The sequence below is a fragment of the Phyllostomus discolor genome, chromosome 4 (assembly GCF_004126475.2).
Source record: "Phyllostomus discolor isolate MPI-MPIP mPhyDis1 chromosome 4, mPhyDis1.pri.v3, whole genome shotgun sequence".
Lineage (NCBI taxonomy): Eukaryota > Metazoa > Chordata > Mammalia > Chiroptera > Phyllostomidae > Phyllostomus > Phyllostomus discolor.
In genome coordinates, this window is record NC_040906.2 from 209,686,944 (window position 1) to 209,754,174 (window position 67,231).

At 64.1% G+C, this 67,231-nt stretch overlaps 2 protein-coding genes across 2 annotated transcripts; one reads left to right on the top strand and one right to left on the bottom strand.

Moving 5' to 3' along the window:
• Window positions 1–3,362: 3,362 nt before the first annotated feature.
• DLL1 (delta like canonical Notch ligand 1) lies at window positions 3,363–11,448 on the bottom strand. Its single transcript, XM_036024998.1, has 11 exons — window positions 10,472–11,448; window positions 10,066–10,362; window positions 9,443–9,503; window positions 8,976–9,233; window positions 7,161–7,221; window positions 6,570–6,700; window positions 6,290–6,459; window positions 5,965–6,181; window positions 4,276–5,077; window positions 3,863–3,977; window positions 3,363–3,767 (listed from the first exon to the last, which is right to left on the bottom strand). The coding sequence occupies exons 1-11, from the start codon at window positions 10,523–10,525 to the stop codon at window positions 3,762–3,764; spliced, it is 2,172 nt and encodes a 723-aa protein (XP_035880891.1). The 5' UTR covers window positions 10,526–11,448; the 3' UTR covers window positions 3,363–3,761.
• Window positions 11,449–23,299: 11,851 nt separating this feature from the next.
• Window positions 23,300–58,811, top strand: FAM120B (family with sequence similarity 120B). The gene is made up of 11 exons (XM_028504010.2): window positions 23,300–23,946; window positions 30,680–31,788; window positions 36,198–36,378; window positions 41,383–41,484; window positions 41,947–42,119; window positions 44,898–44,990; window positions 48,205–48,411; window positions 49,052–49,160; window positions 50,917–51,009; window positions 52,706–52,757; window positions 58,056–58,811. The coding sequence occupies exons 2-11, from the start codon at window positions 30,700–30,702 to the stop codon at window positions 58,066–58,068; spliced, it is 2,112 nt and encodes a 703-aa protein (XP_028359811.1). The 5' UTR covers window positions 23,300–23,946; window positions 30,680–30,699; the 3' UTR covers window positions 58,069–58,811.
• The last annotated feature ends 8,420 nt before the right edge of the window (window positions 58,812–67,231 follow it).

Here is a 67,231-nt window from a genome sequence, read left to right on the forward strand (position 1 = left end):
CCCGGCTCCTCACGTCCACCGCACGCGGGTCTCCGCCTTGACCTTCCGCAGACACTCGGCTGCTCTGTGGGAAGCCGTCCAGGCTCCGTGCAGCTTTCCCAGAGAACTCACAGGCCGAGGAAACCCTGCCCGTTGTCTGTCTGCGGGACGCCCAGAAGCCCCACGCTCCCCGAGCGCTCTGCACGGCCGCCATGCGCTCGCAGGAGCCAGGACGGGTCGGCGCGGCTCTGCGCTCGGAGACACCACGTGCGGCTCTCGCCTCGGTCCAGACGCCGCGTGAACACCAGCCGAGACCTCTCAGGGCCAGCGCCCTTGCTCACTTTCACACACTCCTGTGTGCGTGTGTGTGTGTGTGTGTGCGCGTGTGCTCGCACGCTCCTGGGCGTTGAGACGCTCCCCAGCTCGGGCACAAAGCTGGGGCCGGGTGCAGCGAGGACAAAAGCTGGCTGGCTCCGCCTTCCGGACGGCTGCCGTCTCCGGGGGGACACAGGCTAATCCGGCCACGAGGCCATCGGCACGCAGGGCAGGAACCCCGGTCCGGAGGCCCCGCCGGGGCTCCCCTGACAGCCGCATTTCTGAGGAGCTCGCAGATGACGGAGCATCCAGCAGATGGGAAGTCACGTGGAAGTCTCCGAGTCGGGAGGGGGACCACGTGCCAGCGGCCGTGTGGCTGCAGCTGGTGGCTGAGGGACAGCGGGAGCCGAGAGACGGTCAGGAGCCAGATCACGCAGAAGCCCGACAGACCGAGCCAAGCACTTTGAACTTCACGCTAAAGGTGCCCAGAAGCTGCCAGCTGATCGGATCGGGGGTGGCTCCCTCGGGCTTGTGCTCCGGAAGGCCTTGGTGGCAGTGCAGACAATAGGACCCTCAAGACGCTGCTGCTGAGAGACCGCTGTGACCCTCCTCCGAGGGGCTCGGCACAGCCCGCGGTCACCGGCCAGGTGCCTGGCCAGCGCCGGCAGAACCTGGACCCGAACCACTCTGCTCCCCAGACCACTGGACTTGCTGGGTTTGGTCTCCCCAGATTTCTGATCTGAGTCTGCTCGCTCGAGGACGGAAACCACCCCCAGATCGCTGCTTTTAGACACCTGTCTGTCTGTCTGTGCGTCTGTCCGGGGTGTGATTCTCTCAACGCTTCTGCCGGTGGCCGGCGTCACACGCACATCACAGGGGAGGGAGGGAGACGGCTCTCACTCCGCGGTGCCCGGAGCTCCCGTTCCGCCAGCCGTCGGCAGCGGCCCCCCGGCCACCGACCCCCATCGCGGGGGTCCCCCAGACCTGGTGTGGCTTCAGAGACACTGTCTAACGCTAAGGCGTCTCTTTTCTGAAACTGGACAGTCACAGCCTCTCACGTCTGAGAACTCTGCATACTTCCACACCACGGGAGCTTCCGCCGGCGCTTACATTCCTCCACTGACTCGGAGAAACGTCTCCGCCTGGGCCCCGCCGCCGCGTCTCCGCCGACCGACACGCCCCCTGCCCTCCCTTGCCCTCGCCCAGGTCCCGGGATTCGGCTGAAGGGTCCCCGTGACGTCCTGACGCGTCCGTTGTGCCCCGTGTGTCTGTGAGCTAGGAACTAGATCGACACATCTGGTCAGAGTCAAGTTCAGTTTCCTTTGCCGGAAGGGACTGGGCCGGCAGCTCGGGCGCGGGGATTCCCAGCCATGGGCGTGGGTCCTGCTCTGCCCGAGCAGGTCACTGGCTTGCCCGGGGAAGACAGACGTTCTTCCCTGGTCCTCAGGAGCCGTGGGAGGAGGAAGTGGGGGTTACCCGTCAGAACTTCGAGGTTCCTTCCCTCTCACGGCATGGACTGCACAAGAACGCCTGCATCCTCCGTGACCTCGAACCATCTAATGTGTGACCCGAGTCCGTCACCTTGGACGGGGAAGGACGCCACTCACCACGGCTCCGGGGTGACGGGTGTGAACGGGCACGAGCCCACCCGCCCCTGTGCCCCATCCCTGGGCCTGAGAGACATGCGGCGACTGTTGCTCTGCAGCACCCTGGGGTGTGCCGTCGCACCGCGTCGGTGGGGGCGGCGGGCCAGCGGTGGAGGGGGCTCGGGAGCCCTGCCGCTGCCCTCTTCCTTCCCGCGGCTGCTTCGCTGCGCCGGAGGCCTGGCCTCAGGAGCTTGTTCCAAGTCACCGCCGGGGTGGCCGAGGGGTCAGGGCAGGCGGCCTGTGTTGCAGGCACAGAAGCTCCAGCAGGCATTGGCCTCGCAGCCTGATGGGACGTGGGGTTGCTGGTGTCCGTCCGTCTCCGTCACTCACACACGTGAGAGTGGGCGAGCGCCCCAGGTAACACACACGCACCCTGCCTCTCCTCCCCAGGGAGACTCCAGAGTCGCTGCTGTGCGGTCGGGACCCAGTGCCACAACCTCCGGCAGGCGTGCCCCTCCCGCCCGGGGAGGAGCCTGTCCTGGGGGGGCCGACGCCCACACCAGGGTGCGGTCTGCCAGGCAGTAAGCAGCCTGGGGTCCGGAGCCACGCCGCCCCGGCTGGATGTTGCCTCTGCCACTCACAGACCCAGAGCCCCCACCTCCCCTCTCCAAGCCCGTTTCCTGCGCCGTGGCGTGGGAGGGACACGCTCCCGGCCCCAGCAGGACGAACGGGAGGGCCACGGGGGGGCGGCCCCCACGGGCCTGGCGTGTGGGCAGCTGTCGGGGCAGCAGGGGCGCCACTTCTGATCTGGCCAGACACACACACGCAGGGCAGTCAGGGCATCGGTGCTGCCCTGCGGGGGGGAGGTCTCCGCTGAGGCGACAGGAAAGCCACTGTGGACACTCCCTCCACGGGGGGCTTCTCCAAGCCGGCCCTGGAAACGAGGCAGGCTCGGCGGTGGGGGGGTGGGGGGGGAGCACGTGAGACTGAGCTGCCCTGCTGTGCCCGGGGGCCGCTTCGGGAGCCGTCCGAGAGGGGCCCTGGGAGGCTGCCCGACCGGCACGATGACCAGCAAGGCTGCTGCTGAGCAACCCGGTGAAACCAGGCAGAGACGCAGGCGGGCGGGAGGAAGTCGGGGGCTGCGTCCTGTCTGCCCTGGGGGGGCCCTCCCCCAGTGCCGGCGCTCAGGAGCAAGGCAGCACACCTCCGGCTGTCATTCATAGTATTTATTTTGGAAAAATATTTTAAAAAGGAATTTCTTCATTAACAAAACAGTAAAAAACTCAAATAACATTTGCACAATATTCCATAAATACATTTATATACAAAAAATATAGTCACATAGACCCGAAGTGCCTTTGTACATATTTACCAAACATTTAAATTATAAAAAATGAACATCGCAAAATACTCAAGCTTTACAGATATCATGAAAAATATTTTTACACGTCCGAAAAATAACACACATCTTTTTCCACCTAGAAAAAAACGCATTTCAGTATCAAAAAGGACGATGAAGGCAGTGTCTGTGATTCCAACTCAAGAAAGACTGGCTCATAAGAATCCGAAGCGCGCGCCTCGGGCGGTGCGCGCGCCTCGTGCCGTGACTCCGCCCACCCCCTTAAATATAAATCTTTAGAAGCAACTGTCCATAGTGCAATGTCGGCGCCGCAGAGAGGCGGAGCGCGGTGGGCGTCCCGGGACGGCCCGGGCCGCAGCCCGCCCGCGGCGCCGCCGGCTGGCCTCCGGGACCCGCGCCCGGCGGCCAGCCGGCCCTGGAGGTCTCTCCTCCCCTCGCAGCAGCAGCATCCGTCGGGGCGCAGGTCCTTGGAATTCTGTTCGGTCTAGGAGGGACGGGGACTTCGCCCGGCCCCCGCGCTGTCACACCTGCAGGGGCCGACGGGACAGAGCGGGGAGTTAGCTGGACAACCAGGCCGTGGCCGGCGAGCCCCGCCCACGGGGCCGCGCCCGGGCCCGCCCACCTCGGTGGCGATGACGCACTCGTCCTTCTCCGATATGACGTACACCGACTGGTACTTCGTGTCCTTGGAGGCGGAGTACGCCGAGTCCCGCCGCTTCCGCTCAGAAGAGTCTCCCCTGAGAGGTGGCGGAGGCAGAACCACAGTGAGAACACGTGCAAACGTCCCAGAGAAGGGCCAGGGCTCGGAGAGCACAGTCCTGCCCCCGCCGGCCCGGCCCGGCCCCCAGCACTCCCTGAGCCCCGGGTGCCCTCCCCAGCTGGCCCTCCTGCCCAGCCCAGCCCCCAGCACCCCGAGCCCCAGGGTGCCCTCCCCAGCTGGCCCTCCTGCCCGGCCCAGCCCCCAGCACCCCTGAACCCTGGGGTGCCCTCCCCAGCTGCCTCCCCTCGGGCTCCCTCCTGGCCCACAGCACGCACCCCCTGAGCGTCGGGGCGCCCTTGTCCCCTGCAGAGCCCGGCGGCTGGCACTTGGTGTCCCGCTGGCCGTGGGGGTCCCTGGCGGCAGCGTCATCGCCCTGCAGCTCCTGCACCAGGTTCGCGTCCACGCCGGGGTAGCGGGCCTTGAGGCCGTTCTGGCCGTTCTTGCCGGCCCCGCGGTCCCCGTGGAAGTCCACCTTCTTGTTGGTGTTCTTGATCTGCGTGGCCCCGATGACGCTGACGGAGACGTCCTTCTCGCGCTGGCAGTTGGCCAGGTTGTTCATGGTCTCCGTCTCCCCGCGGCAGGGGTCGGCGGGGGGCCGGCCCTTCTGCAGCCTCAGCCGCACGCAGACCACCCCCGCGGCGCAGCCCAGCAGCAGCACGAGGACCAGGACCACGCCCGCGCAGACAGCCGCCCAGGGGAAGGGCCCGGGCTGGCCCTCCACGTGCTTCTCGGAGAAGTTCAGCAGCGGCACGCGGGGCGGCTCGGGCAGCAGGAACTGGCAGTTGGGGCCCCCGTAGCCCCGGGCGCACTCGCACAGGTAGCGGCGGGCCCGCTCGTGGCAGGTGGCCCCGTTGTGGCAGGGCGCGTGCTCGCACCTGCTGACCGGGGCGCTGCAGTTCCTGCCCGTGTACCCGGGGGGGCAGGTGCAGGAGAAGGCGCCCACGCCGTCCCGGCAGGTGCCCCCGTGGGCGCACGGGGAGGAGGCGCAGTCGTCCACGTTGTCCTCGCAGCGCCGCCCCGAGAAGCCGGCCCGGCAGCGGCACAGGTAGGCGTCGCCCAGGTCCACACACTGCGCACCTGGAACGCGGGACGGCGGCCGTCACTCTCCACCCCGCGGACGTCCCGAGGCGCTTGCTGCGTGCCCGCCGCCGCGCTGCCCACGGGAGAGACACGGACGGCCCAGGCAGCCCGCGGCCGGGGGACACCCCTGCCCTCCACCGCCTCCCGCACACGCGGGGCGCCGGCCTGGGTCCCCAAGCCGCTGCGTCCCCTGAGCAGCTACACCTCCCGGGGCCGGTGCACAGCACCCGGCCGCCACGCCGCGGCCTCACAGCCCCCCGCGGAGGGGCCCAGGGGCCCAGTCCAGAGAGCCCGAGAGAAGGGCAGGGTGAGGCAGAGAAAGAAGGGGCCTGTGCTTGCGCAGCCGCCGCCTCGCTACAGACGAGGCGGCAGGCCCCCGGGGGCTTCGGGGACTGCCACGCCCTCTGCTCTGCACGGACAGTGAGGCTGCAACGACCCTCCTCCAGGGGAAGCTGCCCTTGATCTCCCTGTCTACTGCTGCAGCTCCAGAAGCTTCCAGAAGACCCCGCCTGTCCGGGGCCCCACGGTGGGTGCTCCCTGTGAGTTCGGTCAGGGCGTCCTCTCCACACGTCCGCACAGACACGCAGACGGCTCTCAGGCTGGACGGCGGCCGGAGCACCACCGCCGGGCCCTGGTGGGCTGTGAGACCCGGAGCGAACTGCAGCCCCTCCGCCACTGGCTGTCCCCGTAAACCTGAGCCACATGCGCGGCCTGCCCTCCTGCTCCCTGGACGTTCCCAGGCTCGAGGACAAAACCCCCACAAAGCGCCCCTGTGTCCAGGATAAAGGGCCCACAGACTCCAGGCAGCCGGCAGAGCCCCAGACCCGGGCCGAGACCACACGCGAGCTCCTGACGCGGCGCGTCCCCCGCGGGGCCGCCCTCACCGTTGGAGCAAGGCGAGGAGCTGCAGGCGTCCACCTTCTTCTCGCAGTTGAAGCCGGAGAAGCCCGCGGGGCAGCGGCAGCTGTAGCCCCCCTCGGGGCTGTCGGAGCACCGGCCCCCGTTGAAGCAGGGGCCGTCCGCACAGGCCATGGCGCTCAGCTCGCACGCCCTGCCGTAGAAGCCGGGCGGGCAGGTGCAGGAGTAGCTGTTCTCCAGGTCCTGCGTGGTGGGGAGGGTGAGAAGGCGTCCGGGGGGCTCCGGGAGACCCACGGGCCCCGCGTGCAGCCGGGGCCCACGCGGCCGGGGGCCCGCCGCGCCCGCACTCACCGTGCAGCTGCCCCCGTTCCGGCAGGGGCTGGCGCCACACTCGTCCACCTCCGCCTCGCAGGTGGCCCCCGTGTACCCCGGCCGACAAGAGCAGGTGTAGCTCCCCTGGCCCGTGTTGGTGCAGGTGGCCCCGTTCTTGCAGGGCCGATGGTGGGTGCAGTAGTTGAGGTCTGGGGGAGGAGGGCGCAGGGAGAGGAGAGCGGGGGAGCCCCGGGTCAGGCTGGGGAAGCCCGCACCTCCCGGAGGGAAGCCGGCTTCCTGCAGGGGGCGGGAGGCTTACCCTGGTTGCAGAACAGGCCCCCCCAGCCTTCCTGACAGGTGCACTGCCAGGGCTGCTGGCAGGTGCCGTGGAGACAGCCTGGGTACCGAATGCACTGGTCACAGTACCGACCCTGCCAGCCCACTCTGCACCTGGGGGAGCGAGCAAAGGGTCAGGGGTCGCTGACATTCCTGGGGGACGGCACGGCACCTCCCACCCACTGAGCACCGTCTCTCCGCAGGCAGCACCGACACCTGCTCTCACACAGGCAGGACAGTCGTCTCCTCGGGGCCCCGGGGGCCGGACCCCTGGGGGCTGCACCCCTGGGGGCTGCCAGGCAGCAGCCCTCGAGGCTCCCCCGGTGACCCGGCTGCACCCCAAGTCCGAGAGCCACAGAGCTGAACCCTGTCACGTGCAAACTGCTGGCTGCCGGTGCCCACCACCCGTGAGCTGCGGTGGCCGACGGCCCACGACCTGGCACACGTCCACGCACCACTCAGTGGGAACGCCCAGGACCAGCCCCCGCGGGCGCGTGGTCACCCACAGGTGCTCCGCACACCCACTCGCCGCACAGGGACCGCGAGAGCGGGAGGACGGCTTCCGCAGACTTACTTGCACTCCCCGGGCTTCTCACAGTGCCCGTGCTGCTCGTCGCATCCGGGCAAGCAGATTGCTGCAGCGAAGAGAGAGAGCGCGGGGTCAGGCCCGGGGCCTCCCGCAGCCGCCGGCGCCCTCCGAGCCCGGCGGAGCTCATCCCCGCCCTGCCTGGCGACTGTGGACTTTCGGCAGTCAGGGTGAGCATTCTTCTTAACACAGCCGCTCCGGGACAAAAGACCGCGGAAGCCCCCACCCCCACCCATCCCCTTTTCTTCTGAGCGAGGGTCAGAAGTCCTTCCCCCTCCTCCTCCCCCACTTCCCAATTCTATGCACAAGCTCCACCTCTTAATACCCAGAAAGTGTGTGTGCAGATAAGGGTGGACAGCTGGTCTGCACAGCACCAGGGCAAGACAGCTGCTCTATTGTCTGCTCTCTCCCAGCAGCTGCCCCGCGCAACAATACGGGCCCCTCACCCCGGCCCCCACCCCGCACACACCCCGGCGTGCACACACCACACACACACGTGCACGCGCGGCCTCTCCGCCAATGGGCACGGGCGTGCGGCCCCGCGCCTGTCCCCGCGGAGATCTAATGGCCGGCACGCGCGCACGGGGGGCGGGGAGAGGCTCCAGTGTTTGAATAAGAAGAAGAAAGTTGGAGTTCGCTGGCTGCCCGGCCACCCCACCGTGCAGAGGAGTGAGGACGGGAGGGCAGGCGCAGCGGGCCTGGCCCCAGGGGCCTGGCTGGGGCTGGGCTGGGCTGGCTGGCTTCCCGCCTGGTTATGAAACTCATTAACAAGCCGCTCCACAAGTTTTTAAGACAACACAGCCAACCAGCCAAGGTGGAGCTCCAAGTGCTCACCGAGCCAGCACGAGGCTGGGTGCAAGGAGCCACTCTCACCCCAGGCGCAGACCCCCAGGGCCCCCCCGGGGCCCCCGAGGGAGGGCCCTTCCAGGGAGCAGCAGTGCTCCACAGCGAGAGAAATGCGGTGGGGACTGGGGAGCTCCGGGACCCACCCGGACTGCAGGGACATCCGGGCCCTGGGTGCACAGGCGGCAGTGGGGACCCGGCAGGCTGGGGAGAGGCCAGCTGGGGCCCAGCTGACTGGGCCCGGGAGCCGGCGGGGTCCTCAGCAGCCCCCGCTCCCCTGCTCTGGTTCCCTGCTACCACAGAGCAGCCGCCCACTCTGTCGGCTGTCTGTGGGGCAGCGCTGGATGGCAGGCGGGGGCCTAGGTCACCCAGGAAGGCCCTTCTCTTGCAGAAAAAGGGCTGGGGGCCCACCCCCACGCACAGCCAGCCCACACGCACACCCTCCCATGCCCCCAGCCCCCACGAGTGACAACGTCCCGCAGTGTGTGCACGTCACACAGGGTGTCTGCAACGCGGGGCGGGGGGGGGGGGGGGGGCCTGGGAAGAGGCCAAGGGCACCGGCTCCAGAGAGAGAGCTCAGCACTTCCAGTGACACGCTGCCCCAGCAGAGAACTTGGGCTAGCGCAGCCCCCGGCACACAAACGCTGCCCTCCGTTCCTCCCTTCCTTCCTCCCCTCCCTCGCCCTCCCTGACTTCCTGACCCCGGCCCTGTCTCCAAAGTCCGCCGTGATTAAGAAGGGCAGCTTCCCATAGCGGAAGTTAGAGTGTCTGAGCTGACCCCAGCTCCCCCACTGGCTGACCGAGGTCCTGGGCAGTCTCTGCAGTGCCCCAGCCTCGGTGTCCCCTCCAGAATGCCTCTCTGGTGCTGACAGCCTGGGTCCCAGCTCGCAGGATGCTCCCCCCGCCCCCCGCCCCCCATCCCCTGAGGGAGACAGCGGCCCCCTGCCCGCCGGGACCCACCTTCAGTGCAGTACTGGCCTTTCCAGCCAGGGTTGCAGACTTTCCCCCCCCTCTCCCCGCAGGTGAAGTGGCCGAAGGCGTCGTCCCGGGGGCGGCAGAAGACGGAGCAGCCCTCCCCGTAGTAGTGCTCATCGCACACGAAGCGGTAGGAGTACTTGAGGTCCGTGCGGCCGCTGCTGTGCAGGTCCTGGGACCACTGCTCGCCCACGGTCAGGTGCCGCTGTGTGGCCAGGCGGCTGATGAGCCTCTCCGGGTTTTCTGTGGGCAGAGGAGGCCCCTGTGGGTTCGGGGGCTCGGGGACCAGGCCCGCTGCAAGGGGCGGGGGCCGGAGGCCTCTCCTGGAGCTCCCGGAGCAGCGACAGGCAGAGTGAGGACGGGGGCGTTCGGGACTGGGAAGGCAGGACTCAGGTGCTCAGCAGAGCTGGGGAGGCAGGCACCTGCGTTCGGGAGCTTCCGGGCCTGTTTACCTGTTGCGAGGTCGTCGGGAGAGTCTGTGTGCAGGGCTTCGATGATCAGAGAGAAGGTGCCCTGGGGACAGGGAGGAGGCAAGAGAGGCTGGCACCGACCCTCAGCCACTCGGGGCCTTGGGGGGCCGTGGGGACCCGGCGGGGCGGCCCGGCCACGGCGGACCAGCACACTCGGCGTGTCCTGGGGGGGGGGGGGTCTCTGCCTCTGCCGCCTGTTTTCACTTTCCTCGAGGAAATGGGGGGACTTTTTAAAGAGTGGTTTCCTGGTGTGTGTTTTTAGCCTGTTAGTACAGGATATCACGTTTAAAAAAAAAAAAAAAGGACTGCGCGGGAGCAGGCAGGGCTGGAGACTGTGCCTCGGCTCTCCAGGGCTCGGGCCCACGCGGAGGGGCCCTGGGCCGCCCTGCTGCAAGGCTGACCACGCGACCCGCTGTCCGAGAGCAGGGGCCTGGGACCGTCTCACAGCCCGGGCTCCCTCGGCTTGGGGGCTGGGTACAGTCTGGATGCGGAAACTCCCGGACCCCGCCTCTTTGCCTCTCCCTGCCCGGGCTGTCACCCTGCCACCGGCCCCGGCCCCCGCGCGCCCCGCCCCGCCCCGCCCCGCGCGCAGGTGCGGCGCTCACCGGCCAGGTGAAGCCCAGCGGGAAGCGGATGGGGTTGCTGAAGGCGGGGTCCGCGCCCGCGCCCTCGGGCAGGCTGAAGGAGTCGACGCCCAGCACCGGCGTGACGGCGCTGCCGTAGGTGCAGGGCGGCTCGGGGGACACGCTGGCCTGGTAGTGCTTGAGGCAGACGCGGAAGAAGGTCCTGCAGGCGCACGGCGGGGGCCCCGCGCCGCCGCGGCAGCAGTTGCTGTTGCCCAGCTGCCCCTTCTTGTTGACGAACTCCTGCAGCTTCAGCTCGAACACCCCCGAGCCGCCGACCTGCGGGGGGGACGCGGCGTGAGCGCGCGGCGGCGCCGGGGTCCCTGTTGCTCCACAGTCTGCACCTCGCGTGCTGCTACCTGACCCCACGGGGCTCCTGACAACTCACCTGGCACAGCAGGGCCGAGACCAGGGCGAGGGCCAGGGCGCACCGGCGGCCCATGATGCACCTCCCGGCACGCTCGCTCTCCGGCGGTCCACCGGCTCTCTTCCAGGAAACGCAGCAGCTGGGAGATGCGAGGGACAGAGTGCGCTCGGAGCAGCGTGGGTGGGGAGTCCGGCTCTGCCGGGCCGGGACGACCAGGACTCCCTTCTCCTGGGGTCCGGCCCGGCTCGGTCCAGGCCGAGGCTTCTTGGATCGCGCTCGGCGACTGAGGCAGCTGGGGATGTGCGAGGAGCAGGGCTCGCTCAGAGAGAGTGTTCCCGGAGAGGCAACTTTCGGTTTCCCCGTCTTTTCTTTCAATCCACGAGTGGGTCAGGGTCGTCTGCTTCCTGGTTTTTTTTCTTGTGCGTCTTCGCAGGAAGAAAAAAAAAGGGAGAGAGAGGGAGGGACAGAGAAAACGTCCAGTCAGCTTAGTTCCCAAGGCGCTGCGGAGGCTCCTCCGCGTCCGGCGAGAGGCTCAGTCTGGAAATCCACGGAGCGGCGACCATCCGGGGCCGGCGGAGCGCGGGCCGGGCCGGGCCGGGTCACTGCGCGGCGGCCACGGGCGCTCCGGAAGCAGCCTGGGCCCCCGGTACCTCCGGTGCCGCCACAGAGATTCGCGTCGTTCCGAGGAGCCCAGCCAGTGCCATCCGAGTAAACACGCGCGGAGCCGAGGCGAGTCGTGGGAGGAGGCTCTGCGCGCCGCGGCCCGTCCTCCGCCACGATCCGCCCTGGCCGCCGGGTCCCGCGGGTGCGCGCCGAGGGTCTGGCTCTCGCCGGCGCCGCGCCCTTATATCCCGCCGGCCGCCCGCATGGCTAATGAGATGCAAATGAGCAGCCCCCCAATCTGGCGAGAGCTGTCACAAAGAAGCCACTTTTCCAAACCCTCCTCTCAATGGATCGCCAAATGGTCAGTGAGCTGTAAAATGTGCAACCCTCCTCCCCACCCCCACCGCTCCCCGCCTCCGGCCCTCCCCTGCGCCCGCCCCCAGCCCCCCCTTCCCCTTCTCGGCACAAAACGCACTCATTTACATTCCTGCAAAATGTTCCCCGCGAGAATCCCCTCCGATCCCCACACTGGTGCCGCCACCCCCGGCCTCCTCGGCTGCCGCCCCGGCCACAGGCTCCGGGAGGCCCACGGGGACACGCGAGGCGAGGCGGCGCCGCGCCTCCCGCTCGCCCGCCCACCGATAGCAGCCGGACTGGTGCGCCGGACACGACCCCGGCGACTGTCCCGGCTCTGACGCCGTCCCACTGTCTCCTCGCCCGGCCGCGTCCCGGGGCTTCGGGGGCGGGAGGGGGATGAAGTCAGAGGCCCGATTCCCAGCGGCCCTCCTTCTCCGGGGCGGCCTCTTCCGAAACTGGAGTCTCCGGGACCGGGAGGCCGGGGGCGCGGCAGGACCCGGGCACGGGCGGCGGCCAGAGGGTGGCGAGATCGTAGCGGCAGTTTCGAGAAGTTTGGGAAGGTCTGACACCCATCCACCTCCCGGCCGAGGACGGCGGCTCCGCGTCTGGGCACACAGAGCCCGCGCGCAGGGCGGGGTCGGGGACGAGCCCGGCGGCCCCGGGGACCGGGTGTCCTCGGGCCCCTGGGGGCGGGGTCCGGGCAGTGCGTTCCCCCGCCCCCCGGCGGCCGGGAGATCCTGACGCCTGAACCTACAGCCCCTCCTTCCCCCGGCACACACGCACGCCCTTCCCGGCGCGATTCTCGGCCACCGCCACCTTTCCCGGGTCTCGGCCCCTCTCTCCTGGGCATTCCTCCCTCGGCCTCCCTCCGCTTAGTAAAAAGTGAGTTTGGTGTGTGTCGTTCGCGTGGCTGTCATTAAGGCAGTCTGTTATTGTGCGAGCCTGAATCAGTGGCTCTTTGTGCGCTCAGCTGTATGGTAATGCAGACCGCACCTGCTCCCCGCACAATGCGCGGAGAAAGAGCTCCCCTCCGCGCGCGCCGCGGCCTCTGCGACAACGTCCGGCACATGCTCCGAAGACCTCGCCCGCCCCCCCCCCCAGCCGCAACCTTTACACAACCATCACCTTATTAGCTTTTTACACGTCCGTCAGACACTAGAACTTTTGTTTTCTTTTTTTTTTTTAAGGGAAATGAGTTTATTGGGAGGGCCAAGAACACACGTATCACACAATGAATTATCGAAATCGCTCTCATGCTCGCGGGCGCAGGGCAGAATCAAGGTGGGGCGGGGACTCCTCCTCCGGCATCCAGCTTCCTGCCCGGCGCGCTCGAGGTCTCTTTGCATCGCTGTTCGCCTTCACCCCACCCCCTACCCCCGCGGACACACGTGCGCGCACACCCCTCCTCGGCTTCCCGGGCAGGAAGGTGTGAGTGCTGGAGAAGGTGTCCTCTGGACAGCAGCCCAGCCCAGCGACAGGAACTTCGCTGTAGGTGCTGCAGCCGCCCTCCTGGTGGTCACAGGCACCGTCCTGCCAGCATGGGGCTTTCGCTGGGACAGACGTCAAGACCACCACATAGGATAAACATCCAAACCCCTGTGAACAGCTATCTGAGGGTCACCTGCCGTCATTGTCCACGGAAGTCCCTCCAGCCAGGCAACGGGACTCCCGCTTCTGCGGCTCCCAAACACCCTGAGAGTTTCAGGATTCACAGACACAGACCCTCAGGTCCCCACTGCTGCCTGGTGGAGAAGCAGAGAAATAGTGGGTAGTAACATGTAAGGCTGAGCAGGGAGAGGCAGGCTTGGGCTCACCAGAACCCCCTACTGTTCGGTTCTGAACCGTCGGAAACCTCACCGGCTGCTGCGCCCCCACGCCGGCCCTCCCGGCGGGCCGCCTGCCCGCGGGCTGTGCGCGAGGACTCACCGCCCTGGCGGGCTGGCCAATCCTAATTTAATCTTGCCACCTAGTGTCAGCATCCTTTTTTCATTACAGCCACATTTCCCCTGGAAGCGAGTTCCTGAGAACTCCGGTTCCCTCAGCACGGGAACTGGTGTGTGCGCTCGCACGCAGGGCGGGTGGGTGGGTGTCGGCTGGGAAGGGAGTGAGAGGCTTCCGGGAGCTGGAGACACCCGAGGGGGAGAGGGAGGTGAACTCTGGTGCTCTGTGCCTGAGCCTGGGAGTAGGTGCAGTGGGAAACCGAGTGTCAGGAACCTTTCAATTAGAAAGTGGAAGTGGGGAACGGCCCGTGTGAATGCCTGTTTAGAAAACTGGAAATCAGAAGTTCCACGCGCAAGGGCTTAAGCCTCGGGGGGAGAGCAGTGCCCCAGACCCTTAACAAACCCCCCTCGGCATCAAGTATTTGTTAAGTTGACATGGCACAGATTTCTCGATTACGGCGGCAAAGCGGAACTGAAAGGCGTCGTAAAATCCATCAGAATCCTGCCCAAAGCGTTCATTCTTTTCCAACTTAATTTATGCCACGCGATTCTGTATTGGGGAAATCAGGCAGAACGAGTCTTTCTTCTCCTCCCTCCTCCCCTGTTCTCCTCTCCTCCTTTCTTCTCCTCCTCCTCCTCTCTCCCACTCCACGTGGGCGCCCCCCTCTCCCTCTCCAAGCCAAGCTGAGGGAGACTGTTTAACTTCAGCGTTTCTATGGGAGCCTGTTGTAGTTTAACTCCTGCACACCAGTAGCTGGGACGAACAAAGGAGAGACTCGAGGCCCAACTATTCGCCCTTTCTTTGCACTTTAATTTTCATTGATTGGGAAGACAAGGGGAGCCCTTGGGGATTCAGGCTGCAGGGGGATGACACGCCTTTAGACGCCATCAGCCCCCTAGCCAGCCATCTGCTCCGAACCAAATGGCGTTTTTTCACTCCCTAACTGCGTGTCTCTATACTCCTGCTCCCGGCGCTCGAACCCCCTAAAAGCAGAGGGAGCGTAAGCCCAGTGCGTTCAATAGACTTTCTCCTCCTTGGCCCTGGCAGCCAGATCCCCTCCCCACACACCATAAATCCTCACCTTGCTCATTAGGAAAAAGCAGGAAACTTTCTTTTAAATACTTTTTGATGTCTCAGCAAATTCGCTGTACAAAGTGAGGCTCATTAGGACTGAGAAGGCACCCCATACATCAGACGCAGGAGTGGAGGGGGACAGACCGCCCGGTGCTGGGCTGCACTCGCCGGGCACTCCGAGCAGGGAACCCCGGTGGCCCCGGTGGCCAGGGCAGAACCGGGGCTCGGCAGCCGCTGCGGAGCTCTCCGTTCACTGGAGACCCTGACTACCTCACCAGCCACCCTGTCGGGGCTCTTCTCCAGATTAAATGTGCCCGTGCGCAGCAGCGAGTGTGACCGACTCACGCGGTCACGCGGTCTTGTGTCAAACCGGCTTTCACCGGGAGAAAGCTGTCCTTTTCTCAAGGTGTGTGTCGGGGGCGGGGGGGGGGGGGGGGGGTTGCTCTGGGCAGATTGCAGTAAACAATGCCCCGAGTCCGCCCCAGACTCCGAGCCAGCCATAGGTTCAGTTTTCTGTGTAAACAAGTCTGGAGACTTGAGTGGGGTTTGTGTTTTCATAGACCAACCGAAGACTGTATACCCAACAGAGAGGTTCTCTTATTCCGCAGAAGAATTAGGGTCCTTGTTCAGAACAACAAAATAAAAAACTTCCAGGAAGCAAATCTGGTGTTGACCAAACATGCCAGCTTACTTGAAAAAGGAGGAGGAGGAGGAGGAGGGAGCCCCTAAAGCGTGGCTCGTCATTAGTATTGGTATCACATCTCCCACCAGCTCACCCTCTGCCCACTCTCCTTCAGCCCCAGCCCCAGCCCCAGCCCCAGCGGCTGGAGCAGCGGGGGCTCCACCTGCCCGCTCCGGCGGCAGGAAGGCAGGGCGCCCCTGAGGATTTGCGTGGGCGAACCCTTCCTCTGGGCCCTGCGGGGAGCAAGGATGCCTCCGCCGGACTCCTTCAGGCTGTTTGGAGGGGCAGATGCCGGAGACGCGTGCGCACGTACAAGACACACTGTCCTGAGCGTGGACACGGCTGTATGGGCACTGGATTTACGTCTGAGCGAGTCCAGTGGCTAACGGTGCCCGCTCACGGCAGCCAGCGATGCTCGGCCGCTGCGCCCCCAACACCTGACGACTGGGTCAGGGGCACTGACCCCTTTTCCCAACAGCACAACTGCCTTCCGGTGTGAAGAATCGATATTACCCCTTTTGTGGCCACCCTGGCAAAAATGTGCTGCGGAATCTCAGTGGTTCCTGAGTGCCAGGAGACGAAAAAGGTTGAGAATCGCTGACCTACGCCGTCCGTTCACGCGCCGCCGGAAAGAGAAGGGGGCGGGTCCAGCTCGTCTTCGGACGCCGGGGCTTCCCTCCCCGGGAGGGTCCCCCACGCAGCGCGGGCGGGGCGGGGGGCAGCCCTCTCCTGCCCTCCTGGCGGCAGGTCCGGGACGGAGGCCTGGCCCCGCAGACGCCCGAGACAGCGACCCCGGCCCGCAGGTCTGTGTGGGGTTGGGGGAGGGGCGACAGGACCGAAACCCCGTGAGCAGAGTCGGCCCTGAAGGCTTCTCGCGGGCCTTTTCCCTCTGACCGGTCCAGGCCGGGCCGCTGGAGACCCCGCGAAGGAGGCGGTGGCCCTGGCTTCCCTGCGAGACCGGCTCGCGGCGTGCTTCGTAACCTCTCGCTTTTTCCAGGGACCAGCCGCGGTGGCCAGGGGAAGGAAGGAGCGCCCCACCCCACGTGGTTAGCTTTGAGGCTGAGGGTGCGGGGCGTTTGGGGCCGGCCACCTCAGCCGCGGCGCGGAGGCGGAGGCCGCGGCGGAGGCCGCAGGACTGCAGGTCCTTGCAAAGGCATGCGCGGATTTGCATGAGAAAGGGAGGGTCGCGTGGCTCCGTCGCCGCGGGGACCGAGGGCCGCTCGGCCCCTCCCCCCGCGCGGGCACGGCTCCCAACGCCCCCACTGCTCCCCGCACCACCTCTCGAGCACCCACTCCGCCTGTGTCCCTCCCTCCCCGGGCCACGGCCCCCCCCCACCCCCCGCCGTCTCCTCGGCTGCGGCCGCCTCTCCCCGAAACCGCGGATCATCTGCTCGGGGCCGCGCGCCCATCTCCATGACAAAGCACGTGTTTACCTGGCCCCGGCCCCGGCGGGCGCGCCTTTGTCCCGGATCAGATGACCCAGCAGCTGCTCCGCCGCGCGCTCCTCACCCCACCCCCCAGCGGCCCCTCGGACCTTTCGGCAGCAGAGCGCGCCGGGCCGGCGGGGGGCGTTAGGTGGAGGCTGCTGTGCCCCCGGGCCGTGGACTCCAGCGCTGCGGAGGGCTTCCTGGAGGCGGTGGCGGCGCCGGGCCCGAGGTTTCCCTCCTCGGGGCGCCTGTGCTGGGCTAGGGAGGGGCCAGGTCGGCTGGGATCTGCGGCGGGCCACCCCCTGCCGCTGGGGGCCTCGCTGCGGACCCTGTCGACCTCGAGGTGGTTTCAGGCCCTCGCGCCCCTGCGGCTGGAAGGGGACCCAGGGGCCAGTCCCCGGTGACTTGAGGGCCCGGCTGCACGCGCTATCCGCGTTGTCTGCGGGTGGGCGCCGGGACCTTTGTGCGCTCCGCCAGGATTCGACCCCAGGCCCCAACTTCGGGACGCAATGCCGGGTCACCTGGCTCAGTGCTTGGACCTGGAAATCGCAGGCCTGTGACTTTGTAAGACAATGGAGGAAGGAGAAAAAGGGCGTCGGAGGGCGACGCGCGGCAGGCCTTCCCTGAGGCCTGGCTCTAGGGGACTCGCCCCACCCGGGAGGTCGCGGGCACCTGTCGCCCGGTCCCCGGGCGGCCCGTCAATCACCAAGCCCGGCGCCCCCGGCTCTGAAACGCAGTAGCCCCGGAGACGCCGCGCCCCCATCCCTAGCCCGGCGCGGCGCTCGGGCCCGCCCTCCCCGCGAGTGTCCCCTCTGGACCCCAGGAGCCATGAGCGAGGCGGAGCTTGCGACCACGCTGTCCTCCCCTGGCCTCCCCCTCCCCTGCTCTGTGAGCATCTGCCCGGGGAGAACAGATGTGGGCACCTGCGGTGACAGGCCGCATATGCTCCGTCCTATTCACAGGCATTCAGACGCGGCCACAATGAGCGGCCTTTGTGCGCGGCCACTAAATATATTAATCTGCGCTCCCCAGAGCACCGGGCTGTTTAATTTTTCACTAGCAATAACATCTGATCTAATCCTTAAATCGGCTCCCAAAAGCCTGCCCTCCCGCCCTCCTCTTTTTCTCTCCCTCCCCACCCCCTCTCCCGAAAAACGTGTGAAGCTATTCAACCTTCCACCTGTTGCCGGCTGAACTGGGCGTGGGTTCCTGCCACATCTGATGTTGCTGGGGGCCGGGGTGGGGGCGGGGGCGACCGCGCGCGGGACGCTGTTGGGCCACAGGGACAGGGCCTGGGCATGTTGACCGAGAAAATATGCACAAAGTGCCCGAGTGTGGCTCCCCAAATGTTGTGCAAACAAAAAACGGTAATTATTAAACAGCGTCCAAAGCAACCAGCAGACTCATCCGCTGTGTGTAAGCGCCTTTAAAAATGTACACAAAGTTCCCATTTATCTTTTGGTTTATTAAACTCTGGGGGTTTTTATAAACACCGGTCAATAGGCCACACAGCAAAAAGGTAACATAAATCTCAGATGTAAGACTAAGATTTTTTCAGCAATTTTGTTGCTTGACTCCTTTATCTTAGCGCCCGTATTCTGTTTTGATTTGTTTTCAGCCACAATGAGTCCTTTAGTGCCATTGTGGGCGTCACAATGCAGGCGGACACCAGGCTGTGAATGAAGACAGAGGCAGTTTAAACAAACCATGCTCTTTCTTTCCTCTGCGGCCATTGTAATATGAATGGGCCTTCTGCATTCGCTGCTAGGAGACCGGCTTTGCAAAGCCCTGCTCCAGTAACTGGGCTGCAGAGAAAGGGACCCCAATAAACAGCCTAAGTATTGGAGGGAAAAAGAGGGGACACATTTAGTTGGGCAAGTGTTTTCCACCTTCCCATCCACACGTTCCTCAATCTCAAAATGCAGAGCCTGCTTTCTGGCACTGCATCCCCGGTTGTCCACACTTTCCTTCCCAATATTTCAAGTCTTACCCCTCCCTTCCACCCCCGCCAGGGCACCCAGAGTGGGGACACCACCGGATCACCATCAAGATGTGTTTTCCAAATGCTATTGTCTTTTAGAAAAGTGGGAACAGGTCGGGGGGCTGTTTCGCAGTCCTCACCACTGATAACTAATTGTAAAGCACTTCCAAAATGGGTACATTGAGCTGTTGCTAGGTAAACAGGGCCATGGCTGGTGAGTCTGGGTGTTTTAGGGACAATCTCAAACCATCATTTGTCTCCATGGCCCTTGGAACTGTTCCTATTACCAAGAGTAGGTTAATGAAGACAAGAAATGGAGCTGTCTTCAGGTTCTTAAGGGCCCTGCAAGAGTGCTTCTTGGTGGCTAGAGCTGAGTCCCAGGCCACCGCTGCACCAGCCGCACGCAGTCCAGCAAGTGGGGAAGCCGGGATTGGCTGCGGCACTGCCCGGTCACAGCTGGGGCTGGAGGCAGACCCAGCTGCCCCCAGCGCACTGCAGTGAGAAGGCCCCCTCCCGAACTCGTTTGTTCATCCGCTCTCGGGCCACCATGGCTGGGGGTCCAAAAAGAAATTAGAGCCACTTTTGTGACAGCAGCATCAGCTCAGACAGGGCCTGCCCTGTGTCCAATGACACCCAGAAACAACGTTCACCCCACTTGCAAGCAGTGCCTGTGAGGCCTTCACTACTCCTGCCCACAGAACCCAGTGAGAGCAGGAGGGGACCCTGAACCCCGGGGTACCCCTCCAAAGCCAGGCCTGCTGTCCAGGAAGATGTGGTGCTGAAAACCCGAAGTCTGGCCTCCAGCCCTGGATGCAGGAGTCAGATTGGAGCCTGGCCTCCGGCCTCCTTGCCAGTGCGCTGGCAAGCAGAGCCTTTGCCTGTCACAACACTGGCTTCTGTGCACAGCCGCCTTGCTGGGTGAGTTTCTGCCGCTGTGTTACTCACACAGTGAGGACAGGAGCCTCCCCTTCTTTGACTTTTGGAGTGTGTTTAGGATTAATATGCCTTCCTTAAATGCTCAAGAGAATTCACCAGTGAGTCCAACTGCATCTGGAGTTTTCTTTTTTGGAAACTGTTTACTTGCAAATTTGATATAATAAATAAATATAGGGTTACTCAGATTTTTAAATTTCTTCTTTGGTCAAGGCATTTCTTCATCTCAACTTAAGCTGGTCAAATAGTCTCCTTTTAATCCTTCCTGTGAGTAAGACCGAGACACCAGCTTCCAGGGTCGGTGTGGGTGGTCTGCTCACCTGCGTCTCACCACCATTGGTGCAGCCACAGGTTACCTGTCACTTCCTTTCCTTCAAGGCTCTCCTCTACTTCCCGTTGCCTACTGTCTGAAAGTAGTAAAGTCATACACTGTGTCTAGTTTTCTGGTTGTTTGTTTTATTTTTTAAAGACTTAATTTATTTCTTTTTAGAGAGGAGAAGGGAGGGAGGAAGAGGGAGAGAAACATCAGTGTCCGGTTGCCCCTCGAGTGCCCCTGCACTGGGAACCTAGTCCACACCCCAGGCGTGTGCCCTGGACTGAGAATCAAACCTGTGACCCTTTGATTCACAGGCCGGCATTCAACCCCTGAGCCACCACCAGCCAGGACTCTGGTTGTTTAGAGTGGAAGAACAAGTTCTGTAGTAATTATGTCTTCGTGGATGGAAGCTGCAAGTAACAGAAAACCCTAATCCAATACTCTTAACTACAAAGAAATTAAGTTGGGCATTCAAGCAAAATAATGAAAAGACATCCTCTCCTAGAACTCGTGGAATGAGGAGGAAGAGTGGCCTCCTCGCGTGTGCTCTGCCCTCGCAGGTGGCCTGGGGTTCAGACCGTGCTCACTTGCGCTCGCGATGCCTGCAGGGCCCGGAAGCCACAGACAGACCCAGGATGGTGTGCGAAGAAGCGAGACGTGTTCCTTCACGGGATGCTTTTCCTCAACCGTGAAACACTCTAGTCATACTCAGTTTGGGTCAACAGTGTAGACATCAGCATGTTTTTTATCATTGTGGCTTTTTTCTTTCCCAGTTTTTGGATGTGGAACTATTATTTAAATAAAACCTAAATAATGGCTTTTGTATTCAAAGGACTTCAACATTCAAATAAAATTGTTTCCAAATAAACCTTGAAGGCTGTTTGTCACCGAGAGAACCAGTCCCACATCCCTCCCTTTCCCCAGTTCACTCCATTCTCCAAGTCTCTTTTCTCCGTCTCTTCAATATTTTACTGTCCCTGAGTTCCGAGCTTCTCCCCAATTTCAACCTACAATTTTTCTTTTTTCCCTTTCCTACCTCCCGTTTTCCTTTTTACATAAATTCTTCATCCTGTCTGTAGACTCTCCCCTCCAGCTGGTGAAGCTGTCGTGTGTAACAGGGCCCAGCAAAGTGCCTCTGTGTAAGATGTGAATAGTCACATGTAAATTTTTTTCTCCTTTTACACTGATTTTTACATACAACTTTTAGTCTCCCAGGAAAGAGATTTGGAAGTAATCTTTGGCCTTCCCCTTCCTTCACTGTAGTGTATTGTAACCATTAGAAATAATTAAAGTACTTGAAATTTAGATGGATTTAGGTTTCAGCAACAATTGTTCCACTTATAACCACTTGTACTAGTTAACCAGTTTTTAAAACTTAAATTTGAAACTTTTTCCTTTTATCAGAGTAACACTTACAGATTTTCAAACTCAAATAGAATTTCTAGATTTATAAGGAAAAATAGCAGTTTCCCACACCAAACCTTCCCACTTCCAATTCCTTCCTTTACGTCTAACTCTCGTTTCTGATGTGGAGTCTTTCTTTTCCAGTTGTGTGTATCATCCATGGACTTCCTAACCCAGCAAGTGCGAATTTAACTCTCCAACTCCCCCACCCCATTTTCCCAGACACTGTGGGGGCCAAAGGAAAATAACTTTTCTCCCACCTAAGTTCTTCTAGTTGGGCTAATCGTCTAATCAACATGAAATAGGTTAACAGAAAAGTGTCCAAAATGTATGGATGACATGTGGGGGTACCCTAAGAATACACTTCTTAGGATGGATACCCCCTTAGGATGAGACCGAAGGATCCACTGGGTAGTCTGGACAGAGGAGGCAGGGATCTGGAATTTCAGAGGGAAAGCAGGTGGTTCGTGGGTAGAGGACCAAGAGCAAACACGTCGTAAACAGATCCTTTTGGGGCCGCCAGAAACAATGGGGAGCAGAGGGCAGTTAGACCAGCACATTTTGCTAGGTTCCTCCTTGTTGGCCACATGTGCGTGTTTTTAAGAATTTATTTATTTATTTTTAGAGGGGGGGAAGGGAAGGAGAGAGGGAAACATCAATGTGTGGTTGCCTCTCATGCGGAAAGATCAAGGGGGGGAAGATCATGCGCAAAGTTCTGTGTCCCCCACTGGGGACACAGACCGCAACCCAAGCATGTGCCCTGACTGGGAATCGAACTGGTGACCCTTTGGCTTACAGGCCGGCACTCAGTTCGCTGATCCATGCCAGCTAGGGCTCACCACTGAAATTTTGTAATGATGTGCCTCGGTGTGGCTCTTTTCAGATTTGTTGTGCCCTTTCAATAGGAGAGCATGTCTTTAGATTTGGGAAGTTTTCTTGAATTAATTCTTGAGTAATTTCTTCCTCTTCATTTTCTCTGCTCTCTTTCCTGTAATTGTTATTTTCAGATGTTGAACTTCTTAATCTTCTAATTTTCTTAAGTTTCCTCTTTTTCCATGTCTTTTTCTTGTTTTATTATCTGAGAGATATCATTAAATTTATTGTCTTTTATCAATTTTTACATTTATTAATTTCTGAATTTTCAAGAGCTCTTCCTTATTTTCTGATTGCTCTTTTATATGCTTTTTTGTTGTGGATGTAATATTATCTTCAGAAACTGTAAATAGTTAAGTTTTTATAACACGTTTTTCTTCTCCTAGTTCTTGGGTTGCTGTTTTGTTCATCTTTTCCTGTCTTCCTTGAACATGTTGATCCTTGGTCATCTGTACATATTTAGGAGGGAGGCAGTAGGCTTTTTGGAAGCTCTGCGGGGTAGATGATTGCTCAGTGGTAGGACTCATGTAAGCAATGGTGGAGGGGGCAGGTGGCTTTGGGCAGCCAGCCTCTGCTGCATGCGAGTGCGAGCCCCCTGCTCCTGAAGTCTGGTGTCCCTGGTTCCCACCTCACACCACTGGATCCCCACTTCCATCCCCCTCCTAGGTTTGCTGCCTGCCTAGAGGTCTTCTCCCCCGATCCCATCTCAGGTCTCACCCTTCCGTCCAGGCTCAGCTCACACCATACTTCCCTGCCATTGCACATGATAAACGTTACCCCAGGCTTACTCATTTACTTGTTTACAAACATAATGTATGTTTGCTTCCCCAACCACGACGTGCACTCCTTAGGACTAGAGACCATCGCACACACTTCTCGGTGTAACCCTAGGCACCCAACCAGGAACAGGTGCTTTTACCTAGAAAAAAAAACAAACAAACAAACATGTATCAACAGGAAATTAAATCCTTGCGTGCCAAATGAAGAGATTCCTTCCCAAATTGTTTAATGCGTGCATATGGTGTCCTTTCCATTTGGTTATTCTTTTGAGAGGTTGATCTGCCAAATGCTTTGGCCCTTGCAGGAGCCACCTGCCACGGTTCCTGCAGCCCCGCAGCCTCCGCCACCGGGGCTCGCGCTCCCCAGACATGCTGTGCGCTGGCGTGGGAACGAGACGCACCCTAACCTGACATTGTTCATAACGTTGTAATTTTCTTAAAAATAAATGGGATTGGTTTCAAGCCTATTTTTCTGCCATCATGCCTGCTACCTGCGTGTCCTCCTGGCCCTAGAGAAAAGGGCGGCGTCGCAGGCAGAGAAAGTGGGCTGCGCAGAGCGCTAGGGCTGCGGGACATCAGAGCGCGCGGGACCCCGGAGACGCAGTAAGGCCGAGATTTGGCTCAGAGTCCACGCTCTGTCCCGCGAGACAACGCGCGGCTGGACCTCGGTGCGCGCCCGGCCCTGAGCCCCGCCCTCCATGGGAGCTGTCGCAGCGCGGGCCCGCGCGGGAGCCCGGCGCCCGGCTACGCTTCCGCAGAAACACGGAGTCGGGGACTCGACTGCCCGCCGTTCCACGCGGCAGCACAGACCGCGCCAGAGCGAGGAAGTGGAGCGTCCCACCTGCGCCTGTGGAAAGCCGGGACCTCGGTCGCCGACCTCAGCCGCGAGGCGCGGTTTCCCAGACAACGGGCGCGGCGCCTGCGCACATCGCTCCCGCGGCTCGAGCGCTGCCCGCCGCTTTCCCGGAGCCTGCGCACCTTGCTCCTCTTGCACCTCAGCCCCGCCCACGCGGCGGCGGCGGTCCCTGGAGCGGAAGCTCCCTGAGCGGAAGCGGAAGTGCGTGAGCGTCCGCGGCTGACTGAGGTCTGCGCGGGCGTTTCTCAGGCGGTGCGGGCGCATCTCTAGGTAGGGCTGGCTCTGCGGGGCCCGCGCCGTCCTGGCGCCGCTCTCCGCCCGACGGCCTCGGCCCCGCTGGCTGCGCTCGTGGGTCTGCGTCGCGGCCGCCCCGGCTGTGAGCTCAGGGGCGGTCCTCGGTCCCCTGCCTGCCCTCGACGCTGCCGTTCCCCTCCCGGGTTCGCTTGCCCTGTCGCCTGCGGACCCCGCCGCTGTACCCCGCCGCCTCCCCTCAGGCGGCGCGTGCCGGGTTCCGGGCCGCCCAGCTGTCCTTAGCGGTCGGGCTGCCGCGGCCGCCCCCGGAGCCGCCGCGGTGTGCGTCCTCCACCCCCCGCCGCCGTCACCTCTGCGCTGCCCTGACCCTGAACCGCCGCTCCAGCCCCGGGCCTTCGGGGACAGAAGGTTGACGCGGGCTCGCCGCCGGCCCAGAGCTTCGTCGACGGCTCTGAGCCGTGTTTGGGGAGCGAGCGGCATGGGGAGGGAGCGGGACAGAGCCACCCCTTCCTGCCGAGAAGGGGCCTAGGTGTGTGGCGGCGGGACTCGACGGGGAAAAGACTGTGGTCGCCTGGGGGCGTGGGGGAGGAGGCGGTCGGGTGTGCGTCACGGAGAGACCTGGCGGGGAAGACGCGCCGCCGCCGCCCGCGGCTCCAGGGCCGCAGAGGCTGGCACAGCTGTGGCCCTGCGTGGTTGGAGTGTTTTCGTCTTTCAGCCTTTCTGTGTCTTTCTTCTCTTTAGTTTTTCTACCCTTTTGCTTCCCCCAGGTCAGCGTTCCGCGTTCCCACCGCTGGTGTGCCTGCCTCCAGCGCCCTTCCCGTACTTCCTTCTGCCGCGGGCTTAGGAGCCAGTTGTTAGACTTAAACAGAAAAGCGGTCCGTAGATGGTAAGTCGGAGCCGGAGGGAGCCTCCGATGGAAGGTTGTTTTAGTTTTACCTCGTGGGTTTAAAAATCTTTGTTGGGTTCTCATTCTGAGTTCTGAATAAACGAGGCTTCGAGTTTTACGGGTGTGCGCACACTGTTTTCTTCTGTCGGGCGACAGTGGTTGTGTTCCATTGGCCCCCGAGGGGCTGCGGGGGGTGGGAGAGGCCAGGGCCCTGCACCCGCGGTGCGCCTGGGGCTGGGGGGGGCCTTGCGGAAGGACAGGCCTGGGGCTGGAGGGCAGAGTGCTGGGTGGGGTGTGTCCCAGTGACAGGGCCGCAGGCCCCCGCGGGGGGGGGGGGGGGGGCTGACAGGTTCTGATCCCCGCTTCTCAGCAGCCACCTGTGACCTCCCACTGCTGGCGCCGCCCCGCTCTTCCCGCCTCTGCCGGCCGGTGCACCTGCTGCACTAGAGTCAGAGCAAAGCCGACCAGTGCCAGCGGGACTAGAGGGACGTTTGCTCTGAGGCTCTCTGATTAAAAACGTAGCCGTGTTCTTTGCAGAAAATGGGTAGGACAAAGAAACGTTCAAGTGTACAACTTCACGTGCTTTGACCCACATGCACGCCAGGTTTCTTTCCTGACCGACCTGGGCCTCTGCCTCCCTCTCCCAAGATCCAGGTCTTAGGCAGGGACTTCGCCTTGCCCACTGCTGTGTCCGCAGCTGCCAGCACAGGGCCTGGAGTGCGGTCAGCTCCAGAGGAACCTCAGCTGAGCGCAGGTGGGGATGTAGCTCTCGGACCTTGGGTGCGTCTGGGGGACCAGGATGCGGTCTCGCTGCCCTCCTCGGTCGCCGGCAGTTCTGTGGCCCTAGCGGGAGGGTGTGGGCTCTTGGGCAGCCAGAGCAGCCGGGTCCATGGAACCATGGCAGCCCCCACTTTATCTCCAGTCTTGCCGCCTTCCCCCTCCTCCGAGACAGCGCAGGGCAGGGCTGCTGAAATGCACAGGCTCCAGAGCCTTCACTGTGCCCTGACTTCCCTTTGGGCGCAGTGTAAACACACGTGTGGCTTTCAGGTCCCTGTGCCGGCTGGCTCTGTGGCTGCAGCCTCAGCTCTCTCCCCTTTTCCCAAAGGGGAGGGGTTATTTTTTTTCCATTTCCTGTGTTTGAGGCACAGACTTATACGTGAAGTTGCAGGTCAAACTAGATAAAACAGACGTGTTAAGCACCTTAGAAACATCCACTTAATAATAAAATAGATTACGGACTTGCTCTTCACAAACTTAAATTTGTGCCTTTTCACTCTTGCGTCAGGCCTCCCGTCTGCCTTGTCTCCCGTCTCCCTCAAGACAGCCACCATGGGTCCCGGACCCAGGCCGGGTCTTCCGGCTGCGTGTTCCCCACGTTCACAGTCTCTGCCCTTCTCTGTCCTGCAGTCGTGCCCCGGGGCTTGTTACCTGTTGGACACGTCCCTGCCGGAGGGCAGGGCTGGAGGTCTGTCTCGTGTGCGGCTCCGTGTGTGCCGCAGAGCTGCTTGCTGACCGAGTTAACCCAGGTTTCCGTTCAAACGAAACTGCCCTGGTGGTGGTGGGAGCTGAGAGCCGATGCGCTACCGCTTGGGATAGACAGCCTGTCGGAGAAGAATGACCAGGAGGTGCCTTTACTTTGCCTCAGCAGTGTCATGTCTAAGACTCACCCCAAGGAAGTGACTGACGTGCCCACAGATTTGCACACGTGGGCGTGATTCACGTTCTTTCCTACGGCTTACGGCATGGCGATAGCCTGTCCACTCAGCAGCGGGGCTGCACGGCTCACTGGGCACCCACACTGCGCGCCCGTGAGGACGGCTCTGCACGAGACGAACGTGCTGGTGTGGGGACATGTTCATGGCACCTGCAGGCACACAGTGGGTTGCAGAAGATCACCAGGAGTAGATACTCTGAAGTGTTTATTGCCATCCTTTGTCTCCGGAAGATGAGGTTGAGTCTTTTTTTTCTGTGATGTTCTGCTAAGAACATGGGTACTTTTTTACAAAATTTTTACAAATATATTCCCAATATTAAAACATAACCTGTGTTATAAAAGTTGTAAGTATAGTAAACCCTCACTAATATTAAATGGCTTTGTTTTAAATTTTCAGATAATTTAAGAATTTTGGACTGGTGCTGGGCAGATTTTACTGATTACATCAGTTTAGGCAACTGATGGATAAATTTATAATTAGATGAAATTGCATCACAACAATTTATGAGGTAGGTGTTATGAAGCTCACTTTGCAGATAAGAAAAATGAAGCTTATAGACTAAGGTGACCTGCTCAGAATTTCCCTGCAAGGAATGGAGATTAGAGTTTGACTCAGTGCGGATTTGTTCTAGAGCCTTCCCTTTTGCCAGCAGTACTGCCCGGCTCTGCCACTCTGCCCTAGGACACAGCACAGAGGGCACCGCCAGCTGCTGAGCATCAGATTGCTCAATAAAGGTAAATTCAAGGTTATGGTTCTGTTGCTCTGTAAGACATTAGCCAGCCTGTCTCCAACTTAAAGGAGCCTTATTTTAAGCAACTCCAGCTCTTCCAGTTCCCTCTGCACATGGGACGTGTCCCCGTGGCCGTCCACAGTCTCTCCCTCTGGACGTGTAGTCGGACCCCTCCTGGCGGCGGCAGGTGGTGGTAGTGGTGCGTTGCTGCTGAGGCGTGCGCACTCCGTTTCTCTGTCCGTCAGTGGTTGTGAATAAAGGAGCTTCTGGACTTGTCTGTCTTCTGTCCACTTCCTCGTTTACTGGTGACCCAGTACCTGGGGTTGGGGTGGCTGTGAGGAGAGCAGAGCCATTCCAGGGAGCAAGGCCGCCGGGGGGGGGGGGGGGGGGGGGTGTTCCCTGTGCGCTTGCTGGCCGCTCCCCGTGAGTCCCCTGCACTGGTGCCCCTCGAGGGCAGTGGCTCCGCTCGCGGCTCCCCCTTTGCCTGTGTTTGGAGCCTGTGAACTGGGTGATTCCTGATCTCTGTTTGCACACCGGCCCCTGACACCACCGTTAGTCTATTCACTCACACGCCCTGCGCCCGCACATGGAGGACATGCCGGGGGTGTCAGGGACGCGCCAGTGGGGCGTGTGCCCCGGGGAGGCTCCCGGTGGTGGAGCTGACACCCAGGCTGTGTTTTGGGCAATAAAACTCCTACCGAATGAGACAGAACTCCTGTTTTCTTTCTAAACAATGAAAGTTCTCTTGTAATTTGCAGGTAGAATCAAAGGTTTAAAAACCAAAAAATGTGTAAAAAGGCAACATCCACAGAATTATATTTTGAAGTGGTTTGCTCCCCGGCGCACTGCCCCCGTTGGCAGGTGGCGGGGTGGGCGGAGATGTGTGGAGCCGGAGCGTGGAAGGGCCTCTCGCGCCAGGCCCCCAGACCCCCGCACATCTGGGCCGTCTCTGCAGGTGCCAGGGAGAGCACGCAGGGAGGCGACGCCCCTGAGGGGGTTTGCTATTCGAACTGGGAGAGACGGGCTGCGTGAAAGACAGGCAACCCCAGAGCATGTTCAGTGGAAATAGTGAGCTTTTCACGGCTGCGGTGAGAAAGGAGGAACGGCGCGTGAATGAAATCAAAGCAGAGCCGAGCCCGACTCCTCGTGCAACAAAGGGGAGAGTGTTTCGGGAAACTCAGTGTTGTCACTTGCAGTTTCAGTAGAAAAATGCTGGAAACAAAAATCCCTTTTTGTTGGCTAGGGAAGGCAGCCAACTTGCACGTGGCCTGGCCGCTGTGCAAAGGGGGGCCTGGCCGTGGGAGCCGGCGGGGGCATGGGGGGACGGGGCAGTGAAGGCAGACTCGACTGCGTTCCCACTGGCTGCTGGTGAGCTTGGGGAGGTGCCCACAGCACCCAGCCTGGAGCCCGGCAAAAGACTGGGCGCTGAGTCACACTCCCACTCCCGTCTTGCTCACCAACAAGCCTCGAGAGCCTGCTTTTCTCAGAGCGAGGCGTGGAATAATGGCCTGGGATGTGGGGAGTCTAGGCATTGTGACCACCCTTGTGTCCTTGGATGCCGTCTGCAGACCTGCACCTGCCCACCACTGCCCCCCTGGCAGAAATAGGATGTCACCTTCCTAGACGCAGGGTCCACGCCTGGAGGTCCCAGCGACAGCCTTAGGGTTGAGATGGTTGGGTAGTCAAGTCCGGTCTGCCTCAGAAGCCGCTGGCCCTGTGACGGTCCCTCAGTGAACGCCACTCTGGGAGGAGCTCTGCGGCAGGCTGGGGTGTGTGCATCCATGTGTCCCACACAGTTAATAATGTAGTGTGCAAGGCTTCCCTACATTTCAGCATGAGTGTGTGTGACCTGTGTCCACCCGGCCTCTGTGTTTTCTTCCCGTAATGGCTCTTAAACAGGGAACTTCAAATTCTACTGGTGGAGCCGGTGTCCACCGACAGGCAGTAGGTGCTTAAATGGTGACCCTGTGCCGGTGCCTGTTCTTAACCTGGCCCTGTGCTCGCAGTGCCTTCATTTGTGAAGAAACAGAGCCGTCGGTGTTTACGTGCCCACGCTGTCTGCGCAACGCGGGTCCGTGTCCTCAGAGCGCGGCCAGTCTGCTGCGCTCGGTCCTCAGCCCAGGAGAGGAGGGCTCTGTCTTCTCGTGCCGCCTTTTGCAAAGTGGGGGTTTTTTGTTTTATTTTATCAAAGGACACTAAGCCCTGACAACGGTGAAAACCAAAGCGGAAAGCACAGGCCGTTAAGATGAAAGATGTCATCCTGGAATCATTTCTGACCTTGGATAGATGATGTTACCTGCTTGGTAATGACTTCTGTTACAGCTTCCATTGTGTGAGGACCTCTTCTAGAGTGCTCTGCTTAGATTTGTTTCAGATTCTGAGTTCTAACTCTTTGAACTACATTTTAGAAAGGGCAGTTTCCATTCAGAGTTGTTGGCCGTCTCAGATGTTACAAACACAAACTTAGTGGCAGTGAACTTTTAGGCGCTGTGCTCTGGGTCTGAGGTTGGGGGTCCGTGTATGCAGAAGGCCAGCTTAGGTCGCATGTGGGTTTTCCACTGGGCATGTGGTCAGTGCCTCCGAACCAGGGTCAACTAGTTGTCTTTTTTCTTTTATGATTTTATTTATTTCTTTTTAGGGGAAGGGAAGGAGAAAGACAGTGAAACATCAACGTGTGGTTGCCTTTCACATGCCCCCTACTGGGGACCTGGCCCACAACCCAGGCATGTGCCCTGACTGGGAATCGAACCAGCAACCCTTTGGTTTTCAGGCCTGCGCTCAGTCCACTGAGCCACACCAGCCAGGGTTAGTTTCCTTCTTTAGCCCCTTTATTGAGGTGTAGTTGACGTAAGAAAACTGCATATGCTTAAAGTGTACAGTTTAACGTGTGTTTACCTGTGAAAGCACCACAACCAAGGTAGCGTGGGATCCACCACCCCGACAGTCTCCCCTCCGTAAGTCCCACCCTCCCTCTCAATGAATTAGACTTTTATGGAAATAGAATCACACCATGTGTACTTTCGTTTTTAGTCTGGCTTCTTGCAGTCAGAAAAATCATTTTGAGAAATATCCGTTTATGTTTCAGGCTTTCAAAGTTAACTTCTCTCTGGGTTCCTAGGTGGGGAACATTAGTTCTTCGAAAACTTAGTGTCTTTTGAATTCAGTTGAGAAATCCCTTGACTCGTAGTCTCAGTTAAAATCTCGAAAGGTGCTGCACTGTGTTGTCCCTGTGACAGTCCACCTCGGGTGACCTGCACTTGGGTAAAGTTCCTCCCATGTGGTCGTGGGAGGAATGCCCACGGCAGGAGCTCCCTGCAGGCCCCTCGGAGAGCGTGGCCTTTCCACACCGCCACGGGCGTGCTCTGCGAGGTGCCATGCATCTGCTGGTAGTGCCATAACAGCCGCTTGCTTTCCTTTCAGATCCCTCCAGGAGTCCGGTCATGGGCGTGAGAGGCTTGCACGGGTTCGTGGGAAGCAGCTGCCCGCAGGTGTGCACGGAGGTGAACTTCCGGGAGCTGGCTGAGCAGCACCGCAGCGAGCACCCGGGCCGCGCCCCCACCATCGTGGTCGACGCCATGTGCTGCCTCAGGTACTGGTACACCCCCGAGTCCTGGGTCTGTGGCGGCCAGTGGAAAGAGTACTTCTCCGTCCTGGAGGACTTCGTGCGGACGTTCACCGCCGCGGGCATCAGGCTGGTGTTCTTCTTCGACGGCATGGTGGAGCAGGACAAGCGGGACGAGTGGGTGCGGCGGCGACTCAAGAACGGCAGGGAGATAGCCAGGATCTTCCACTACCTCCGGGCGCACGGGGAGCAGCCCGGCCGGAGCATGTTCTTCATCCCCTCGGGGCTGGCCGTCTTCACGCGCTTCGCTCTGAAGACCCTGGGCCAGGACACGATGTGCTCCCTGCAGGAGGCCGACTACGAGGTGGCCGCGTACGGCCGCCAGAACGGCTGCCTGGGCATCCTGGGAGAAGACACCGACTACCTGATCTACGACACCTGTCCCTACTTCTCCATCAGCGAGCTCTGCCTGGACAGCCTCACCACCATCATGCTCTGCAGGCAGAAGCTCTGCGCCAGCCTGGGCCTCAGCCTGCCGGACCTCCCTCTCCTGGCCTGCCTGCTGGGCAACGACATAGTCCCGGAGGGCACGTTTGAGACCTTCCGGTACAAGTGCCTGTCGTCCTATACCTCCGTGAGAGAGAACTGTGACAAGAAAGGTAGTGTGGTCTTTGCCGTGGCAGACCACATATCTAAAGTTCTTCGCTCGCACCAAGGTGAGAGAAAGCTGGAAGAGATGTTGCCTTTGGGACCAAACAAAGCTCTTTTCTACAAAGCGATGGCATCGTATCTTTTGCCAGGACAGAAATCTCCATGGATTTCCCAAACACCCAAAGCTGTAACAACTTTGGACAAGCAAGAAGTTCCCATGAGTTCAGACCCTGAATCCAAGCAAGAAGTCCCAACGAACTTGGAGCCCGAAATCAAGCAGCAAGTAACCATGGTTTCAGACACTGAAATCTTAGAGGTATGTAGACGTGCCTGCCCAAATCGAGTATGAAAACGTACTACGGACTGAAAACTTACCCACTGGGGACCCAGGAGTGCTGACTCCCTACAGCGGTCGAGGCGCTGTGGGGACACAGAGCAGGACCCAAGGAGTTCAGTTAGGAAGTGAAACATGAGTCATGGAAACTCACATTGTCAACCACATCCTTTAAGAAAATGTCTTTTCTTTTACTGATTCTGGAGGGGAAGGGAGGGAGAAGGGAGACAAACATTGATGCACAAGAGCAACATCGATCGGTTGTCTCTTGCATGCACTCCCACTGGGACCAAACCCGCAACCCAGGCATGTGCCCTGACCGGGAATCGAACCCACGACCTTTCCTTTTGCAGGACAGTGCCCAACCAACGAGCTATGCTGTCCAGGGCTGTAGACCGTGTGTGCTGCTGTCACAGGAGTGTACAGAGGGGGCTCTGGTGCTGTGAAGGAGGGCGGTCACTGTGGGCCGAGGCCCGGAGAGAAGCCCTGGGAAGGGGAGGTGGCCCCTTCACGGGCCGACGCTGGCTTTGGACAGGCCGAGGCCGAGAGGTCGGTGGGCAGAGAGGTGTGGGGTGTGGAACCGTGTTGCCTGGGGACAGCAGCAGCAGGGGCAGGCTGGAGGGTGGGGTTTCAGAGCAGCAGTAGGGAGGACGACCCAGAAGAGGTGGACCGCAGCCAGGCTGTGAAGGCTGCTGGGTTCCACACCAGGGTTTGGGCTGAAGGCTGAGAGCAGCCCAGAGCCCTCTGGGCTTTCGGTGGGAGGACCGCTGTGTGCTGGGCACCGCTGTGTAAGGCTCTGTGTCGGGGCAGCGCTCTCGCAGCGAGGCCCGTTGGGGGTGAGGGGCGTGCGCACAGGAACACCCACAGGCACCTCGGGTTCAATGCTGATCCCTTGGTGTGCGCATCGCAAACCTGGGGCTTAGCCCCGGTGTTTCAGGAGCGGTGTCCCCAAGCCCCGTGCCCCAGTCCGGCCATTCCGTCCCGTCCCGTCCTGCCTGCTGCAGCCGCTGCAAGACTCTTCCAGGGCGGCTCCTGCCTGGCCAGGGCGACTGCCACACGCGTGCAGAGCGGAGCCCCCGGCTGCACCTTGTAACTGCTCTCGGGCGGGGGGGGGGGTTATCACTGGGCAAGGCTGGGGCCCCGCCAGCCCTCACCCCGGTGGCAGCTCGGGCCGAGTCATCCTCTTGTCTCGGCCCTTCAGCCTTCCTGCCGGTCCCTGGTCTCCCGGTCTTTTCCGTCACATCCTCAGAGACAACCCAGAACCCCTGTGTCGCACGCACCCACTGGAGTTGGACCTCCAGTGCACGTCCCGCTGGACAGTGGCGGTGACGGCTGGGCAGGGTCTCGTCGTTTCTCCCACCACCGAGCCCCTGCACCTGTGCACTGGGTGTGTGGGAGCAGCTGCTCCTCACGTCTGGAACGGAGTGTTCGTTCCCTTCCTCTTCCCGCTGTAGGTTCTGTCTTTCTCTGTTGCATCATTGTAGCAGAGAAGTAGTTTATTAGCAGAAAGTTACAATAGAAATAGGATATAATACGTGCTTTAGGAGAGCTCCAGGTGGAAAAGTGTTAAGAAGTTCAGACGATTGTTCCACCTGGAAGCACTTTCTTGTGTGGTGCCACGGAGGACGAAGAATGAGAGCTGGGAGCCGGAGGGGCGGGGTCCTGGACCACCACTGGCCGGTGCTGACAGACGGCCGCCGAGAGCCAGAGGATCGTCAGCGCTGGGGGAGCTGGGGGTTGGCTCCGCGCACAGAGTCGGGACTGGAGAGGAGCATCGGGCTCGTGCTGGGAAGGGCCGAGTCTGCACCTGGCCGGAGCACTCTCGGGTGTGCCCTGCAGGCGGCCTGGAGGGGCCCTGGGTCAGCGGCCGTGCAGAGCCGGCTCTCCAGCAGCGCCCCATAGGCAGCTGGTTGTGACCGTCACCCCGCGTGTTACCCCTTCAGTCCTCGCGCAGCTCTGCGGCGGGTGCGCTCGTCTCCACGCTCACCTGGGCACACAGGGTTTCGTGTGGTCACGGACCAGCCCTGTGTGAACCCAGGCCTTTGACTGCAGGTTTGACTCGGCAAGGTCACACCACCTTACCTGCGGCCCTGGAGGCCCACTGGCCCCTGGAGAGCGAGCTGAGACTGTTGCGGTCAGTGGTCTGGAAGCACAAGAGTGGAGGTGGGCTCTGAGGTGGCCGGCGGAGCCTGAAGGACAGGTGGGGGGAAGGCATGGAGGCAGAGGAAGCCCCCAGCAGAGCCGTGGAGGCAGGTGGCGTGGCCACCTGTGGCATTCGCAGTGCCAGCCCGGGCCCCCTCTGCTGCTCCTGCCCCTTCCTGCACACTCCCATCCCTGTCCGTGTGTGGCCACACGTGCGTCCTCCCTGGGCTTGGCCCACTCTGTGAGCTGGGGTGTGAGCCGGGGCAGCAGCTGCCCCTACAACAGGACCCACCCACCGGTGGGTCGCAGTAGTGGGTATCCTGGCCCCTCGGCCGGTTTCCTGCCAGGGCAGTGCCTGCATACGAGGTCAGACCACAGAGGGCAGCCCAGTTTTCCAAGCACACTCAGGACTCAATTTTCATGCTCACTGGGGGGGTGCTGGAGGTCTGAGCAGGGTGCAGTGAACCGCGTGCTGTCTTAGAAGCCCCGGGTGCAGTGCAGAGACAGGACTGCAGGGGCTGGAATCAGGAAGAGGGCAGGGGGACTGATGAAAAGTCAGCCTTTCTCAGGGGGCGGAGGAGGGGAGGATCCACGGGCAGCCATGTGACCGTCGGAAATGGGGGCCTCAGCGTGCACCGCTGGGCAGCAGACAGGCGTCTGCGAGTTGTCTTGTCTGTGGGAGTGGAAGCCGTCCTGGTGGAAGCCCAGGGTGGAGCCTGAAGAGGCGTGGCCCCGAGGGACGAGGGGCAGCGGAGGCGGGGGAGCAGACAGTGACCGCAGCGTGCGGTCCAGGAGGCAGGTCCAGGCGCGGGGAGAGAAGGCCAGGGCGTCCCAGGCTGCAGAGGGGAAGCTGGGTCAGGACTGGGGGAGGTTTGGGTGTCCTCCTCAGCCCGCTGCGGTTGCCCAGGGCCATGGCGGAGGTCGGGGTACAGGGTTTGGGAGGGAACGGGGGGATGAGGACGTGGGCCCGGACTCAGTTTAGATGGTCCCAGTCTGGGTGGCAGCGTCCAGAGCTTCACAGTCCAGAGCACCCAGTCGAACACACGCCTTCTTCCCCCCGTCAGACCTGATGGGGTGCTGACCTTGGCCACATCGATGTCCTACAGCTTCGTCTCAGCCTGTTTGAGTGGTGCCTGTGGGCCTTGACCTCCACGGTGAACACAAGCCTGCCCTTGTCTTCCGTCTCCTCCTTGGCCGACCCAGCAGTCGGGGAGCTGGTTTCCCCTGGGGCCCTTCCGAGGGTGTTCAGGCTGCCTCCGGAGCCGCGGGGCCTCGGGCCTCCTGAAGGCGGGTGACGCGCGGGTCTTCTTCTTTCTGTGGCTGTGATGCCTTTCCGCGCTGCTTCCTTTGCCTTCAGAGCCTTCGCCTCGGCTGCAGCTGTGGGAGGGGCAGGGTCTTCCTTCTTCACTCTGGGCGCGCCTTCGTGAAAAGCTAGATTTGCGTTTTGGATGGTGGTGTACGCGAACTGATTCCTGCAGCGATAAGAACACTCTTCGTGGGAGAGGAACACCTGTGGGGGTTGTTGTAGCCCTTCTGACGTTAGGTTCTCGTTGGACGAGAGCGCGAGAACCACACGTCTGCTCACCCGCCAGGTGCCCCGCACTGCGAGGCAGGAGCAGGTGCCGGCTCAGCTCTCGGTCTTCCCTCTGCAAGAAGTTGGTGAGCAGAGGGGTGAGGGGACTGTCTCTCCTCCCAGGGAGGTCGAGGTTCGGCAGAGGGGTCAGACGAGACGACCACCCTCTGCAGGGTCGCTGTGCACCAAGCCCCACGTGGAGGGGGGCAGAGGGCCTAGGGGGAGGTGAGCTGGGGGACCCTTGAGGGAGAGGGGCGGGCGAGGTGGGAGCGCTGCGGGGGTGCACGTGCCTGCTGGCTGAGGCCCAGACGGCTGCGCGGGGGTGGGGTCGAGGCTGCTGAAGGGTTCGTGGCAGCTGTTCAGAGGCACAGACGAGGGCCGTGGGTGGCCCTCTGTCTGTGGACGGTGGGGCGAGCCTTGCCCAGCAGCCTCCCCCTTGGCAGACCCAGGGCCGTGCTGCGGAGTCAAGCGAGTCTGGCCGGTGCTTGGGGCCCGGAGGGCAGGGAGCCGTGGGGAGCTCCGGCCCGGAAGCCCAGGCGCCAGCTCGAGTTTGGGGGACAGTTGTCCCGCTGCTGAGTCCTAGAGCACTGGTGTGGGGCTCAGGTGCACAGGTCTTCTGTCCGAAGGCTGTGCCTCCGTTCCGGGGAGAAACCCACCGGGTCTGAATTCTGCACAGGTGGCCAGAGCCCGTCACGTGCAGGCGGAGAGCTACCTGGTGTACAGCATCCTGACCAGCGGGGAGGTCGAGTGCAGCAACACCCTGGAGGACGCGCTGGACCGGGCCCTGCCCAGCCAGGCCTTCGTCTACCGCCCGGTGCGGCAGCGCGTCTACTCCCTCCTGCTGGCGGACGGCCACGGTGAGTCCTCGGGCCAGTCCGGGCATGGACACCCTCAGTCGGGCTGTCCTCCTCGGGGTCCGCAGTGGAGCATGCCACGGGCGTCCTCGAGACGTTGGGGTCAGTGCCACGGGCATCTGCTGGTGGCCAGCCAGGGGTTGGTCAGCGGTCATTAAAAAAAGTATGTTGTTTCTATAAAACGTTGTATTTTATGCCTTCAAAGGACTTGTGCTTTTTAAAAGCAAGAAAACCCTTTTCTCCTGGGGGAGTGTACGTGCGTTTCAAGTGCAGACAAAACTGTCCTTTAGGCTCCTTGTAACTAGGCCCCCGGGTCTCCCCACTCTCCGTCCGCCCTGCGGCGGCGGCAGACGTGTAGGGAGGGGAGGGACGCCAGCGGCCAGAGCGGTGACCTGGCAGGCCCTTCGCACGGGAAGCTGTGTGGCCTCTCTCGCCCGGACTGGCCGCCTGCACCCTCCGGGTCTGGCGTGACGGGTGATGGGAAAGAAGCGGACTTAGAAACAGAGACAGAAGGACCCACGTGATGAGCTCTGGGGCCAGATGTTGTTTAGTTCTTTCGCACGTGGCTCTCTGCCCATTCTTTCGGAACCTGATTGATTGCACATTGACTAACAGTTAAAAAATACATTTTCATCACGAAAAACATTCCCATTCTAGAACAACATCTGCCTGGAATCGTTTCTAGAGTGCAGTTTACCCGTGAACAAAACAGTGCAGGGACCAGGCGTCACCCCACGCCGGGTCAGAAACCCACACGCAGCCTCTCGGGGCCCCTGCGTGTGCCGCACCCCCACAGCAGGGCCTGGGGCTGCACCCACCCCTCCCGAAGCTGCGTGCGGGTGGGTCGTGCAGCTCCAACTCCCGCTGGTCGAGGACCAGCTGTGCTCCGTGAAACGAGGTCGGGCACAGAGAACCCTCGCTGGCTCCAGCACTTCGTCAGGGCCCCCTCAGTAGATGTCATGGCAGCAGGGAAAGGGAGTCCCCCTGAACTTGTCTTCGTACCTGGTCCTTGTTTTCCTTCTTCCTTTCCCAGCATCTTGGGTTTCTGCGTCATTAGGCGACAGTGCTGGAATGTGGAAACACGGTGCTTGTTGCCGGTTGTTTATGGTGACGACAGTGGAGCGCACTCCGTGCTCTCTGCCGGGCGCTCGCAGCTCCTGGCCCGCGGGCGCCCGGACATTCCCCAGGCGTCGGGCGGGAATGCGGACGTGCAGCCTCGTACCAGCTCTCTGCTGACTGGGTCTTAGTTCTCGAGAAAGGGTGTTGAAACCTTCCGATGTGATTGTGGACTTCCTTTTCTGTGTTCAGTTTTGTTGGTTTTTGCTTCAGATATTTTTGAAGTTCTGTTGTTAGGTCCATATATATTGAGGGTTGTTGTTTCTTAGGAATTGACTCTTACAACATTACAAGATTTCCTGTTTTAGTGTCTGAAATGTGCCTTGCCTTGAAGCTGGCTCCGTCTGATGCCAGTGTGCGGACTCCAGTCCTCCGTGGTGAAGGTTTACCAGCACACACCCTTTCCCGCCCCTTTGCCTCCCTCCCAAGTGGTTTCAGCAGTGAGAGGCGCCTGTGCGAGGCTCTGCCTTCTCACGGGGGCGTTCGGACCACTTACCTCCGGCGTGGTCACTCACGTGGTTGGGCGTGAGGCTTCAGTGTCGTCTCTGCCCGGTTTTTCTCCTCCTCATTGTGTCCTCTTCTGACTTCTTTTAAGTCCATTGAATGATTTTTAGAACTCCGTTTTACATTTTCTTGGGGGTTGTTGGGTTCACTGTCATTTTTAGTCGTCAGTGAGCCTGGGTCTGCTCGCTGACCACCCCCTCGTGACAGGCCCACGGTGCCCCCTGACGGTCGTGTCCAGCGTCTCGCAGTCACGCGCCGGAAGGGTCTGGGTGCTCTGAGGAGTGCTGACTTCTGTCCATGTCCGAGTCCTTGAGGGCCCACCTAAGGCTTTCGAGGTTGGGCCAACGGGAACGTTCACCCCGAGACTGCCCAGGTGCGAGGCGCCCACCGCAGTCTCTGCACGTGGGAGCCCTAGGGCGCCCGCGGGCGGTGGGCAGGCCCCCAGCGGAGGTCTGGCCTGGCGTCCCCAGGTCTCACCCGGACACAGAGAGTGCAGTCTCAGCCCTGGCCCAAGGGCGCAGCTCTGCAGACAACAGAGCCCCGCCGCCCAGGGCCTGCTCCCTGCCCCCTGCCCCGCAGGCCCCGCAGGCCCAGCTGCCGTGACAGCCTCGATGGCAGCCCCATGCCCTTGTCTCAGACTCTCTACTCCTCTGGGGCTCTTCCTCCCAGGGCTGCGGTCTGCACCGTGCCTGGGGGGGAAAACCAGGGGGAGGCCACAGCGGCCTCACCTTGTCTGGGTCGAGAATCCACGGTGAAGGAAGGGCTAGTGAGCAGCCCGACTCCCCACATCCCCACCCCCAGTCTTCCGGGGTTCCAGTTGCTGAGCTTTTCCTTTCTTGGTGGCTCCTCTCCCTTGGAGAGCTTTAGCATATTCTATTCTCTATGTCCACGCACAGTTCCCCAGTGTCTGTGTGTGGGAGGAACTGCAGAGAGGTGGGCACCCGCCCTCCCGGGCTGGTGGTCCGTGTTCCTTCATCTTCTAGATCCCGGCCTGGTGTCCCACTTTACAGGAGCATGTCCCCACTCACAGCTCTCCCGGGAGAGCTCCCCCCTCCCTTCCCTCTCCCCACCTCGGCTGCTGGGCTGGTGCTGGGTGAGCCCGCTGCCCCTCCCCACTGCCGAGTCCTCCCGGCTGGTCACACGCCTGCTGGCGCCTGGCTGTGGTGCCCCCCCTCCCCCTCTGGCCTCACCAGCCTCAGCTGCCTGGCTCTGAAAACTGTGTCCGAGGTCAGAAACACGACATTCATTTCTCTGGCTCAGGCTGTTCTTTTGATCACTTCTGTGCTCCCTGAAGTCCTTATAAACAAACGCCTCCAAGTCCCTCCCCTGCCCCTTGTCAGGAGCAGATCCGTCTCTGAAGTCACCACGTGCTTCCGGTCTGAGGCCCCCGGTGGTGGGTGCCTGCCTGGGGGGTGTCTGTCTGCCGCCCCGCCTCCCGCTGGGCTGCTGAGCTGGCAGGCGCTGCCCAAGGGGGCGCTCGCTGCAGGTCCGTGGCCGGGGCACCTTTGTTGAGCGTGTGCTTTAAGTGCTGCCGTGTCAAGGGTGTCTGCATCGAGCAAGGCGCCCCGTGGACAAGGGAAGCTCTGGTGGCTGCACCGCGGGGCGGGCAGGAGTGGCAGCCGCTCAGACCCTCCAGGCCCAGCGTGACTGGCAGGCGGGCGCTCACTGCCGTCCCCTGGGGTCTGGAGTCGGGGCCTTCGGCTCCGCGGTGCAGGTGCTGTAAGCCACGCTCTCCGACCTGCACAGCCCCCACTGCCCGCAGTGGGCGTCCGCCGCAGCCCCGGGCACTGGGTGGGCACCTAGTGCTTCCGAGCCCCTGTCACGGGGACGGCGTGGGTGACCAGCCTGCAAGCACCCTGAGTCCAGTGGTGCTGGGGTGTGACTGAGACCGTGCCTGCAGGTGATTTATGGTTGAATGTGGGTGTTTGGACCTCAGGATGGCGTTGCGGCCACAGTGGGGAGACACCCCAGCATCACTCACCCTGAGCCCGTCCCTGGCCTCACACCTCCTCTGACCTGATGGTCTTGGTTTAAGTCACGGCGAAGCCTCGTGAGCCTGAGGGGACGGGGGAGCTGCTTCCAGCCTCCACGGTCGACAGTGTTGGACACGAGCTCCGTGCGCACGGCCGCCGCCGGCCATGGGGCTGGCCGTCTGCTCCCAGCCGCCTTCTGCTCAGCCAGCCAGTGGGCGTGCTGGGCCCGGGGTGGGGACTCAGCCCCACCAGGAAACAGTGTCCACTCAGTGCGGCACCTTCGTGAAGCGCCTCCAGGCCGTTCACGTTCAAGTCCTCGACGCTGACCCAGAGGGAGCTGTTTTGAACGAGTGCACACGGAAAAGAACAGGAAGTGTTTCTGTTCTGTGAGGAACCTCGACCACACACACTGGCGGACTGAACAGCACTACAAAAACGTGACAGAACCGGCAGGACAAGTGCAGTTTTCAGAAAGCCTGGAGCGTTGTTGCAAACTTGAGAACCCCCGCAGTTGAGAGGTCCAAGCCCACGTTGCTTCTCCTCTTCCCCTGCCCCGCCCCCTGCGGCTAACCCTAACCCCTGCCCCACACGCACCTGCCCGCAGACCCAGGTCGTGAGCGGGGCCGGCACCGAGAGCTGGAGTCACAGGAGCAGGTTGAGGCCCCTCTTGCGTCGGCGTGGGTGGCGTCCCGGCGTGCGGGAGGGTGGGGCTGGCAGGGAGCGCCCCTCGCGCTTTCTCTCAGCGCTGCGGGCGCAGAGCCCGCCCGGCCCAGAGCTCCTGGGAGGAGGGTCAGCCTTTTCTCTCGGGAGTTGCCCGGCTGTGTTGTTTCTTCTTCCTCCTTCATCCTTCCTCCTTCTCCTCCTCCTCCTCCTCCTCCTTCTCCTCCTCCTCCTTCTTCTTTATATGTAGGTGTTCAGATTATTTCATTGTCACTCAGATAAACCAAATTATTGCGGACATTTCTGCTATGTTTTCAAAGAGAGGACAGATGAAAGCCCTTGAGCTGAAGTGGCACCCCAGAGAGTGGGCCGAACTCTAGGAAAACAGGTCGACTGCCCTTTCAAGGGGAGCTCAGATTGGGGCGCGGGGCGCGGCCGCCACTGTCCGCAGGAGGGCGACCGGGACTGAGGGTGGAAATGGGGCTGTCCGACTGCCGGTCTGGGTGAGGACAGGACCCACACCAGCACTCCTGTGCTCGGGGAACCTCGACAGCACGGTCCGGCCTCTGCACTGCCTTCTCCCTCTTGTGACCGGAGTCGTGTTACGGGTCTGAGTCACCTGCTGAGTCTGCTGCCTGGGGCTCCGGTACTGCCTCCGAGGCCTGGCGGGGAGGGCAGGAGGCCGGGGTCTGTGCCGTCAGCCCGGGACGGGCAGCCCTCACGTGTACCTGCTGACGTGCCCATCTCTGTGCAGGTGGAGCCGGCAGCTGCCCCGCCGTCCGGGAGTGGTTCGTCTACCCGGGGAACCCCCTGCGGCACCCGGACCTCGTCAGGCCTCTGCAGATGAGCCTCCCAGGTACCGACGGCCCTCGTGCGCACGGAGCCCCGTTGTGGGTGCACAGTAGAGTCGGGCCTCCCCGACCTGCATGGGCACCGGTGTCCACGTCAGCTGCTGCCCCCGGGAGGTGGGAGACGCGGGTAGCGGTGGGAGCAGGGGGCCCAGGAGCCAGCCTCTCAGCCCGGCGCCCCACGGTGGCTCACACCCAGGACGGCACCTGGAGCGCGTGCACAGGGCGCCGTGCAGGCAGGAAGGAAGCACCTACTCCCCTCGGGGCCCGGACAGCGGGGCGTTTCGGAGAAGGGCAAGGGTGCCGGCCCCCACACGGGAGCCCTGCTGGTGTTTTCCCCCGTCCCTCTTGGCGTCGGCGCCCTGAGACGTCGGCAGGGCGGGGGTCCCTGTCTTTCGCTCTGGAAGAAGGACGGGAGGACCTCCCGGTGGAAGAGTAACGCCGCGGGCTTCGCGGGCTTTCCTCCGCAGGGGGGACGCCCAGCCTGCGGCAGCTGTGGCTGAGCCAGGAGCCCGGGGCCCAGGCGCAGCGCGTGGAGGTGCTCCTCGCCTGCCTCGACCTCTCCGCCTCCAGGGAGGAGCTGCAGGCCTTGGAGAGCCCCTTCCGGACGCTGTGCTGTCTGCTCATCTACCTGTTCATGCAGGTAACTGCGGCCCCCTGCCCCGTCTCACGGGGGGAGGTGCTGCGGCACCTCTGTCCAGCACCTGGTCGTGAGCACCAGCCCTTTGCAGAGCTCGTGCGCTGAAGGACGGCTCTGTGCGTGTCACACGAGGGAGACGCCACCGACCCCGGCGTGCGACGGGCGCACGGGGAGCAGGCCTGGCAGCTCTGCTTCCAAAGCCTTGAGACAGCGGACTCCCCGTCCCGGCCACTGCGTCACTGCTGGGGGGTGGTCTCGCCTCCCGGGATGCGGGGGGCAGGTGACAGGTCCGGCGCTGCCCTCAAGCTGCCTGGCTGCAGCCCGGCTGCCCCTCCGCAGTCTGCCCCGGGGGCAGAGGACGCCCCTTCTCCGAGCGACGCTCGCCCGTTCCTGTGACGGTGCCTCCGGTCTGAGGACGGGCAGCCCCAGGGCGGAAGCGGGAGTGGTCTGCGAGGCAGCGTGGCCGTCGTGGTGACCATCCTCCTCAGCCTCCCGCGCTGGGGGCCAGGCTGCTGCCTCCCTGGGCCCCAGGCAAGGCCGTTTCTTGTTTCCTCGTTTCACGCTCAGTTTACGTGTGGAAAGCATTGAGGCCCTTGAAAAGGTCTGCCTTTTTTTCTAGCAGTTTGCACACACACTCACGCACACCACTCTCGACAAGGCTGGGACACCCGGTGGAAGAAGAGCTGAGAACCCTGGTGTCCCGGTCCCTTCCCCGGCGCCTGCGTTAATACAATGTCCCTCTCGCTGCTCAGCGTCCAGTAGCAGAAGGCGGGTGCAGACTCCCACGCCGCCTCCACCCCCGGCTGTGCAAGACGTCTTCTGCCCCGACCCTGGGCCTGGGGGTGTGACCCCCCCCCCTCCCGCCTGGAGGGAAAGCCCTGGGGGTCTGCCCTGGGACCTGAGCTCCTCCGAGAACAGCAGAGGGTTACATTTCGGGGGCCTGGCCGGTTCCTCCCTCGGCTCCTCTGGGCTGTGGGCCGTCACGCTGGGGCCGTGCCACTCCGCCCCTGGGGGCACATGGCCCGTGTGAACTTGAGTCCCTGCGTTCCTGTCTCAAGGAGAGTGCTTCTTCGCTCGCACCAGACTTGGCAGAGTGCGGGTTAGTGCAGGGCGGCAGGACTCGGCCCTGTTTGAGTGTGAAAACACCTTTTTCTGATGCTGTGCACCATGTGTGCACTGCACTCTCTCACACGTGAGCCGCCGGTACCGCGTGTGAACCTGCGGGGCCCGGTGCCCGTGCCCCCTCCCGGCAGTTCTGGGCCAGCCCGGGGTGGTGGCGTTCCTCTCACGTGTGCAGTTAACGTGCAGCGAGACGGGCACCCAAGGGAAGCTGCCGCTTGGACCTTTTTTCTTCCCATAATTGCCTCAGAAATAAAAGTCTCTTCGGCGAACGTCAGCACGAGGCAGATTGTGTCGGTTTGACCTGAAGGACATGTGCACGGGGGCTTTTTAGGCCTGAGAGCGACCAGGGGACGTGGCCGTGGTGTCTGGTGCCGGGAAGGTCCCGGCCGTCGTCCAGGGCAGCCACTGCCTCGGGGCCCGTGTGCTGCTGCGCTCGTGTCACGGTTCCGTGTGGGACGTGGGACGGCGCACATCCTGTTCGGGCGCAGACCTGCCCAGGAACTCGCCCGCATCTCGGGGGGAAGTCGGCGGGGGGGGGGGGGGGGGGGGCAGGCCCCGCCACAGGAGGGGTGCGTTTGACGTGATTCACGGCAGAGCAGGTATTTAAAAAGCGACGCCTGTTGTGTGAAATTCCGAAACACGGGCGTGACGAAGAGGCGGGCATCCGAGGTTTGTGGGTGGCGCAGTCGGCGGCCGGAAGCCCGCGACCTGCCGCGAACCCAGACGGAGAGCGGCGCTCTGCCCCGTGGGTCCCCGTGCCGAGGCCCGCCGTCCTCAGAGCCCCGGTGGCAGGGAGTGACCAGCGGGCCAGCAGACCTCAGTCCGAACACAGAGGTGGGGTGTGGGGTCAGCAGAAGACCTTGTCGGCTGGGACCCGCTTCTGCAGAGCAGGCTCCGGGCCTCGGTCCGAGGCACATGGCTGCAGGGGTGGTCCCCCCAAAGTAACTGTGGGTTGTGCGTGCGGAGGGAGCAACCGCCTGGAGGAGAGAGGACGAGGGTGGTGGCGGGGCAGGTCGGGCGGTCAGGGCTCGCACACGTCATGTCCCGGAGCCTGTCCCCGCCACTGGATGCGCTTCCCTGCGAGGGGACACTGCGGGTCCCTCTGAGGACGGGAAGGTTGGTGGGCGTGTGGCCGTGTCGCCGTCCGGGGTCCCGCAAGGAGACGGCCCGAGGCATCTGTGTCCATCCTGCTTGCTGACCGTGGTGCCCTGGCTCCTGGGTCCCCTCGTCTCCCTGCCCGTCTCCGTGTCCCTGCCTGTCCTTGTCTCTCTGCCACACCCCGGTCAGACCTTTCCACCCCACCGAGGATCTGCAGGGACTCCTATCTGGGGGCCCTGGCTTCCTTCGTATTGGCACGTGCGGGCCCAGGCCCCACGGGGGCCGTGGAGGCTGGGTGCTGCTTGCAGCCCCGGTTCTCCACTGTGGGTGCCCTGCCCGCACACCCCTGGGTTGTCAGCGTCTGAGGTTCGTGCCAAAAATAACCACTGTTCTCTGAGACCCCAGGTCTTCCCAGCGTTCTAGAACAGTCTGCCCTGCTGGAGAGGGAGCAGAGGCCCACCCACCTCCCCTCCGTCTCCTCTGCTGCTTGAGGTGCCCCCGTGCCCCCGTCTGCAGTGGCTGCGGCCCCGAAGCTGAGGCCCACTCTCCCCCTCCCCGCAGGTGGACGCGCTGTGCCTGGAGGACCTGCATGCCTTCCTCGCACAGGCCTTGTGCCTCCAGGGGAAGTCAGCTGGGCAGCTCGCGGACTTGCAGGTACCGACACGCCCGACCGCCCCGGTGCTGGGGCCGTGGCCCGTGCCCTGCCGGCCCTGGTTGGGGGGGGGGGGGTTCCTCCTCTCTGTGGTGGGAGGGCCTCGCCCTCAGGCAGCGGAGCCCAGTCCTGCTGGGCCAGCAACGCTGTGGGGGAGCCGGTGTGGGCGGCGGCCGTGCCGAAGCTGCACTCGGGCGCGAGGGTCCAGTGGTGGCTGATCCGCCGCGTGTCCCTGGGCCACGTGTCGAGGCCACACAGACCCCAGCTGCCGTGTGCACCTCGCTGGGGGTGGCGGCGTGTCTGGGGAGTGGGACGCCGGGGACTAAGGGACAGCCCAGCCCAGCGCCCCTGGGCGTCAGAGCCGGCTGGGAGGCCGGGGCTCCCAGCTCCACTGTGTGTTCTCGTCGCATCGTGTTGTTACTTCGCGTCGTCTCCCGAACGGCCAGGCGCCTCCGGCAGGACACGTGAGTGAGCGCCCCGTGTGGCAGCAAACTCGGTGACCCTCCGCCCGCACGCCGTCGCGCCCTGCCGTTCCTGCGGTGGATGCTCGCTCCCTCCCGTGGGACTCACTGAGGCCCGTGGGCACACCCAGAACCCTCCGAGGACCCACCGAGTGAGGCTCCTGTCGCGCTGCAGAAGCCCCCAGAGGGTGCCGGCCAAGCCACGAGTCACTCAAGCGGCCACAGAAACACGGGGCTGAGTGCCTGGCTCCTCGTCAGGCCCTCAGAGGGGCGAAGAGTGGAGGCACGGCCGGAATGGAGTCTGGTGGGGTCTCCCTGACTTTGTAGACGACATGGGAGTGCCGAGGCGAGCCGTCCGCCGGCAGGACGGGGGACGCCTGCAGAGCAGACGGGGAGGAGCCTGGGTCCCCCGTCCTGACGGCTCCTCAGCTCTTCACCCAGGGGCAGGGCAGGGGTGGAGCCTCGGGGGTGGGACCCAGAAGAGGCGAGGCTGCAAGCCTTGAGCCCACAGTCCCCAGCCCCCCTGGGCTGCGTACTGGGTGGGCCCGTGGGGGTGGGCACGTGAGCTCCTCAGTGAGCTGGAGGTGGGGACGGAGACCAGAGTGCTGCCTGCTGCCTCCCTGCCGCCAGGTGCCCACCTCACTGCGTCCTCCTCTGCTTCCCACCTCCGGCCTCCATCTTGGAGGTGGGGGCAGGGCCTCGGCCTGGAGACCCTTGAGGAGGAGATGCTCGCAGCAGTTGGGGGGTGGGCAGGCGCCGCGGCCACCCTCAGCTGTTCAGGGCGGACAGGCTGGTCTCGGGCAGCGACTGAGCAGGAGACCCCCTGTGGGAAGTTCTCGGGAGAGATCACAGGCTGCCCACCTCCCGGTCCCCGCGGTCCAGAGCCATGGGCTCCCCCCAGGCAGGTGCCGCAGCGGTGGCAGACAGGTGGGTCTGTGGAGGGCAGGAGCACACCCACACAGCCACACGCACCAAGTGGGCGCAGGGCGACGGCGGCTGAGGCCCGCCCGCCAGGCTTGTGCACGGCGTGTCCTGTGCACGCCCCCCTGTGCTCCAGGGCACGGACACGCCACACAGACGTGAGGCTGGTCCCCCCTCTGGTCTCCCGTTCCCTGGGAGACACAGACGCCAACACTCAGACTCCCACTCTCCCAAGTGGCCCGGCCCCCCCACCCCGCCCCAGTCTGCCAGGCTGCTGCTGCGAGCCGGGGGAGTTACCCCGAGGCCGTGTTGGAAGTCCAGTGGCGGGACATCCCGGGGACGTGCCAGCGCTCAGCAGACTCCAACCTGGAGAGGAGCCGCCCTGCTGATAGGATGGCCGTGGCCAGCGCGCCGCTGCGTGTGGGTCCTCCCGTGAGCTGCCCGAGGACAGGCAGAAGGCACTTTCCTGGGTGTCGTCTGTGGTTGTCCGCCCTGAACCTTAGCTGTAGGTCAGGATCAGAGCGGAAGTGACAGGTGTTCGGGGTGCCCCCTCAGAGCCCCGTGAGGCCGTGGCAGCAGCGGGCAGGCAGCCCACCGGAGACACTGAGGCCGTCAGGCCTGCCACAGGGGCGCCCCGAGACGGCACTCTGACTCCGGCCGTGTTTGTTTGTGGGGGCACTCGATGTGGGCCTGCCTCTCTGCGCTGGGCGCTGCGGGCGCCGGGGGGGCATGGCCAGCGGCCAGGCGGCACAGGGCCCTGCCAGGCCAAGGGCTGCCCTCGCGGGTTTCTCACTTCGTTTCACCCTCGGCCCCTCTTGTTCTCTGCGAGTGTCCCTTTGGCTGGGGGGCGACATCCCCCCTCATGCACCGTCCCTGGACTGGAGGGGGGGGCGCGGGTGGCAGCGGGTGCGAGTGTCTTGGGATGGAGCTCGTTTGCCGCAGGGGGGCCCAGGGGACCCCCTGCTGTGCCCACACGGCCCTGGGGCGTCACCTGAGCAGCCTCTGCTGCCCTTCAGGGCCCCAGTGGGCCCTCAACCCCACCTGCCCTGAGAAAGAGGTCGCAGGACGCAGGCCTGCTGGGTCCCCTGTTAAGCCCCACCCCACAGTGCGAAGGGGACAAGGTGTCGCCGCTCCCGGTTTATTGTGGTTTTACGAGCTGTGCGAGATGCTCAGTGACACTTCAAGTAGATGCTGACCAGCGGAGTGACGGCCTCCATGGGCCACCCCTGGTGGGCGGGTGCGGCCGGGCGTCAGGGACCCTGTGCAGTCGACAGCGACCGGAGGGGGCGGGGGTTGCCAAGCAGGGCCCCGTGGCCTGTCAGGGCGGCTTCTCCATCTCGGAGCGGGTCGGTCCGGCGGTGTGCGGGAATGCTGTGCGTTGGAGTGGCTGTCTTAGTTCCTAAAAATCATCAGCCTCTTAGCCCCATAAGGTGAGCCATTTTACCCTTAAATGGTAAGTGGTAAAAGTGTCTGTGTACAGTGGTGTTTCCAGTGACTGGAACAACCCGCTGTGACCCCACCATCGACCCCTCACAGCGCAGCGAGCCAGGCAGCACCGGGACCGCCGCCCTCTCAGCTCCCCTCCAGAGGGAGCTTTGGGAGCAGCAGCACCACAGAGACCGCCAGGGCTCAGCCTGGGGGGCGGGGGCCGCCCCGTGTGCAGCGCCCAGGGAGGCCCGGCGCGGGGCCACCTCTGTCCGCCCCTGTCCCTGCGGCGGCTGCACTGCAGGGTGTCCGCTCTGGTCCCCCTGCGGAGGCGGCTGGCGAGGAGGCGCGGGGCTCTGATCCCTGGGGCGCAGGCCCCTCCTGATTCCCGTGTGCCTGGTCTCCGCAGCTCGACCACGTCGACCCCCGGGCCGTGCAGCTGGGCTCCCTGCTGGTCCGCGGCCTGACCACGCTGGTGCTGGTCAACAGCGCCTGCGGCTTCCCCTGGAGGACGAGCGAGCTCATGCCCTGGAACGTGTTTGACGGGAAGCTGTTCCACGAGAAGTACCTGCAGTCGGCCAGGGGGTGCTCTGCGGAGGCCCTGGTGGAGCAGAGCGTGAGTGCCGGGTGGGCTCCGCTCGGACTCGGGGCGGGCTCATGGCGGCGGCTCAGGCACCGCGGAGGCTCGGGGTCCTCACCGGGAGTCAGACGGGCCAGAAGTGTCATGTTCCTAGTGGTCGCTGTGCTGCAGGAAACAGACTCGGTTCAGATGGTGCGGGAGGGACTGCGACTCCAGAAGCCTAAAGTCCAGGGTCGAGGCCCCAGGCCGCAGGGTCGCATGCCTTCTTGGCTTCGGCCGCAGCACATCCAGAGCTCCAGACGCTGGGCTTCTGTCCGGGGGGCGGGGGCGGGGCACGCTGCAGCAGCAGCACCCCATCGAGTCCGGCACGTCTTTATTTTCCCAGTGCCTCCCCCAGTGGGAACGGTGGTGGCTCCTTAGTGGGCAGTGTCCCCCGAAGCCTGGCCGTTTGGTTGGGGCCGTGGGTGGCTGCCCGCCTCCCTCAGCACAGTGGCCCCGGGACCCCTGGGAGGCATCCAGGCGAGGCCTCGGCCACACACCTGGGCGCATCACCCCAGACGTGAACAGCAAGCGTGCAGCCTGCTTGGGGGACAGCTCTGATCTCCCCACGCCAGAGAGGACGGTCGGTGGCTGCGGCCACTGCCGTTTCTCAGCGTCTGACCCGGTCTGTTTGCAGAGGTCTCGGCTCGCCAGGTTCCACCAGCTGAAGTCCATCGTGTGCAAGGCCTGCCTGGGGGAGGGCCGGCGCATCGTCAGCCAGCAGCTCTGGCGGCCGCACCACACAGGTGGGCAGCAGGGGCTCGGGGGTGGGGCTGGGGCGGGAGGGAGACGCAGTGGACAGGCCCAGCCGCTGCCCAGCGGCCCACTTCGGTTCTGCCAGGAGGGCGCAGCCGGAGGGCTCGGGCGTGACTCGTGACCAGGAGCTGCTCGGGGGCGGAGCCCTCCCGGCCCCCAGAGCACAGGCACTGCCGGGCGACGTGTGCTCGCCACACGCGTGGGTTCACTTCTCGCAGTGCCTGCGTGTGTGTTCAGACGACGCGGATGCTGAGAAAAGAACGAAAGAGGAGACGTAAACTGCCTCTAACTCTGTGACCTGAAGGTGGTCGTGGGCAGACCAGGCATCTCGCAGGGTTTTCTGTGCTCTGGCCCCACCGTTGCTGCTGCCTGTGCAGCTCTGGGTCTCACTTAAGTGACAGCCCAGCCGGGGCCACGGAACAAAGCTCCCGCATGCTGGCTCCCAGCCCCACAGGCCCCAGAAACGTCGGGGTCCCCACCGCGAGCTCCGGGTTGCGCCCTCTTTTCTCGGTGTACATACGGCTTCTGCGTGCCTCGTGTCCTTCAAACAGAGTGCGCTGCTTACAGAATCCTGGCTCAGAACCTGACCCGGTTTGGGCTGCATGCCGCCAGCTTGCTTTCTGGCGCGCTCTGGTCACAGCACGCCGCCCCGGCTGTGACGCAGAGTCCGGGACCACACCGGGACGTTGGCCTTCCACTGATGTGACGGGTCCAAGAGTCCATCTGAGAGTTGGCCCCTGTGGGTACCAGTGGTGTGGGACTCCTGTCCGTCAGCTTTCTCGCTAATGAGCTGGTCTCAGTTACGGTTGCGTGGCCTCAGAGCTTAGGACCCACGTCTACAGCTGTGCAGCCCCGCTTTCTTTCTTGGTGGAGTGAGCTCACCCCACCTTCTTACCTGCCGGCTGTCCTCAGGGTTCTGCTTGGCTCTGGTCTTGCAGACAGGGCCCCGCGAGCCCTGATGGCAGGACGCCACCTGGGAGGTGTCCAGGTCCTGCCAGGTGTCATACACCTGCACACAGCAGGCCGGGCCTGGCCATCTCCTCCTCCTCGTGGGAGTGGAGCCCCGTGTGCCTGTGGCCTGTCTGCCGCTCCCCACAGGCAGCTCCCCGTCCACGGCCCGGCAGGAGCGCACAAGCCACCGGGGAAGCCCCCCTGCAGGGCTTGAGCCTGGCCCACTGCGGCGGGCCCCTCCTCTTGGGGGTCACGGGGAGGCATCCAGACCCTGGAAGAGACACGTCAGCAGGACACAGACACCCCCCCCCCCCCCCCCCACGTGAGAGTCCGGCAGAGACACGTCGTGGGAGTGTCGGGTGTGAGCGCTGGGGGCGGGTTCAGAGGGAGAAGTGCGTGTGCGGCACGTCTGTGCAGAGTTGGGTCTGGCGCTCAGCGTGCGCCCACTGGCAGGCGTGCCCGTCAGAAAGCCTGCCCCGGGCGCAAGCCCACCAGGACTGACCACAGGGCCCTGCCTTGCAGGGACCTCACAGGATGCCCTGTGTCCTCAGTCCACCCCGTCGCCAGCACAGGCCCCCCCCCCCCCCCGGGACACGTGTCCACACACAAGCCTCCGTGCCCCACTGCCCGGCACTGGCCCTGGGGCCCCCGTGTGTGCACCACCGTGGGCTTTCCCTTCAGTGTCAGAGACACCAGGGGTCTGGAGCTGCCCACCCTCACGGCAGTCTCACACGTGTCACGTGGCGGGCCAGGCCTCGGGCGGCTCGCTGACGTGCTGACCACATGTCCCCACAGGGAGATGGGGACGCCAGGGACCCGGCTCCCACAGGACGAGCTCCGGGCACAGCCGGTCCAGCCAAGGACAGTACTGGAGAGACCAGGGCCCAGGTAAGAGGGCGCCGCCCACAGGGGTCATCACCACGGCACGGGAACACTCGGGAGCACTCAGCCAGCGCACTGAGGTCTGGCCAGGGAAGTGGAGCCCTGCAGCCCCGGACACAGAGCCACCGGTGTGATTGCCTGTGGACAGTGCTGGGTTTCTAGCTCTGAGGGAGACGCGCCTCCCCCAGGTGAACCAGGTGCGAGTGTTTCTGGGAGCGAGGAGAACCTGGCTGCGTGTGGTGGCCACGGGACCTTGGCTCGGGCTTGTCCACGCTCCTTTCCAGTGCCCCTTGCCACTCCCTCCGCATCCCCGTCCCCACGTGACCCGCGCCGGGCGGCACGTGCACATCCAGGGGCCCAGCACACGCTCCTGCACAGAACATACCAGGGACACACTGTCCCCACGTCCTTCACGTGCCCCTCACATGCCCCTCACATGGCCTGTATGTCGGGGCTGGGGCGCCAGCCGGGGCCGTGGGTGCAGGCGGAGGGCGTGCCGGGTCTGCCAGGGCCTGGCCCCCGCGGAGCTGCTCACAGACGTGCCAGCAGCTCATGAGGGTTTCCGACCTCGGGTGCTCCGTGTGCGGACACCTGCCTTTTATTAGAAATGGAACTTTTTTTCAGGTCAAATAACCCACTTTTTCGATTACTGCAGTTGAATTGTGTCGTCTTTATTGGGCCAACACGTTTTTTGCTGGGTTTTGTCCACCTCTGAATGCCCATTTTAGTATTTTGGGAGACACTGAAGTGTTCTAATGAGAAGTCATCACTGCTCTCAGGACCGAGGCAGCCGGCACAACCCCCGCTGTTCTCTGTCGGGGACAACCGGAAGGGCCAGGCCCCAGAGCGCTCAGCCCGCCCCTGCCCCAGGGCTGGGTGACCGGGCCCACCCTCCTCCCAGGAAGTGCTGGGGCAGGACCCGAGGGGTTGGCCCACCGAGGTGTGCACATCAAAGCTCCCCAGCTTTGAGAGGCCTGCAGCTGGAGGAGGGCCCTGGGGGAGACGAGGTGGGAAATTCCGCAGGCGGCAGCCACCAGTTGGCCTGTGATATCTGCGGGTTCTGCTTCTGGGGGGGCGACGCTGGGGTCAGCGGGCTGTTGTGAAGCTGCCCCCATCACTCACCCACCTGTGATGACAGGCCTGGGGGAGGGGTGAGCGGCAGGGCCCCGCAGCCCAGAGGGTGGGCGGCTGCCCCAGGCAGAAGCACGACGGACTCTTGGTGACGGCGCTACTGCTGGACGCAGAGACTGACCGCTTTGTCTACGTGCAGGGCGGCCCTGCCCAGGGAAGGCCGGGGGCAGCAGCTGCGCTGGGCGGCCGGGAGCCCCGGGCCCAGCAGCAGAAGGGGCCCCGAGCTGCTTGCTTTCCCGTCCTCGGCACAGTGTCCCCGTGGGCCACCTGCCCGCGAGGCTCCGTGCCCACGTGTCCTCAGCAGGCGGCAGGGCTGGTGGGGTCAGGAGCGGTTCTGACGTGGCTCCTTCCACCCCCGGACGGCCCCCGATGAGCTGCTTCCTGCTGCATTGGAACGGTCGTGGGGCCGAGTCCGGTGCCCGGGGGTAGGGGGGGCAGGGGGAGCGGAGGGGGCTGGGCCCGGCACACAGCGCCACAGGTCGCCTGTGCGGCCAGAGGGGGTGGGGTGTCTGCTGCGTGGGGTTTCGGCACAGGTCATTCCAGCTGTGGTTTCCCTGTCTGTTTGGTGCAGGAAGCCGACACCACGAGTCTGACCCCTGGAGGAGACACGCACCGTCTTCCGGGTGAGTCTCCAGGGCCAGGCGGCTCACCCGCAGCGGGAGCGAAACACGCCTTCACGACACAAAGTCCGTGCCCGGTGCCAAACCGGACGAGAATTCGGATGGGGGGGTCCTACCGACACGCACCAGGTTCACTTGGCTCTGAGAAGAGTCTGCTTTCCCCAGAAGAAGCGCAGAGGGGACGGACGAGGAGTCTGGCCTGGGGGCCCCACGTCTCCCTCCGTCAGTGGCACAAGAGTCCCCTGACGGCTCCTTGGAAGGGGCGGGTGGTGGCCTTGGGATCCGGACTGGCTTTCCATAAAAGGAGAGGCATGCTCTCCAGTGCGCGCTCCGTCATGCCCCGTGCTGAAAGCTTCAGCTGACTTCTTTTTGGAGGTTGTGCCTGACCACGTGGCTGCGAATGGTCAGCCATCAGCATTTCACTTCCAGCCTCACCTCCACCCACCACCCCTTGTCCCTGAGGGCAGGTGTGTTTCGGTGACTTGGAGTCTGGTTGTCCTGCCTGGTGCTGACCACGCCGTGTGGGCCGTGCGCTGCTGCCCAGGTCGACGTCTCCGCAGACGTGAGGTCCCCGGGCTCCAGGGGTCAGCTCTCATCCCCAGTTCCAGTCGAAGGTCACGTTTTCAGCCTTATTCCCGCTGGGTCCCCAAAGCATCTGCACAGAAAAAGAAGTAACCCCTTCTCCCTTCCTGGGGGGGAGAGCTAGCTCCACGGGGCGCTCCATGCAGGGCTCACGGCTGGGGGTGACTCCTGGCCATGCTTCTGCATGTCGTCCCCACTCGTGGGCCCAGCTCAGAGTTTTTACCGCTGCCCGTGTGCAGACAGCCCGGGACCCTGGCACAGCCCCGGGCATCAGACAGGAAGCTTGGGGAGCAGGGCGGGAGCCGAGGGCCAGCCCTGCCGGGGCGGAGCTGGCCTGGGGTGTGCTCGCAGTGACCCTGTAACCCTTGAAAACACTTCAGACAAAGGCAGGTCAGGGTGACCCTTTACGTCCAAGGGTCTCCAGATAACCCAGGAATTGGAGTTGTGAGCTCAGTAACCGCTGGAGTATTGATAAGGACCAGAAGCTGCAAGTCAGGCCCTTCCTCGAAGCTGCCGCCCCCAAGTCTGGGGAGTGGGTGGGGACTGCCCCGTGTCCTCTGGGTCGCATGCCCTGCCCTCAGGCGTCAGAGGCATCCACGCAGGGGCCCCAGCGGGCGGCCCTCCTGCAAACAGAAGGGCCCTGAGTGCCGTCTCCGTCCGGTGCGTGCGCTCAGTGAGCTGCCCGACTCAGGCTCCGTGTGCGCAGCCCCGGGCGTCGTCCTGCCCCGGCCCAGCCCGCGTCCCGGGAGAAGGGCCGGTCTCCATGCACCCCAGAGCACCTGCGTGTCCCCCGTGCATCTGCGTGTCCCCCGTGCATCTGCATGTTCCCTGTGCATCTGCGTGTCCTCTGCATCTGCGTGTCCTCTGTGTGCATCTGCGTGTTCTCTGTGCATCTGCGTGTCCCCACGTGCATCTGCGTGTCCTCTGTGTGCATCTGTGTGTCCCCTGTGCATCTGTGTGTCCCCACGTGCATCTGCGTGTCCTCTGTGTGTCCCCTGTGCATCTGCGTGTCCCCACGTGCATCTGCGTGTCCTCTGTGTGCATCTGCGTGTTCCCCATGCATCTGCGTGTTCCCCGTGCATCTGTGTCCTCCGCGTGCATCTGCGTGTCCCCCGTGCATCTGCGTGTCCTCTGTGTGCATCTGCGTGTCCCCCGTGCATCTGCGTGTCCCCTGTGCATCTGCATGTTCCCCGTGCATCTGCGTGTCCCCTGTGCACCTGTGTATCCCCGCGTGCATCTGCGTGTCCCCCGAGTGCGGCACCCTCGCACACTCGCAGCTCCTCCTGCGGCGTGGCCGTCTCTGCTGCTGCTCACGGCGTCTCATGGGGCCTGCAGCCGGGTGTCCTAGCTCTGGAAACACTTTTCTCTCCATTCCTCTTAGGGTTCCTGTTTTCTCTCAGAATCCTGAAATTCTGTTCCTTCCATTTCTGCTCATTTTAGACCACCGCCACATCTAAAAGTTTCATTTCTTTGTTGCTTATTTGCACAACCTTTAAGTGAGATGCTCCTCCCTTAGACTGCCCGGCGACCCCATGATAACCGTCTCCCTTCAGGACATCGGCTCCAGCTGGTCAGGGGGACATGGGTGTTCAGTGGGCTCGCCTGTGCCGCTGGGTGGGTGCCACTTTCTCCACGTGGGAAAGGCCAGCACGGTGCGTTGTTTGGAGTCGTGATGCTTTGTAAATTACCTCTGCAGTCGAGTCTTCTGACGAAAGTTTCGTGTGTCAGTGTTTAAATGAAAATAAAACAACATGAACTACTCACAATTGAACACAACTTCGCAGTTGATGGATTATTTAGACGACACATCACCTTCCGGTACGTCAGGATCTTTGTGAAGAAGACAATGTAGAATTTCGTCCCGTGTTTCCCGCACCTGCTGCCGTGCTCATGTGATCCCACTCCTCCGTGCTGGTGGCGGGCGGGCGCCCCTGGGTTTGCGTGTGCTGAGCTCCCCTGGCATCCAGGGCGTGCACACCAGCGACCGTGGTGTGTGACCCTGTCTTGTGTGTGAGGGTCGTTCGCCGGGGGTCTTGGCCTGCACCGTTCTTTCCTTTGCAGAGTCCTCATCTGGCTTAGGTGTCGGGGCGACGCTGGCCTTGTGACAGCAGGGGTTTGGAAGTGTTCCTTCTCCTTGAGTTTTCGGGGTGACTTTGAGAAGGTTCGGCATTACGTTTTTGTTGAGTGTTTGCTAGAATTCCCCATGAAATCATCGGGTCCTGGGCTTCCGTTTTCCGGTAGGTTTGTGACTTCTGGTTCAAGCTCCTTTCTCCCTGACAGGTCTGTTCAGAGTTTCTGTGTCCGTGTGACTCGGCCCCGGAAGGTGGTACGTTTCTAGGGACGGTCCCGCTTCTGCCAGGCTGCCTGCCTGGTTGGCGTGCGCCTGTTCACAGTGGTCTCTCGGGAGCCTTTGTACTTCTGATATTAGTTGCGATGTCGCCTTTTCTGTCTGTAGTTTTATTTCTTTGAGTCTTCTCCCTCCTTCTCTTGGTTGGTTTGTCAATTTCGATAAGCTCCCAGGTTTATCAATTTTGCATATCTTTTCAAAAAACCAACTTAGTTTTCTTGATCTTCTTTATTTGTTGTCTGTGTTGTTAATTTCTGCTCTCGTCTTTATTGTTTCCTTCGTTCTGCTGTCTTTGGGCTTCGCCTGTTCCGTCTCCGGTCCCTTGGGGTGCAGGGTTAGGTTGTGTGTTTGAGACCATCCCTTGCTCTGAGTGCAGCTGCTACAGACACCCCCTTGGAACCGCACCCCAGGGGGGTCTGTGTGTTGTGGGTCCGTTTCTGTCTGTCTAAACGTACTTTTCAATTTCCCTTTTGGTTTCTTCTCTGACCCGTTAGTTCAGAAGCGTGTTGTTTTATTCCCACAGATGTGTGAAATCTCCAGTTCTCCTCCTCTAGTTTCGTGGCACTGTGATCGGAAAGTACGGTCGACAGGGTTTCAGTCATCTTCCCTCCGCAGGGTTCGTCTGCAGCCCCACACACGCCCTGCCCGGGGCCTCTTTGCGTGAGCTCTGGGAGATGCGCGTCCTGCCACCCGCGGTGGGCGTGCTCGGCCGCACCTGCAGGGCCCCCGTCGCCCGCTCGGCGACACGGCTTGGTCCCCTGGGCGGCCGCCACCTGCCCCTCACAGAGCCCCTGTGGCCTGCGTCGCCCCCAGCACTCACACTCCTCTGCTTTCCGTTGTAGACGGTGATTTTGGAGCCACAACCCCGAAGCCAGCCAAAATGGCATTCTAGTGTGAGGGGGGAGGGGGCACATTTTCAGGAGTTGGAAAGCCAGGACCCGCAGACCCCTGCCGGAAGGAAGCAGGCGCACCCCAGCAGAACACGCGTGTCCTTGGAGCAGAACTCGGCCTCACCAGGGGCGCCCCGCCCCGCAGGGGAGGGGAGGGGTGAGGCGTGTTTCAAGGAATAAACAGGAGCTGACGGTTTCCTGCACTTGACCGAGGACGTGAGCCTGCAGATCCAGGAGGCCCCGCCGGCCCCGGCTGCGGCGATGAGCTCAGCCCACTGAACCCCGTCCTTGAGGGCCGAGACCGAGACGGGGTCCCCAGGGCGGCACCCGGGAAGCGGCCCCTCAGAGGCAGGGCCCCTGGGTAGCCTTGTCCCTGCTCGTGCCTCGGGAATCCTCGGGAATCCTCGTTCCGTGACGTCTGCAGCCTGCGCCCGGGCTCCGGCCCGCAGTGGGGGAGGAGGCTGGTGTGGGCAGGCGTTGCTGTCCCGGGGGGCTCCCAGGCCGGAGCCCCCGGGAGAGGCTGGAGCCCGGCTCAGGGCCCCCCACGGCCCGGCGCCCTCCGGGGCGTGCGTCTGCCCAGGGAGGCGGCTCGGAGCTCACGCACAGCACCCCGGCCTGGGGGGCTTCCTCCCGCTCCTCTGGGCGCCGCTGTGGGTCGGGGGTCAGGCACGCCCCGTCTGCCGTCCGGCTCCACCGCGTGTGGCGTGGCCTCCGCCGATGCTCCGTCTTTCCCGTCGGTCCTGCAGTCTGCGGCGTGTGGGTTCCCCGCGCCCGGGGGCTCTGTCTCCACAGCTCCGTCGGTCGTCGGGTCCCGCCAGGAGCAGGGCACCTTCTCCGGGTGCCGACGGCGTGAACCCCACAGGCGGTGCCTGGGGTCCGCCCCTGCGGACGCTTCCTCCAGGCTTCCCTTTCCCCGTGCGTGTTTGCTCTTCTGGCCTGTGCTTCCCCTCCCTCCGGCGCCTGGTGACGAGCAGCGCCCTCGCGTGTCGGGGAGTCGGGCCTCAGGGAGGAGGCTGAGCGCATGCGCCCGGGGCGGGTGTGGAGCCAGGTCCCTGGGGAGTCGTGGCCCTGGCCCCCCCCCCCCGCCCCCCGTGCTGCGACCCGGGGGCCGGGGGCCCGGAGAGGGGTCAACACGGGGCTGGCGGAGCTCAGACAGATGGGACCGCGGGAGGGGGGCCGGAGGACAGCCCAGGGTGAGCCCCGAGTTCTGCTGGGCGCTGTCCCGGTTCCTGTCCCGTGGGCTGGGGTAGGAAACGGAAGGGGAGAAGAGGGAGTGGAGGTGTGTCATCGTCACCCTTGGGTGCTTTGTGATTGAAGCGCTGCCTGTGATGGGCACACGCCCCACACATCCACGCACACGCACACACACCCCCACCCCCGGGGGGACCCCGTCGGGCAGGGGGCTGCGGCCGGCAGACCCTCACGTTCTCGGCGGGCCTTGGGAGCGGGAAGGCGCCTCACAGCCGGCCGCTTGTGTTCCAGGTGGTCCAACTGACGCGCCCGCCGCGCCTCCCACGGCTGGACAGGGAGCTCCTTTGCTCTGGGACATGGACGTGGAGTCGGCACGTCTCACCCACGTGTGTCCCCGTCACCGGCACCGCACAGCTGTGACCGACGCTGCGTGGTATGCATTCCCCTCCTTCCCACGGCAGCCCCGGAGCCGGAGGACCCTCGTGAGAATGCAGCTGCCGTCGCCCCAGCGTCCCTGCGGCTTCGCCCCTCGGAGCGCCCGCCTTTGGTTCGGGGGCTGTAAGTGTGCAGACCCCACGAGGCGGGGCCTCAGGGAGAGAGGAAGTCTCCCTCCTGCACCAGGCGGGGCGTCGAGTGCGCCCGGAGAGACGCCTGCAGCCGGCGGCGGGAGGGCCCCCCGAGTGCTGCCCTGGAACCCGTCCCACCCGAGCTGAAACACGGGGTCACGGCCCCTGCTTTCTCCCGGCGGCGGCGGCCCAGGCTCCAGCCCCAGGTGCGCTTGAGGCGTCAAGGTTTCTGGTGCGGACCCAGCCGTGGACGGTCGGTTCCTCGTTTCAGTTGTCAGAAGTGCCACCAGGTCTGGAGGTCTGGGTCTCCCGCGGCGCCTGGGGACGGCGCCTGCGGTCCCCTCTGCCTGCAGCTGCACAGCCCCCGCCTGCGAGGTGCCCCCCACAGACGGGGGGTGGTGCCCTCTGCGGGGAGGCGGTGCCCCGAGTGCCTGTTCGTGACGTGTTGCCAAATACAAACGTTCGTCTGTTGTCAGCGATGGGCTCCGTGGCTGTTTTCCTCCCGCTTTCCGTCCGGGCCTGCCGTCCAGCCGCAGACCTGGAAGGCACTGGGGGTCCCAGGTACCAGCTGGGGTCTGGCCGGGCTGCCCCCAGGCCCTGGGCTGCCCCCGCCGCCCCGTGTCGCCGTCGGTGGTGGGTTTGCTCGGGCGGGGCCTCGAGACGTGAGGCCCGTGCGTGGCGCTGCCCGTCCACGTGCTGCTGGCGCTGCGACACGTGGGGGGAGCCCTCGCGCCCGGGCCTTTCTCGGTCCGGTTTCCAGCCGCAGCCCCGCACGGGCGAAGTGAAAACAGTCTCGGTGGTGTTGCCGCGGTGCCGGTGGCTCTCGGGTGCTGGCCAGAGCAGGCAGAGGCCTGTGCACTGGGCACCGCTGCGCCCGCTGCGTGTCCCTGACGGGCGCCGGGCTTGTGGCCGCGCAGGGCGGGGCGGGGAGGGAAGACCCGCCCAGGGCACCGGCCGCAGCCCCATCTCGGGCTCCTCCCCGCCCCCTGCCTCCCAGAGCCGGCAGAGCACCTGCTGCGGCACCTGCTCCCCGCACGCCGCCACCGTGTGCCGGCATCCTCCCAGGGGGGCTGGGCTCGGGAGCGGCCCCGCCTGGACGTTTGCAGCGGGGTGACCGCAGGTCCGTGTCACGGGAAGGGAAGGAGGGGGACACTGGGGCCGGCGGCGGCCTCTCACATTTCACCTGAGGCACCTGCTTCTGAGGCCCCGGTCCCCAGGGTTCGGTGCCTCGCACGGTCTCTGGCCTCGGTGCCCGAGAGACGGGGCTGCTTCCTCTCCGTCCTCGGGACTGCCTTCCGCTTGAAACCCCAAGTCCCCTCAGCGCCCGCCCCTCGGGGAGGAAGGTGAGTCGCCAGCGTGGTTTCCTGGCCACCGCGCAGGAGCAGCGCAACGTGAAAGAAAGAGAGCATGTGAGTGCATGTGTGTGTGTGCACCGTGTGCAGGCGTGGCTGTGAACATGTGTGTGCCGTGTGTGCCATGTGCAAGTGTGGCTCTGAGCGTGTGTGCCATGTATGTGTGCCGCGTGTGCTGAAATAGCTCCGACTCGCAGCTCGTGTGGGTCCCTCCCCTGTCCTGGGAATGGCTGGGCCTGTGTCGTCCCGGCTCTGTGCCGAGTCCGCCGGCCCCGGCCCGTGTCCTGTGGGCCCTGCCAGCTGGGACGTTGTCGGGCCACCGCGCGGCCGTCCCTCGGCAGAAATAGGACACCGAGCGCCCTGGGCGCGCTGCAGCCCCTCAGGGAGGGGCCCCTCGCCCCACGGCGTGTGACCCTGTTTGCTGCCTGTCGTGTGCAGCGGCCTCACCCGCCACGGGCCAGCTGCTCACCTGTCGTTTCGGCGAAAGCTGATGCTTGCCTCTCTGTCTCCGCCTGTGTCTCCCAAGCGCCCTGGCGGCTCCGTGCGAGGCAGGAGCCAGGCAAGGGTGGGGCGGGCGCTGCGGGCCTGACCGCGGGATGCGAGTCGGGCGATGACGGCGTCACGGCTCCCCTTCCCCCGAGCTGAGCCAGACGTGCCCACAGCCCCCAGACGGCGGGAAAGGTTGCTCACCCAGGGCCCCGCAGTCCGGGGTGTCCGAGGCCACATGGTCTGGGTCATGAGCCCCGAGGCCTTTCTGCCCCTTCTCCTGCAGCCGCGAGCTCGGCAACTGCCCTGGGGAACCCGCGGCCCCAGCCCCGCCCTGGGAACCGGACACCCGCCCCTCCCCCTCCCAGGTCATCGTGGGGCCCGGGCACTGGGCATGGGAGCACCTTGGGAGTGGAGGAGGGGCGGGTGCAGGTGCCCGGGAGCCCCACGGTCCTGCAGAGGCGGCAGGGGGCGAGGGCCACTCGTCCTGTCGGCCACGGCCACTGACGTGACGCCGGTGTTCCAGCCCATGCTGCCCCCCGGGGGTCCCATCCACCCACAGCAGGTCCGGGGGCAGAGTGGGCGGGAAGACAGGCCCAGGGCCTCACAGCGTGTGTGCAGAGGTGGCTGGAGGGGCTGGACATGGGGCAGAATGTGGGCCTGATCCTGAGGGGACAGAGCCGCATGGGGAGCAGGGAGCCTCCATGTCCGACCCACACCCCCTGGGGCCTGGGGCCCCAGCCACCACGTGAGGGGCATGGTCTGTGTGTATCTCCCTCAGGTGCGGCCCACAGGCCCACCGAAGGCAGTGAGGGCACCGGCGGGTGCACCTTGAACCGTCCGGCCACGGGGCGGAGCTGGGCCTGAGAAGCCCTCCCAGCCACGCAGCTCCTCCATGCCCCACCCCAGTGGCTGGAAGCATGCAGGCTGCGAAACACCCAGGCCCAGGGCCCTCCTCGTCCCCCTGGGTGGAGCTCGCTGCTGGGGTGCCCCGCGCCCAGGGTCCTTGCAGTCAGACCCCACGGCAGTGCCCCCCTGGGCAGCCCCTGCCCGTGCCAGCCGGCCTGGCAAAACCACAGCTGGGACCTCCGTCGTCTGCCAGGTGACATCACACATTCTGGAGGCACATGGGGCACGGTGGCAGGGCTGCCCCCTCCGACCCCCACCCCCTCCTCGCAGGGCCCCTCCCCAGACACCACCGGAGGGGGACAGGCCCAGGACTCAGCTCCCCACCTGGCACAGCCCCCCCGGCCCAGCTGTGGACATTTGGAAAGAGCCCTGAGTCCGTGAGTCCATGAGGCTTGGGGCTCAGCTCCAAGGGGACAGCGGGGACCCAGGTCACCAGGCCTCCTGGAGTGTCTGTGCTCCTGGACCCAGCCCTGCCCAGGCCTCCCCTCTGGTGGCACTGGCCACCGAGCCTCCAGGACGACAGGGACCTGGGCAGGAGGGGGCGGAGCCAGTGCCTGGGTCCTGTGCCGGGGACCTGCCGACCCCTCGTGGGGGCCCTCCCCACCCCCAGCAGAGTCGAAGGGAGGGCGTTCTGCGGGAAGGAGGTTCGTGCGCCAGCCCGTCTCTGCGGCCCCCACAGAAGCCCCCAGCAGAGCCCGCCGCCTGCAGCCCGCACCCACCCCCATGCGCTCCCGAGGCCACACGGCGTCTCTTCGGTGACACCGGTCTCGTCCTGGTGTCATCCACGAACGTGTCCACGCAGGCCTCGTCCCGGTGTTTCGGCTCGGCCTGAAGCTCGGACTTTAGAACAAAAAAACGCCTCCAGCCACCCCGTGGTTTCTGGGACCTCTCAGTCCCTTCCCGCCCGGTCACGGTCATCAAGCGGCTCGCGAGTGCTCGGCACCGGCGTGACCCGGAGTGACCGTGCCCGGCCCCCCGCTGCCCGGCGCGTCCGGACCTCGCTGGGGCCCACGCCCATCAGGACGCACCTCAGGGCTGGGTCTCGTGGGGTGACTGCAGAGACCGTCCAGGGGCCAGCGTGCTGGCCACAGCAGGGCGAGCAGGGGGCGCAGGAGCCAGCGCCTTGCAGCCGGCTGCGGGCCCACTGCCGCTGCTCGGCCCTACTGTGCGCACCACGTTCTCAGGCGTTGGTCCGGTCCACGGTCACCAAGCACCTCGTCGTGCACGCCGGGCAGTGCGCCCTCTCACGCCTAGGTCTGGGACGGCCTCTGCCTGCACGGTCACCGAAAACCCCGAAGTCCGGGAGGGAAGGTCCTTTTCACACAGAGGCACTGGGCTCTGAGCAGCAGCCGACCTGGGTGACGCCTGGGAGCACCCAGGGGAGACGGTCGGCGTCTCCTGCTGTCACTGGGCTGCTGCTCCCTGACAAGCAAGAGCCTGAAACGTCTGCCTCCACCCCCTGGCGGAGCAGCCGGAGGGGGGGGTCCCCACGGCCCCCCCAGGCTGCATGGAGTTAGCGGGGTGGGCAGGGCCGGGCAGGGCACTTGCGGCCAGCCCGTCAGCCCTGGGGTGGCCGAGCCCTGGCGCTCACCTCCTGGAGGGCTCTCGGGGGAGGTGCTGCAGCCTGCAGGGGTGCTCGGCGTCTGGGGTGCTCGGCTGTGAGGGGCCGGGGGGCCACCTCCGTGCCCCTCCGCTCAGCAGGCCCCTGCCTGGCCGGGAAGGCAGAGCCCGATGAAGACTGGGGAGGGGTGAGAAAACCATCGTCGGCACACGCCGCAGGCTTGTCAGACCTTCCCGTGGTCTCAGAGAACCGGTCAGCCCCAAACACAGTCGACGCCAGGATGGACACGGGTGGGGCCGCCCAGGCCTGTGCGCTGGGCCTCCCGGGGGCACTCGTCCCAGGGGCACTCGGAGATGTCCTGTTGGCCCCGGGGGGCGGGGGGGGGGCAGCCTCACAGACGCAGTGGGACCGAACCCCGGCTGGTGAGTGCCGCGTGCGGCCCTGGCGCCCGAGGAGCGGGCCGGGGTACCCATCGTTCCCCAGGGTCCCGGCAGAGGACCGGCTCCCTCGGGCCCTGTCCACTCTTTCTGCACCCCTGGGAGCCTCCCCACCCAGGCCCGGCCGACGGCGGGGACGCGCAGGGGGTGCTGCGGGCCCTGGCCTGCCACCGCGCTCACAGCTCCCATCCGCTGAGGGCGCCCGGGCCTGCGCGCCGTTTCCCGGGAGACCCTGGCCGGCGGACGGGGCCTTGGCTGTGTTCCCCGAGCACGGCTGTGGTCCGGGGAGCTGGGGCAGCGTCTGGGTCCCGGCTCAGCCGGGACCGACCAGGTGGACGTGGGAGCCCGAGCAACCTGATGGAAGGCAGGCCCCTTGGCCCGCCTCGGCTGGCCCCTGCGTCCCTCTGGTCTCTGCGGACTGCCCTCCTGCGCCTCCACCCCAGCCCCCAGGGAGAGGACTCGACGGAGCCCCTGCCGGGTTGGTCACTGCCGCCGTCAGACTTGCAGGGCCCCTCCCAGGCCCTGGGGACCGGCAGCCCCAGCGGAGTGGGGCAGTTCGCAGGGGGGTGGGGTCTGCACGGTGTGAGAACAGGCTCTGTGAGTTCGGGGGCCAGGGGGCCAGGACAACAGGCTGAGGACGGGACTGAGGGCGGGTGTGTCCAGCCCCCCCAGCACCCACCCAAGCGGCCCCACGGGGCATGGCCGCATGTCCTTTTGCTGCGCTGTCCACGGGGAGCCCGGGCCGCTGCCAGCTGCAGCAGCACCTGCCTCCTGAGCTGGGTGTGGCGGCAGGGCCGGGCTCGGCTGGAGGTGGCCGAGGGCAGCCCCGCACACAGCCCACGTCTGCGCCTCGTCCCCAGGGGCCGCCGTGTGCAGGTCCGAGGGCGCGCACGCACCGGCCGGCTGCGGCCCCAGGGAGGCGGGGTGCTGGGCCAGCACGCCCGGGGCCTGCCCGGAGGACTGCATCCGGGCTGCACCCCCACCCGGACACTGAGGAGGCCGAGGGACGGCCGAGGCTCTCGAAGGGAAGTCCGGCTTCTCCCGCGGGCAGTCGGGGCCCCTGAGGACACGCCCCACCCGGCTCTGTGCCCCTGCACACCGCCCTCCGTGCCGGGACCCCCGAGCGGCCCGGGGCCGGCCCGCGTGCTGCTGCCCACCCTCCATCTGTGCCCACCCTGGGCTCACGGAGCATATGCTGCCTGTTGCTCACTGACCATCTGTTTCGGAGCTGATGAAGTGTCCCTGTTACCGTGGTGACAGAGCCCTTGATTGGCGGTGGCACCACAAACATTCCCTACTCAGGTTTCACTTTTATCTGTGCTCTGGAATGGGGCTGGGGGGGAGGGGCGGGGGAGGGGCGGGGGCGGGAGTGGGGGCAGCCTCCCTCCGCCTCCTCCGCTCCCTATTGGCCGCCCTGACCAGGTACAGGGGGGAGCTGCTCAGACAAACCAGAGCACCGTGTGGGCGCTTGTCTGTGTTGCCTGGCCCGTGACTCCAGGGGAACCTTCCGGAATTCCAGGCTGGTGTCTGAGGCCGAGCCTCTGTCTCGGGACCCTCTGTGCCCCCCACGCCATGTGGGGAGCCGTCTGGGCCCTGACAGGGGTGCCCATCCCGGGGCCTCCGGGAGGCCCCCTGGCCGTGCAGCCCCGGGAGGCCCGAGGGGCGTCCCCAGCCGTCCCCAGAGGAGACGGAGCGGGTCCTGTGAGCTGCGCTGTCGGCACAGGTGGCAGAGGCCGACCCTCCGTGCATCTGGGGCAAAACTGAGCCTTTGTTATTGGGGGCGGGGAGGGGGGCTGAGCCCTAAATTGAGTGACTCAAAGTCTGGATTCTGTTCATCCCACTAATTGTCCATCTGGTAGCCGGGGTGGGGGAGGGGCTGCGGCTGCGGGAGGGACCCGTGGCTGAGGCTCTGCTGGTGGCTCTGGGGAGACCCGTCCCTGCGCGCGGGGGCCTGTGGGGCCTGGAGCTGTGTGCGCCGGGCAGGGCGGGGGGCCCCCTCCCGGAGAGACGGGCGCCAGCCGTGCTGCGCAGTCTGCGGGGCTGGGCACGCCCGCGTCCAGGGTCCGCGTGGGCCCCTCGGCCCCCGTGAGGCCACCCCAGGCCTGGGCACAGGGGGCGACTCCGGCCACCTGGGCACCTGCCGTGCTGCGCAGCCCCCGGGAAGCCGGGGCCCCCGGGTCCTTCCCTGGGGGCCCACGACCCGGCGCCCTGCCCGCGGCCCGTCCCGCAGGCCCGAGGGGAGGCCGGCCACCCCAGGCCTGGCGCTAGTGGGTGGCACCAGCGCCCGGAACCCCACCCCATCCGCTCCACAGCTGGTCTGCGCTCCAGGACGTGGTCCCCCTCCCCCGGCCCCTGCAGCCTCGGGCCCCCCCTCCCCCCCGCCGCATCCGTCTGGCAGGACACGGAGCCCCACGGAGCGGGCACTTCGTGCCCGATAGGGGGCGTCGCCCTGTGCCTGTCATCGCCTGCACGGCCCGCACCCCCGAGCGGGGCTGTGTGAGGGCCACTGCGGTCGGCCTCCGGACACTCACCGTCGAGTGTGAGCTCACGAACACCCAGCGGAACGCCAGGTCCCGCCCACAGCCAAGCTCCTGCCGTCCCTGCTCGGAGGGTCCAGCCGGCTCCCTCCCCGGCCCCCTGCCCCTGGCCGCACCCACTCCCCGATGGGTGCACTCGCAGGGCGCGTCTCCTGCTGCGTGGGTGCAGGGTGGCAACCACGAGTCACGTCCCACCCCGTCCCGTCCCTGTGGTGTGCGAGCCCCCCCAGGGAGCTCGGGGTTCACGGAGCCAGTGTGACGGCGACTCAGAGCGGCCGGCAGAGGGAGGGCCGCCTGCCAACCCGGCGCGGGAGCGGCGACACACAGACCCGGCCTCGGTCACGGGCGGCGGGCCGCGCCCACGTCCTCCCTCCCTCACGGGAAACCACGCGACGGCGGTGGGAGCGTCGGCGCAAACCGCCACCTCGCGGAGCCCGGGAGAAAACCAGGGCCAGCGCCCTGGCCGGCTCCGCCGGGCGCCGGACGAGACGCGACACCCGTTCTGTTTTCAAAGAGCTCCCACCAACCTGGAAACCGAGGGCACCGTCCCGAGTGGTCTCCCCGGCCCTGCACCCCAGTAGCACACGGGGCTGGGGGGGGGGGGGCCCCGCCACCCTCACCGCCCCCCCCCCCCCGCCCCCCCCGCACAGGCTCAGCCTCGCTTCCTTCCCACCAGCCGGGTCCTCGTCCTCTCTCTGGGGCGGAGGGACTCCCGCTCTGTGGCCGGGGCCGGCTGCAACCCTCAGCCCCGCGTCGGCAGGTCTCGGCCGCACAGGACCGCAGCCCTGGGTCCCACCCAGACCTCAGGCAGGTGGGCCCGAGGACCCGGCTTGTAGCAAGTTCTGAGGTGTCGCTGGTGCTGCTGCTGGCCAGCGACCAGGCCCCGGGGCCACCTCAGCCCCGTGACAGCCCCGAGGACGCACGGCACATGTCACAGGGCAGACCAGCTGCTCAGACCTGTGTGTGTGTGTGTGTGTCTGCACGTGTGCACATGTGTGTGCCTTATAGGGGTCCTGGTCCAAGAGGCCAGCTCCTGCCCAAGGGGCCCCACCCTCACAAGCATGTAGACAACAGAGCTGCACACTTGGAAGCCCTTCCTCCCCCGTCAGGGCCCGGCCCAGCATCAGCAGCTGCTGTCAGGAGCCTCTTCCTGCCCCGCGGCCTCCGGGCAAACGGGCTGCTCCCGGCGGCCGACCGCACGGGGACAGAAGCCCGGGAAGAGGGGCCCAGCTCTGCGGACACCCTGAGCCCGAGGTCCGCTCCTGTGCCCGCTGCGGGGCGACCTCCCCCCGACACACACACACAGGTGAGGGGTCGGGCAGGCCTGACGCAGGTGAGGGGTCGGGCAGGCCTGTCCTCCGGCAGGTTGTGCCTGCCCCGCCCCCGAGCAGCAGCTCCGGTTCTGGCTCCGGTTCTGGTTCTGGGAGCGCAGTCGGCACCACGTCACTGTCACAGATCCATTTCCAGCTGAGGAGACTCCCCCCACCCCCGCCCGCCTCCCCTCGATGGCCCGTGGGAGCAGGGGGAGGGCCCAGGCCCCGTCCGCGGGGAGCTGGGCGGCCCGGCACGCGGGGAGGCCCTAGCGAGCACACGCCTCTCGCCCCAAGTCAGTTCCTGTT

What these genes read in the sequence shown, in the direction of transcription:
- DLL1 (XM_036024998.1), bottom strand. Translation starts at nt 10,525, where the DNA reads ATGGGCCGCCGGTGCGCCCTGGCCCTCGCCCTGGTCTCGGCCCTGCTG. An exon ending in TCTCGGCCCTGCTGTGCCAG is followed by an intron (nt 10,363 to 10,471) that starts GTGAGTTGTCAG and finishes TCCCCCCCGCAG; the next exon opens with GTCGGCGGCTCGGGGGTGTT. An exon ending in CTCCTCGCCTTGCTCCAACG is followed by an intron (nt 5,078 to 5,964) that starts GTGAGGGCGGCC and finishes CCCGCGTTCCAG; the next exon opens with GTGCGCAGTGTGTGGACCTG.
- FAM120B (XM_028504010.2), top strand. Translation starts at nt 30,700, where the DNA reads ATGGGCGTGAGAGGCTTGCACGGGTTCGTGGGAAGCAGCTGCCCGCAG. An exon ending in CAGACACTGAAATCTTAGAG is followed by an intron (nt 31,789 to 36,197) that starts GTATGTAGACGT and finishes AATTCTGCACAG; the next exon opens with GTGGCCAGAGCCCGTCACGT. An exon ending in TCATCTACCTGTTCATGCAG is followed by an intron (nt 42,120 to 44,897) that starts GTAACTGCGGCC and finishes CCCTCCCCGCAG; the next exon opens with GTGGACGCGCTGTGCCTGGA.